Source organism: Salmo salar, chromosome ssa12, assembly GCF_905237065.1.
Source record: "Salmo salar chromosome ssa12, Ssal_v3.1, whole genome shotgun sequence".
Classification (NCBI taxonomy): Eukaryota; Metazoa; Chordata; class Actinopteri; order Salmoniformes; family Salmonidae; genus Salmo; species Salmo salar.
This window is the reverse complement of record NC_059453.1, coordinates 11351272-11423157: the sequence shown is the minus strand read 5'-3', so window position 1 is coordinate 11423157 and position 71886 is coordinate 11351272. Positions and strand designations below refer to the sequence as shown.

Genomic DNA, 71886 nt, shown 5'->3' with positions numbered 1-71886 from the left:
TATTCATAACCATACAGGTATATGATGACAGCTGTTAACATTCTACAAGGAAAGAGCCACTTAATCAATGATATAATCATTAACCAGATCACCCCGGATACCAGACTTAGATGAGTCATAACTCAGTTCTAGAATGTTGTCATTGATGAGAATGGATCTAAAAATCTATTGACATTCAGAATTCTTGACTTTGTTTAAACACCCAGGCTGTATTGTAGTTTCATGACCAGAGACATCTTCAAAGGCACAGTATTTATTCAGAGTGGTACATGCATTCACACAGTCTTGATCTTTTGGATCCTTCCCATTGTATGATTGATATGTCAAGTGATAAAATCCCATGCTATCATTTTAAAGTTTATGGAAGAAATGCAATTGTCCTCATGTGAAAATGTTTTTATCAAGCCGTAATGTCATCAATCAAATCAAACTTTAGGCAGTGGTGTAAAGTACTTAAGTAAAAATACTTTAAAGTACTACTTAAAAGTAGTTTTTTGGGGGTATCTGTACTTTACTTTACTATTTCTATTTTTGACAGCTTTTACTTCACTTACATTCCTAAAAAAAATATTGTACTTTTTACTCCATACATTTCCCCTGACACCTAAAAGTACTAGTTACATGTTGAATGCTTAGTAGGACAGGAAAATTGTGAAATTAACCCAGTTATCAAGAGAACATCCCTGGTTATCACAACTGCCTATGTTCTGGCGGACTCACTAAACACACCTGCATCTTTTGTAAATAACGTCTAAGTGTTGGAGTGTGCCCCTGGCTAACCCTACATTTCTAAAACAAGAAAATGGTGGTGTCTGCTTTGCTTAATATAAGACATTTGAAATGATTTATACTTTTACTTTTGATACTTATGTATATTTTAGAAATTACATTGACTTTTGATACTTAAAACCTCTTGAAGTTCTCCGTCCCGTATGCAGGATCAGCATCCAGCGTAAAATCATTTCGCCATATTCATAACCGAACAATAGAAAAATTTCATTTTTTTTTTCTTTTTATAGGACTATTTTATATCGTTTTATAGATACACCTCTCCTGAATCGAACCACGTTGTCCGATTTCAAAAAGGCTTTACAGCAAAAGCAAAACAGTAGATAATGTTAGAGGAGTATATCGTCAAAGTATTCACATAGCCATTTTCCGACCAACCACATTCATCACAAATAACCAAAAAACAGCTAAATGCAGCACTAACCATTGACAATCTTCATCAGATGACACTCCTAGGACATCATGTTACACAATACATGCATTCTTTTGTTCGATAAAGTTCATATTTATATATAAAAACAGCATTTTACATTGGCGCGTACGTTCAGAAAATATTTTCCCTCAAATACTGGCGGTGAATCAGAATTTACAAAAATACTTGTCATAAACGTTGATAAAATATTAAACTGTCATTCAAAGAATTATAGATGAACATCTCCTTTATGCTAACGCTGTGAAAGATTTAAAAAAAGCTTCACGAGGAAAGCACTCTTTGCAATAATCTGAGTACTGAGCTCAGAAAAATACACTAGGTTATACAGATAGCCGCCATCTTGGAGTCATCTAAAATCATAAATTGCATTAGAAATATTCCCTTACCTTTGATAATCTTCATCAGAAGGCACTTCCAGGAATCCCAGGTCCACAATAAATGTTGTTTTGTTCGATAAAGTTCATAATTTATGTCTAAATAACTCCTTGTTGTTCGAGCGTTCAGTTCAGCTACTCCAAATGCTCGGACAATGCCACGACGAAAAGTAAAAAAAAGTTGTATTTACGTTCGTTCAAACATGTCAAACGTTGTAAAACATCAATCTTTAGGGCCTTTAGAACGTGAAGATTCAGTAATATTTCAACCGGACGGTTCCTGTGTCTTGAAAAACGTTTTGGAACAGAGGATCCACCCTCGTGAACGCGCACCAATGAAGTGATGTCCTTCCCTGGGTGACCAACTTCCCCACCTTCTCATTCGGTCTCTGTTCATCGTAGACGCCTCAAACAACTTTGTAAAGACTGTTGACATCTAGTGGAAGCCTTAGGAAGTGCACAATTATTACTACGTCACTGTGTGTTCAATTGGAAATGACTTGAAGAGAGCCCATGCATCCAGATTTCCACTTCCTGGTAGGATTTCTCTCAGGTTTTTGCTTGCCATATGAGTTCTGTTATACTCACAGACATCATTCAAACAGTTTTAGAAACTTCAGAGTGTTTTCTATCCAAATATACTAATAATATGCATATCCTAGCTTCTGAGTTTGAGTAGGAGGCAGTTTAATATGGGCACATATTTTTTCCGAAAATGTCAATACTGCCCCCTATCCTTAAAGAGCTGTAAGAAGTTTAAGTATATTTAAAACCAAATACTTTTAGGCTTTTACTCAAGTAGTATTTTACTGGGTGACTTTCTTTTAAGGTATCTATACTTTTACTCAAGTATGACAATTTGGTACTTTTTCCACCACTTACTTTGAGTATTTAGTACAACCAATGCATTTCAAGGTGTTCAGTCATGCATTAAAAGGCATGTAACACTTAACCTCCTTCCTCTTGGCAGGTCTCTATAGGTGACCAGGGGATTCTATTTGTGCTGCCATCAGTGAGCTAGCTATGTATTTAGCAATTCAATGTTTTTCCAGTAAATAAAATGCACATTGAGTGTTCCAAACATTAGAAACACCAACCTAATATTGAGTTGCACCCCCAGTTTGCCCTCAGAACAGCCTCAATTCGTTGAATGCTTTCCACGGGGATTCTGGCCCATGTTGGCTCTAATGCTTCCCACAGTTGTGTCAAGTTGGCTGGATGTCCGTTGGGTGGTTGACCATTCTTGATACACACAGGAAACTGTTGAGCATGAAAAACCAAGCAGCGTTGCAGTTCTTGACACAAACCGGTGCACCTAGCACCTACTACCATACCCTGTTAAAAGGCACTTAAATCGTTTGTCTTGCCCATTCACCCTCTGAATGGCACACACACAATCAATCCATGTCTCAACTGTATCAAGGCTTAAAGATCCTTCTTTAACCTGTCTCTTACCCTTCATCTACACTGATTGAAGTGGATTTAACAGGTGACATCAACAAGGGATCATAGCTTTCACCTGGATTCACCTCGTCATCTATGTCACGGAAAGAGCAGATGCTCCTAATGTTTTGTACACTCAGTGTATAAAGCATTGGATAATTCATGATATTCTTGATACATTGTTCCCCTAAGGACTACTGCCACTACCAGAAACCTAGAGAATGAAAGACCTAACCTGTATGAAAAGGAAGGCCAGGCCAGTCACTGATAAAGCAAGCTCACAGAGTGAGTTAAAGTCATTAGTATAGGTTTGTGACTGTTTTGTTTGCTGCATAGCTGCTAACATCAGAAGCTGTTGTTTTTTTTGAGTCCTGAAATAGTGACAACCATGTTTACAGTACACTGTTATCATCATGCCAGCTTCATATCAATATACAATACTCAAACACAACTCCAATGCAATACTTTCAATCCTCTACTTTGTTCACCATTATTTTTATAAACATAATATAGCTACATTTATAACATGATACCCAGGTTCAAAAGGTTGTCACCCTATACAATAATCTAAAGGAAATTGTTCCTTCACCTCCACCATAATAACCATCATTTATTACCAGACACTCAAGGTTTATAACATCTTACCAGGGTTGAAGTGGTAAAACAATCGATTGTGTAAATGCTGAGCAGTGATCGAGATGATCAGACAAGTAACGTCAACGCTAATACAAGAACCCCTGCTCTACTGTAGAATAACAGGTGGGGTGATGGCTAAAACAAGAACCCCTGCTCTACTGTAGAATAACAGGTGGGCTGATGGATAATACAATAACCCCTGCTCTACTGTAGAATAACAGGTGAGGTGATGGATAATACAATAACCCCTGCTCTACTGTAGAATAACAGGTGGGGTGGTCCTTTGTAGCTCAGTTGGTAGAGTATTGTGCTTATAACGCCAGGGTAGTTGGTTGGAGTCCCTGGACCACCCATACGCATGGCTGTAAGTCGCTTTGGATAAAACCGGCTGCTAAATGGAATATATTACCTATATTATAAATGTTGTTAATGTAGAGTTTTTATTTGTAAATCACTGTGTTTATTTCATGAAAATGACTCCAACTATATTGTTTACCATTTATTTCCCTGAGCCTCCTTTAGCCGTTGGAATGCTCAGTCTGATTGTGGGGGCGTGTTGATACAAATGGAAATATATTTACATACACAGCACTGATTGGTGGATAGGATCGCCTCTAGACTCTAGAGCAGGGATCATCAACCAGATTCAGATATTTTTTTCCTCGCCCGGATGGTTATGGGGCCAGAACAAATTGAATACAGGAAGCCCAAACCGATAACCTTTTATTAAAACATAATAATTTCAAACCTTGCTTACATTTGTATATGATAACATATATTAATCTTATGCGTGGGAATGCTTTAGAACAGATTTTCAAAATTCAAATCACTTGGAGCTGATTGGCTGGTGTTTTTACAATACAAAATGATACATTATTAGATTTTTTGGACCAGAAAACTTGGGGGGGGCCAATCAAAACTACCCGCGGGTTGCCAGTTGGGTAACCCTGCACTAGAGCCTACCCCACAAACCTCTTCAATATAAGAGGATACATATGCAAATAAAAGATGATTGGTCAGATCAGATTGTGATGTCATGCTCTGGGACAAAAACTCTATCACACCTGAATAGGCTGAAAATCCAGTGTTAAAAAGTGTTATTTCAACCTTATTAAAACTGCTCTGCTCCTTTAACATCATAAGATGTGTTTACATGTGTTTTACTTCTGTGGTTTGAAGTTGACTTTCTTCTAAAGCAACAGAACTCTGTCCGGTGTCAGGGCTGTGATACTTTAACTGGTGTGTCTTCAGATTTGATGACTGACTGAAACTTTTCCTACATTGAGAGCATTGGTGAGCCTTTTCTCCTTTGTGAGTTTGCTGGTGTCTATTTAGGTGGTGCAACAGACTGAAAACCTTTCCACAATGGGAGCAGTGGTATGACTTATTCTCTGTGTGAGTTAGCTGGTGTGTCTTCAGACTTGAAAACTGACTGAAACTCTTTTCACACTGGGAGCAGTGATAAGGCTTCTCTCCTGTATGAGTTCGCTGGTGTGTCTTTAGATCTGAAGACTGATTGAAACTCTTCCCACACTGAAGGCAGTGGTAAGGCTTCTCTCCTGTGTGAGTTCGCTGGTGTGTCTTTAAGTAGCTTGAATGACTAAAACTCTTTCCACACTGAAAACATTTGTGAGGCTTCTCTCCTGTGTGAGTTCGCTGGTGTATCTTTAGATCTGAAGACTGATTGAAACTCTTCCCACACTGGGAGCAGTGGTAAGGCTTCTCTCCTGTATGAGTTCGCTGGTGTGTCTTTAAGTAGTTTGAATGACTGAAACTTTTCCCACATTGAGAGCAATGGAAAGGCTTTTCTCCCGTGTGTATTCTAAGATGATTTTTCAGGGAATCAGGTCGCTTAAAGCCCTTCCCACATTGGGAGCAGTGGATAGGCTTCTCTCCTGTGTGGATCAGCTGGTGTCTATTTAAGGTCTGTGAAAGAGGAAAACTCTTCCCACAAACAGAGCAGTGGAAAGGCTTCTCTCCTGTGTGAGTTATCTGGTGTTTCTTTAGTTTGCTTGGTGCCTGAAAACTCTTCCCACATTGACCACAGGGGTAAGTCTTCTTTCTTTTGATAGTCTTTTTGCGTGGTATGAGGTGAGTTGGACACACAGAACTGCCTCTGCAATCTGAGCAGGGGTGGGGCCTACAAGTGTGCCTTCTCAACTCCTCTGGCTCATAGAAACTAGTGAAGCAGTCCATGCAGTGATGATGTTTCTGTCTTGAGTTCCTCCGTCCGTGTTGTTGATGCTTTCCTGATGCTGTGGAACTGGGCTCACTGTCTGAACCTGGCCTGGAGCTCTCTCCTGTGAGAATATGGACAGATAAAGGGTTATAATCAGGAACAGAGCATTGGAGGGGGTTTAATAGTCCTGTTGATGCAAGCATACACACAATAAGAGTTTTAGAATCCCCTGTGGCCACCAAGGCACCAACCTCTCTCCCTACTCCACACCTGAACTTACCTGGGTTAGTGATACTGTCTACTTCTTCCTCCTCTTCCTCTAGATCTGGATCAGACACTTCCCTGTTCTCCTCTTCTTCTTTGACTTCTCTCTCCTCTTCTTCTTCTAGTCCTCTCTTCTTTTTGACTTCTGTCTCCTCATCCTCTTTCACACCTCTCTCCTCCGTCTCCTTGATGACTGCTTTCTCCTCCAGCTCTTCTTTGACTTCTGAATCCTTGTGTTCCTTTTCAATCTCCATCTCTTCCTCTTTGACTGCTCTCTTCTCCTCCACCTCCTCTTTAATCTCCATCTCCTCATGGTCCTCTTTAACCTCCATCTCCTCCTCTTTGACTGCTCTCTTCTCCTCCACAACCTTTTCTTCTTCTTCTTTAACTTCTACCTTCTGTTCTTCTACTTTAAGTTCTCTCTCTTCCCCTATCATAATCACATTGACTTCCAGTGGTTGACTGCAGTCCTCCAGCTTCACTGAGACCATCTCTGGATCCCTCTGTGAGCTTCTCTGTGATGGAACACCACAGCCAGAACCTGGGGACTCCATGGACTTGGGTTCAGCCATGGTAGGCTAGTAGGTAGGTGGATCTGCAGATAGTTTAGTAAAAAGCGGCAGATACAGTGGAGGGTGATTTTCACTCTGCCAAGTCAAGTTACACTCCAAACACTGATTTTCTAAGGTCATAGATAGCTAGGTAACAGCTTCCACGTTTCTCATCACAAGTAGAGTTGACTTGCTAACTGACCAGAGACACCTAGCCAATTGTTTCCGTTATGTATATCTGGTATTTTCTCTGAGGTGAAATCAGACTGCATGGGTTCTACCAGGTAGCCTTAACTTGAGTTAGCTAACTAGCTACTTAAAAAGATGGTTGCACTGTATATGTTTTGCCTCTCAGCTAGTAATTGGCTGGACAATAGAACGAGTCAAAATTCACCCAAGGCTGAAAAACAGCAAAAGAACGTTGGCTAAGCTGGAACACTAGCGCGAGCCCATAGCAAATTAATGGAATCGAATGTTCGCAGAGCCTGTTTTGATTGGAGTGATGCTTCGAATTGAATTCGACCTGCTTTGCTTTATCTTGGCCAGGTCGCAATTGTAAATGAGAACTTGTTTTCAACTTGCCTACCTGGTTAAATAAAGGTGAATAATAAAAAATTAAAAATATCGCCTAAATGGCACAAAAAACTGTATCCCTTTTTATTTTACCACCACAATCTGTTCCTCGGACGAAACTGGGAAAAATACAACTTGTGTAGAAAGTAAATATCCGCACCTCGATTGTGTCAACTGTGCTTATGTCTGCGTAATGAGAAAGTAGGGAAAAATGAAAACGTCGGAATATTTCTGGTCTAGTGACAAACGAGCTTACATAATTACATGTTTAACTAGGCAAGTGACTTAATAACAAATCCTTATTTACAATGCTGACCAGTGGGTTAACAGATTTTTTTACCTTGTCAGCTCGGGGATTTGATCCAGCAACCTTTTTTGTTGTTTACATTTTAACTATACATGAGCATGTATCATTGCCAACAATAAGCTAGGAATAGAACATTCGGAAGGTGCCACAATATAGCTTCTGTCCCTCTCCTCGCCCCAACCTGGGCTTGAAACAGAGACCCTCTGCACACATCAACAACTGACACCCACGAAGCATCGTTACCCATCGCGCCACAAATGCCGCGGCCCTTACCGAGCAAGGGGAATAACTTCTTCACCTCTCACATAGCGCTGTGACGTCACCCGATTGAAACGCTATTAGCGCGCACCACCGCTAACTAACTAGCCATTTCACATCGGTTACACCACGGTGCTCAATATAACTAATAGTAGCTGGCAGGGTGAAAATGTCCCTACAATAAGGCCTGCTTTTTCGTGATTACTTCAAATCGACGGCAAGCAGTTGGTAAATATGGTCATATTATTAAACTGGGCTCCACGGCGGATGCAATTAACTCGTTTTTATCAGAAAAAAGCGTTGTTAAAAATGTCATGTGTCCAGCTAACTAGTAAGAAAACAAGCTAGGTAGCTAACGCTAACAGTAGATAGCTACGCTATTGGCCCTTGGTACCCGTTATTACACCATTTGCTCTATCACCGACGATTGTCAATGGAAGTCATGCTTTAGGCACGCTCATAATTAGTTCAACATATCACAAACTCACCTTCAAACGTTGTTTGACTGAGTAAGAACACGCAAGGTTAAAAACCAAGGATGTAAACTTCCGGATGCGTTCTTCTTCTTTAAGGGCGGAATATATGAATCAATGGTGTATTACCGCCACCTACTGGATGGGGTGAAAACGGAACTTCTTGTTAGTTTGTCAAGTTTAACACCTGCGCAGTGAAAGCAACATAATCCACCTTCTTTAAGATCAGTGTTTCAGGATCTCTCAACAGGTGAATTACATTTTCAGCTGGCTACGGTGTAATCCACTGCTAATTCCTCCTCATTTCCACTATCTCCCTCAACAACGTGCACTGACTCCGCATAGGAGACCTACTGGACAGCTACTCCAACCTTCTTCACCCTCACAGGGCACCTCACAGTCAGGAACATGATTCCCAGCACAATTGCAGCACCGTACACTCTCTGACTCTGAAGCAACATTTATTTTGTGCCGAAAGGAAAGTAGTGGGTGCATGTCGAAAGCGCCCTGCTATAGGTTAGACGGTTTTGATTGAGTTTCTTCCCCCTTCCGTTTCTTACCACACAACTAGGCCTACCATATATTGAGCTACCATACTGCAAGAGTATGGATTTCAGTTTTAAAAACAGAGGATGAGTGTGAGCCGTATTTCACTGTTCATTTTACACAAATAATTGTACATTTTCAGTTATAAAACTGACGATTGTTTATTTTCGATTGTACTATTGCTTCATGAGTTGTATGCGTGTGCTTACTGTGACTGTCACCCTGGTATTGGCTACTAAGTAGCTACTTCCCAGGTCGTTTCTGAACAGTAGTGCTTGTCAAGCGGGGGCGAAGGTCAATGTGTCCAGTATACGCAGTTTCTCTGGATCCCCACAAGGTTGGAGTTAGCCCCCTGTCTTGTTTTGTACGCTTTGTACAAAATTATAAAACGCAGTACTACAGGATATTTCTTAACACAGCTCTTTTATTAGCTAGCTACAACTGGCATGTTCACCTATCTCCAACCATGATCAACTGACCATGGCCTAACCCTCTGGGTGGTCTTAACCAATCATAGCACAGTATGATACAGCGGTAAAATGCATCCAATTATAATTCAGAATGTTTACACATATGAATATTACATCCCCCTTTTAAACAAAATAAAATGTTTACATATTCTAAGCGTTTCTTTTGAAAACATGCTCTGTAGTTTGAACTCAAGGTAAGTAAACATTTATATTGCATACTACACCAACTGAATCAACATAGACTCTGAAACAATGATCCAACATACTGTTACTTTTCGAACAAGGGATTCTCAGCAACTCAGCTTTCACTGTAGAAATGACATCTTAACATTTCAAACAAATACAATACCAAAGCATTTCAAGTGAACTTTCAATAACAAGTTTACAGTCTGGAACTCTTTCAGGGCAGCGATCCGCCTACACCCTTTGACATTTCACAGGTCTAGGACAGCTCTGGGCTTGACCTCTCTTCCTGACCTTGTGCGATATGATGCTGAGCATGCTTCTGTGTCAGTCAACAGCTCTTGTGGTGTTGCAGGTAAGTATGGTGTATGTTGTGCTGTGTGTGTGTGTTTAGTCCATCACGTTCTCTTTCAGGGGAACAGTTCATCTCATCAGTGTGTTGTTCTTTTGTGTTCAGTAAGTGACGACGATTGCGGCGGTACACCGCTCCTTCTGCGGTGCGGACGTGATATGAGCGTTCAGTGTCAGCTGGCTGGATGACGACTGCTGGCTTCCAGAGGCCATGCTCCTGGATTCTAACTGACTCTCCGTCGATCTGTGGTGGCAGTGGTCTAGCTGACCTGTCGTAGTTTTGCTTTTGTTGTTGTTGTCTCTGTGCACGTTTTTCATGCATTTCCTTGTAGCTGACGACCTCAGGTTGCAGCTGCTGGTTGGTGCTGGGAAGGATTGAGCGAAGTCCACGGCTCATCAACAGCTGGGCTGGTGATTTGAAGTTGTCAACTGGAGTGTTGCGGTATTCAAGGAGACTGAGGTAGGGGTCTCTCTTGTCTGCTTTTGCTTTGTCCATAAGTGATTTAGCAATCTGCACTGATTTTTCAGCAAGGCCATTACGTTGAGGGTAATGTTGCTTGTGGTGACGTGTAAACTCCCATGCTTTTGTGAAGGATTCAAAACTCATTTGATTTGTAACAGGGCCCATTGTCAGATATTAAAGTCTCTACAATGCCATGCCTGGCAAAGGCTGCTTTCAGCTTGTGTATCACAGCTGCAGATGTGGTGCTGTGAAGCTTGTCGAGTTCGAAGTATCTGCTGTGGTAGTCCACTGTTACGATGTAGTCCTCGTTGTTCCAGGTGAACAGATCGGTTGCCACGACCTGCCAGGGTCGGTCTGGGATACAGTGAGGTAATATTGGCTCTTTGGTGTTTGAGGGGCGTCGTTCAAGACAGATGGCGCATCTACCAACAATGTCCTCTATTTGTTTGCACATTCCAGGCCAAAACATAATGTCCCGTGCTCTCTGTTTGCACTTTTCCATGCCCATGTGTCCAGCATGGATCTTTGTCAAAATCTCTTCTCTGAGACTGGTAGGAATAATGATTTTCTCTCTTTTGAAAATGATTTCGTTGATCTGTGATAGTTCATCACGATGGTTCCAGAATTCTGAGACGCTCTGAGGGCATTTTCTCCTCTCCTCAGGGCATTTTCTCCTCTCCTCAGGCCATCCATCCTGTATGGCTTTCCTCAGCTGTGTGAGTTGTGAGTCCTTTTCTGTTTCTGCTTGGATCTCCTTCAGTTTTGTGTCACTAACTGGTAAGTTGTTGTACACAGTGTGCACTTGCATGACCATGCCTTCACTGAGGCTGCTGTCCTTGTAGGTAAGTAACTTCCTGGAGAGTGTGTCTGCGACAGGGATGTCTTTGCCTGGACGGTGAGTGATTGTGAAGTCGTATTTTCGTAGTTGAAGGATCATTCTCTGTAGCCTTGGCGGGACTGCGGCTAGTGGTTTCCTCATGATTGACTCGAGGGGCTTGTGGTCGGATTCCACAATGACTTGTCGTCCATATATGTACTGATGGAAACGTTTACATCCGAACAGAATGGCATAGAGCTCCTTTTCGATTTGAGCGTAGTTGATTTCACAGTCTGTGAGAGATTTGGAAGCGTAGCCAATGGGCTTTCCTTCTTGCAGTAGCACTGCACCTAGTTCATACTTTAACGCGTCCACTTGGAGTCTGAGCTCTTTGTTGGGGTCATAGTAGGCAAGGATTGGTCCTTTTTCTTTCGTGATCAAGTCTTTCACATTCTGGAAAGCAATGTCGTGTTGCTTGTCCCAGAGAAACTCACTGGACTGCTTTAGCAGTTGACGCAGGGGTGCATTAGCATTAGAGAGGCTGGGTGCGAACTTGGATAAGTAGTTGACCATGCCAAGCACTGTTTCCAGCTCTGCACGGTTCTTTGGTGGCTCCATTTCTTTTATGGCTGAGATCTTCTGTGGATCTGGCTTGATTCCATTCGCTGTGAGAAGATGTCCGAAGTAGCTGACCTTTGTAGCGCCGACTGTGCTCTTCTTGGGATTGAGCCGGACTCATCTCTCACGGGACCTTTGCAGCATCGCACGGAGGTTTCGGTCGTGCTCCTCTTTGGTTCGACCTTAGACAAGGATGTCGTCCACAATTGCCACAACTCCGTCGAGGCCTTCGTACACTTCGTCGATCTTTCGCTGAAACTCGTCTTGGGCTGAGATAATCCCAAAAGGCAGGCGACGGAACCTGTAGCGTCCAAACGGTGTGTTGAATGTTGTGAGCTTAGATGACTCTTCTGTGAGCTTGATAGCCCAGTAGCCTGATCTAACGTCCATGACACTGAAGTAGTGTGCTCTCGCTAGCTTGTGTGTGATACCATCTAGCGTCGGTAAAGGATAATGGGGGTGTTTGATAGCCTTGTTCAAGTCTCTTGGGTGGAGACATACTCGGAGCTTGCCTGTGTGTGGTTTCTCCACCACCACTAACGCGTTTACCCAGTCAGTCGGTTCTATAACCTTGGTGACTATGTCAGATTGATCCATGCTCTCCAACTCTTTCTTCAGACGGGCACGGAGAGCAAGGGGAATCTTTCTCGGTGGGTAGACCACACCTTGACCCAGGTTGCGTCTGGGTCAAGGTGAATGGTACATTCTCCTGGGAATAATCCTATTCCTGTAAAAACATCAGCAAACTCCTCCAGTACATTTTCTGTCTCTACTGGTGCTGTCACTGATAAAACTAGCTTGATGAGGTCCATGTCTAAACATGCTTTAAGACCTAGCACTGCTAGGTGTCAACAACGTAAAAGTCCAACATCATTTGTAAGTCGCTCTGGATAAGAGCGTCTGCTAAATGACTAAAATGTAAAAATGTAAATGTAATGTCATTCGCAGAGTGCGACCCTGCCTCACACAGGAAGCGGCGCAGGTCCTAATCCAGGCACTTGTCATCTCCCGTCTGGATTACTGCAACTCGCTGTTGGCTGGGCTCCCTGCCTGTGCCATTAAACCCCTACAACTCATCCAGAACGCCGCAGCCCGTCTGGTGTTCAACCTTCCCAAGTTCTCTCACGTCACCCCGCTCCTCCGCTCTCTCCACTGGCTTCCAGTTGAAGCTCGCATCCGCTACAAGACCATGGTGATTGCCTACGGAGCTGTGAAGGGAACGGCACCTCCATACCTTCAGGCTCTGATCAGGCCCTACACCCAAACAAGGGCACTGCGTTCATCCACCACTGGCCTGCTGGCCCCCCTACCTCTGAGGAAGCACAGTTCCCGCTCAGCCCAGTCAAAACTGTTCGCTGCTCTGGCACCCCAATGGTGGAACAAGCTCCCTCACCACGCCAGGACAGCGGAGTCAATCACCACCTTCCGGAGACACCTGAAACCCCACATCTTTAAGGAATACCTAGGATAGGATAAAGTAATCCTTCTAACCCCCCCCCTTAAAAGATTTAGATGCACTATTGTAAAGTGGTTGTTCCACTGGATATCATAAGGTGAATGCACCATTTTGTAAGTCGCTCTGGATAAGAGCGTCTGCTAAATGACTTAAATGTAAATGTAAATGTAAATGTCACTTTCCATGTATTTGCATTTGAAAGTGCATGTGCCTTTTACTGGGAGCTGTTCACCACCATAACCAGTCAGTCTGCGCATGGTGGGCTGTAGCTCACACTCAGATGTCAAGCTGCGGTACTTATTCAGAGGAATAATGTTTACTTGTTCAGCAGTGTCTAGTTTGAACTTTAGCTTTGTGCCTTGTATTCCTATCTCAATGTCAGCAAAGGCTTGCTCTGTCTCTGATATGTGACTTTTCTGTGTCACTGAATCAATAAACAGTTCATCAGCGTTTGACTCTTTGATTACATTTCATCTTCACTCACTGTGTGTACTGTTTTTCCACGGTAAGCTCTGCACACTTTTGCAAAGTGATTCCATTTACCACATTTAGTACACTGTTTGCCTTTAGCTGGGCAATTTCCTTGTTCGCCATGCACTTCATCCACAATATCCACATGTTTTGAGTCTGTGTCGCTCTGTTTTGGAGTTATGTCTCTCTCCGTTTTGAAACACGCTCTCTGGGCACCCGAGGTGTGCATTGATGTCTGCCTGACTGCGTGCACTGCTTGTTCACGTGATGCGCTCGTGCTGCCGCGCGAAATGGTTTTCATCTGAACCTGTGCTAGCTCGTGAGATCTGGCTATGTCGATAGCTTTGTCCAGCGTTAGCTCAGACCCAACATTCAAAAGTTTCTCTCATACTCGCGGTGAGAGAAAGTCTTCGGCACAACATATGCTTCAAAACGATCGTAGTATGTTTTCAGTACCTTTGATTCAGCCTCGGTAAGTGTCCATGTGTTATAAATATCTCCCTTTTTCACCGATCCAGAGGAGCAGGTAGCTGCATTTTTCCTCTTCTCTTTCCTTCAGAGGACCCGTGAACATTAGCTCCACATGCTGTTTGTACTTACGCCATGCATCGGGTAAGTTTGTAGACTCCCAGTCCATTCGAGGTGAAGGAACTCCAGAAAAATCCATCTTTTAAGACCGTTTACTCTGACACCATGTCTTGTTTTGTACAAAATAATAAAACGCAGTACTACAGGATATTTCTTAACGCAGCTCTTTATTAGCTAGCTACAACTGGCATGTTCACCTATCTCCAACCATGATCAACTGACAATGACCGAACCCTCTGGGTGGTCTTAACCAATCATAGCACAGTATGATACGGCGGTAAAATGCATCCAATTATAATTCAGTATGTTTACACATATGAATATTACACCTACTGATCGTCAACACTGGGTCCCCACAAGGGTGCGTTCTCAGAAGGTCAATGTGTCCAGTATACGCAGTTTCTTTGGATCCCCGCAAGGTTGGAGTTAGCCCCCCTCCCCTCCCTAAAACAAAAATGTATGCGGCGTCCATCTCGCAAAAGAGCCTTCAACCTAAAGGGGGCGTTGCGATTCCACTCTTGTAGACGGTCCACATTCAAATGAATGACATCCGGAGCAATGTAACAGAGTGCTTATGTTTAATGTGAATGAGGCCAGATATCTATATATAATAACAAGATGCTCATGTCTCCGCCATAACAATCGTTATCCAAAAGGCGGGAAAGCTTAGGTCCAAAATGAACCCATATAAACACATTTTGGACAGATTTTGGCGAGACTGAAACCTCTCGCTTTGCCTCTTCCTCTCTGAGAAGGCTTTACAGTCCTTACCAGTATTGATGCCTTCCGTCACCGGAGGGTGCAGGTTCCTTGAGTACCTGAGGATGGCAGTGGCGTTCTCTACCTCTTTTCACTCCTTTCTGAGCTTTCCCGCTCTTATGTTCGTGTGCATCAACCGGAGACTTGCGCTCTTTTCCAGGGTGTTTGAGTCGACATTTAGCTCGCTCGGGGTTTCTCCTGCCTATTCTGGCTAACTTTCCTGTTAGTGGGCTAATTTAGCTTGCTCCCTCACTAGCGTCACCATATTCTTAGTCTATTCAATTTTTTTCAGTAGCTAGCTCCTTGGTTGTATACTGTTACTAAACCTTACACCACAGTAGCTAGCTCCTTGGTTTTATACTGTTACTAAACCTTACACCACTGTAGCTAGCTCCTTGGTTTTATACTGTTATTTTTCTACACAACTATTCGTAGCTGGTTGGTTTAGTAATTTTCCATTCAGTAGCTCCTTGGTTTTATACTGTTTATACTAAACCCTACACCACAATCTGTAGACGGATGGTTATACTGATACTGTTAGGTCGCGTCAATTCGAATCTGGTATCAGAACAAAATAATCAGCACATAGTAACTTCTGATTTCTTTGTACTTTAATTAATGCAAACACTTGAATGGTAAATATGTGGCTCGTATATACGGGATCTCTGTAACACCATGCAGGGCAGACAGAGAACTGGTATGACATCACAAGTTCTTCCTTAAATACTGGACAGACTTAGTTCCCTCTCCCTGAGGGCCTGTCATAGTAGAGGCTAGAATATGGTTTAGACTTATTCCAGCCTATCGTTGGCGTGCAGGTTGGTCCCAACCTCTGGACGCACTCCTGTTTCCTGGCGTAGCTGTTGTCTCTGGCGGATGTCTCATCTTGTGACTGCACAATGCACAGTCCTCTAAAACCCTTAACACCCCCCCGCATATACCTTTCACCCATATCCTGTTATTGCTATTATTCTACAGAAAAGCTCTTGCAAAACCCTGTTTCTACAGCATCAGCATTCTGTCCACATGACCCACCATCACATGAGCCACTTCCTCTAACATATAGCAGTATTCAATTATCTTATAGTTAATAAACTTATCATTATAGCATCTGTGTTATATTATATAGGTTATGCAAACAAATTGTTATATTATATAGTATATGCACACAAATAGTTGGTCAAACCCTAACAATACTAAACCCAACACCACTATTAATATGATAATATTATATATGCCATTTAGCAGACACCTTTATCCAATGTGTGCACACATTTTACTAATGAGTGGTCCAGGGAATCCAACCCACTACCCTGGCATTACAAGCACCATTCTCTACCAACTGAGCTACAAACGATCATCTATTAGTAGCAGGTTGGTTTAACCTGAATTATAATATTATCAATATTATTGACAAGGCACAAAACTCACGTTTTACGAGAGAGACCGTTCAGCGCACTTACCATAAGCATACAGTGCCAAAGCAGAGACCTACATGATTTAATGAAAAGCAGCAAACAGACACAACATTGTCCACGTTCTATAAGGCTGCAATCAGTATGTAACATTTTGGGTTACCAGACCAAATGCACATAGAAAGGTGTGTTATAGATCTACCGCTCTCATTGAAAGCAAGTCTATAGATCTGTTCTAGGTGCACTATTTCCATACTTCCTGTTCATAAGTTTTGTTTTTCTTTCTTTTACTGTCGTTTTTTGTACACCAGCTTCAAACAGCTGAAAATACAGTATTTTTGGTTATATAAAAGATACTGTATGTTACAGTGGTTTAGATGGTACAAAGATTCTCTACACTTGCTTGTTTTGTTGCATAAACTGAAATTAGGCAAGCTATAGCAACCAAGAAATGGCAGAGCGATTTCTACATACGGCATCTTTAATAAAAGACTCATGAACAGAAACAGGCAATAGGCTACAGCTCGCTCCAGTTTCCCCGCCAAATAGGCATACAAGGAAACATTGAGTGCGCCGGGGTCTGTACACAGTGTAGTACCTTTCAACAACAAAAAATTCCAGGAAGTGCCATGGTATTCAGCCAGGGGCGAAAATCTGACATCAACTTTGGAGGGGACAATTACATACATTTTTCTCAAGAGCAATTCTTGAGGGGGACACCAAAAGTAGTGCTGTAACACATAGCCTACGTTGTTAAATGTATATTGAGGAACCATAATTACTACTACTGGATAATTGATAGGTACAGTAGTTAACAGAAGGGTTGTCCCAACTTGTTCAAATGTTTAAATCATCATAATACTACTACTAATAATAGTTATAGCAGTGTTCCTTATCAGTCCAGTATGTCTGCAGGTATTTGTATTTACAACCAGCAATACCAAGAAAGGGCAGTAGGTGGCAATGGTACTGTACACTGTATGGGTGCAGTTTTCGTAAATACAATGAACATGGTGTGATCTCGTCTAAAATAATCTCCATTGAGTAACATCACAAAGTTGTTCTCCGTATTGAATTGACCTTTTAATTGTACTTTTTCTGATACATTTATAAAGTCATTAAATATGTGCCACTGGCCTGAGTCTACTACAATAGCTTTACAAGAACAAAAAGCTAAAAATAAGTACAGTTCTAAAAGCAAAATAACTACTTCAATGAATAACCCGAAATAAATCAACCAAAATATCCTTCAGTCTGTGTCTCAACTCTTCAAACAGCAGCTATGGACAAGTATGTCACACAAAGTATGCAATTTTAAATAAAATAACATGAAATAAATCATTAGTAAGTGTACTGTCATGTACTAAAGCCTCCTGAGGACCTCTGCTGCCTCTCCACTGCTGCTACAGGGGTATTTGTTGTGAAAGAGAGGGATCTGCACTGAAAGAGAATCTATGTTCAGCTCTGGGTACTGATCTAGAGACTCATCCAACTCCCCCGTGAGAAGCACTCTTTCCAACTTTTGCAGGACGTTTAGACTGTCCTGGTCAGAACGGTCGCCAAACTGAACCTCCACACCGTCCAACACTTAAAAAAATTCTGCCCTATAGTGATCCACTGCTTTGCCAGCAAATCGTCTTGAGTGTGTCTCAATGGATTCAATGGATTCAATAGAGTCAATCAATGTTGTTGCTTTCTCATACAGTGCAAGATAGCTTTCGTCATTTCTCTTGCCCCTAAGAGATGACCGCACACACTCGACTGCAGCCTGCATACCAGAGACAGTCTGAGTTTTCTTCTGCAGTGAAATGTTTAGACATTCAAGCTCTCCAAGAACAGCAGAGGCAAGTGTGAGGCCCAACACAGTCTTGCCTTTGCTGAAGTGCTCGAATAAGCCACTGGCAGTTGAAGCTGTCTTGGATGCAGTTTTTGCCATCTCCTCTAGGCTGCTTAGTACCCGCTCATACTGCCCTAGCACAGCTCTAATAGCAGTATTCCGCACAGTTCACCTCGTTGGACTTAGGGGTTTCAGGGTGGTCAGATTTGTATCTTTGGACGTGGCAATTGATTCAAACATGCTCTTAAACTTTCCTGACTGGCCATAGAGGACATCTAACTCATGGACCCAAGAAAGGGAATCCCGGATCAGTGGGGAGGCTGTGCAGCCAGCCTGTGTAATCAGATTACACAGTGTGCTCCACAATGCACATAGAGGGCTAATGGCTGCTGCCTCCGCACAATTGCCTGTGCACCTGTGTATTTTCCTGCCATGTTTAGAGTCACCATCGTAGCTCTGCCCACGTAAGCCAGACATGGGCAAATTGAGCCTCAACAACACATCAGTTGCTACTTTCGCAATGCCCTCGCCTGTTGTCTCCGACACCCTGTATAGCCCAATAAACTCCTTGTGAGGGACAAGGTCATGGTCAACATAACGCAGGCAGACACTCTCCTGTTCAGCACCAGAGACATCTTGAGTACCATCAACAATTACTGAAAATTGTACAATCGGAAGAGACCTAATCTCAGCTGCAATGCCTTGAATGACTGTATTGGCCATGATGTTCAGAATTTCATTCTGTACTCCTAACTACTGGTACCCAAAAGTACACAATTAATCAAAACAGCAATACCATTGCCTTAAACAAATCTTAGTTCAGTCACCAGTTTAAGTTGAGAGTTGGGGTATCTATGGCATTTTCCAATTATGTCCCTATTTTACAAGTTTAAAAAAATTAGAACCTTTCATAATGTTACCAAACAAAGACTCAAACTTACCTGAGACTCCCTGTCTCTGCCAGTATGTCCCTGCATATCTGTCCCCAACTCTGCTGTCTGTGTGCCATCTGTTGCCTGCTCTGCCTAATGACATCATTGTGAAACATTTCTATTAGCATTTCACTTCTTTCTTATGAACATTTTATCAACTAGTCTTTGAGATATTAGGCTACTAGGGTTCTTATTATGCGTTTTGGTGTACTGAAAAATACTCTGATGTCCGTCTTTTATTTTTCTGCCATTTTTCTACTTGGCTGGCTGGCTACACACACACAGAGTGTGTAGGTTATTTACAGTAGGAGATGGGCTTCTATCATCTTATCTTCTATCATTCTATATGGACTTCGATCTAAAAGGTAGCTAGCAAATGTGAAACGGATTAAAATGACAAGAGTTGACAGCTGTATGAGTTCACCATTTACACAACATATGCTGCAGCCTTTTGTAATTTTAATCGTTTGTTTCATATTGGCTGGCTTCCAACAATAGCTGAATTTGCAAAGCTAGTGAGCACCAATTCCGTTTCAGTGGTGTTTGCTATAATCTTTGCTACCCGGGTTAAATAAAGTTGAAATAAAATAAATAAAAGTTCCCTTGCGACAATTTAGCTTTTGCAACGAGACCATTAAATATATTTAAGACCATTGTCTTAAATATATTTAATGGTCTCGTTGCAAAAGCTAAATTAGAAGAGAGTGTAGTTCTGTTCAGTTTGGATTTCAGTTTATCGCTAACCTTATCACAGGGACTTTGAAGCACTAACTTACAGCATCTGCATGCTGATCTCGGAATAAATTGACGATAGCAAAGATTCCATCTTTGACGAGGCCACATAAATGGAATAGGTACTAGCTAGCTTAATAGTTAATATTTGCGCGCTAGCTCTGCATATTCAGCTAGTGTGTGTGCGCAATTGACTGGATTAACCTCACGTCAGTTACGTGCATTGAGTGCCTTTCAGACAGTAGATACGGCCTCTCTGTTACGGAGCAAGCTAAGGAACTGGCAGTGGATCAAACCATTGTGAGGCAAAGGGTGGGGGTGTCGCAATCTTTTGAAACTTAAAAACACGCTATTAAGTGTCTATAATCAGCACAATTGCTTTCATTGCGTATTATTAATATTATTTAAATTACATAGTTATGTTTCAGTGATATATTGGGGGGGACAAATCATATTTTTCCCAGGATGGGGGGGTCGTGCCCCCCCCGGGATTTCCGCCCCTGTATTCAGCGCAAAAACCTAATAAAAAGCATCTAGCAAATTCATCCACAAACATGGATATCATTTTCAATGACCACATTTTCACGAATTTCATTCAAAAGAGTCGAGGACATGACCATGAAATGAAATATGACATAGGATGACGTCACTTTCACAGGGTATTTTCCTCGTGAAAGGTACATTTATCAGGATGTATATTACTGTTTGGAATGTGTATTACTGTGTTTACAATGTGTATTACTGTGTTTAGAAGGTGTATTACTGTGTTTAGAAGGTGTATTACTGTGTTTAGAAGGTGTATTTCTGTGTTTAGAAGGTGTATTTCTGTGTTTAGAAGGTGTATTACTGTGTTTAGAAGGTCTATTACTGTGTTTAGAAGGTGTATTACCATAATTTTCCCACTTGAGGACTGGAGGGGAACGCTAATTGTTATGGAAGTGCATATCTGCAGAAAATCTATTGGATAATGCAAATTGTCTAATGATAAATCAATATCACATTTGTCATTTCTTTCCCCATTTATGTGGGCATAATATCAATTGAACTCAGAACTAAAGTCTCACATAATTTGGTCAGATGCTCGATTACCATGTATGTTTAAGTAGTGTTTTTACAAGAGATTAATATTTGCATAATCTGTGATGACGTTCACATGCAAAAATACGGTTTGTTGTTTCCTTAGAACTTTGTTCTGAGAATTTCCCAACAATCTCCAAATTGTTCCCTTTCAATTGCTACTATGGTTATGCATACATATGCTGCTCATATCTTTTTATTTTTGAAACATTTACATTTGGGCCTGTCCATAGTTTAAATTATCTTGCTGATGTTTGGAAGGTCAGTCCCTGTGATCCATAGCTTAGTCATTGAATTTTGAGAGTGGTTACATTTCTCCAGCCTCATCCCTCAGCTGTTTACCAAAAAAAGTGACCGCTTTTGGGGGTAAACGCTTTGTTGTTGTTGAAAATCAAGAGTGCTTCTTTAATTAAAGTACAGTACTTTTATTGTATGAAAAAGCTGTTTGCTGAGTAATAAGTCCACAGTCACAAAGGAAGTTTATGAAGGCCTTCATGTTTTTAATCAATGCTCAACATTTTACCATGAAAATCATATTTTATGCAACACAGGAAAATGATAAGACTTTGGTCATGTTTATTCAGCAGCTTCTTTTCCCTGTAAGAAGAAATAAAGAATGTAATGGAACAGTAGTAATAATGAACATGATAAATATATGGATAGACTTGGATAGAATATAATGGATCAAGTCTAGTGCTCAGTGCTCAGCTTGGATTTTAGATGATGAAGTACTATCTGTCTGTCTGTCTGTCTGTCTGTCTGTCTGTCTGTCTGTCTGTCTGTCTGTCTGTCTGTCTGTCTGTCTGTCTGTCTGTCTGTCTGTCTGTCTGTCTGTCTGTCTGTCTGTCTGTCTGTCTGTCTGTGTGTGTGTGTGTGTGTATATATATATATATATATATGTACTATATAATATTTTTTGTTGTTGTTGCCCTACCTGAAATGTGCTTCTTGCAGATCTTAAATACAGTTGAGTGTAAAAGGTCAGTATTGAAGACTGAATCATAGGTGGTGTTGATGTGGTCATATCTGAACATGAGTCAGGTACAGGTTTAGCAGCAGTTCTGTACCTTTCCAGAGTCACGGGTCTTGGCTCTGAGCTTGTTGACCTGAGTCTCAGCGATGTCAGCACGCTCCTCAGCCTCCTCCAGCTCATGCTGAACCTTCCTGAACTTAGACATGTGCTGGTTTGCTGCTTCCTCCTGGGTGAGGAAAAGAGAGGGAGAGCAGAACATCAGCATTTGGAGCTTCAGGTAGCAAATTAAAATATTATTTTCAACAAAACACATATTGGCAGATTTAGGATAGCAATGTATATAGGGAGATAGATGATACAGCAGAGGAAGTGAGTGGGAACAAACCGCTGCCTCCAGCACTACCACTAGACCAGCAAATTCATATTCAACCCCCTCTTCTTTAAGTTGGTAACACATAGGCATAGGAGGCACTCGGAAATGTGTATAATTTCTTCAGCAATTACTTGCACTATCAATTGGTGTGCTGTAGCAAGAATTCAACTAAACCGTATGGACATTACATTTTGTAGGGAAAAAATACATTTTCGATTGTATGCTTTCAGAGAATTTGACTAAGTCTGTGACTTACCGCTTCCTCAGCCTGCCTCTTGTAGGCCTTCACTTTCATCTGCAGCTTATCTACCAGGTCCTGAAGTCTGTTAACGTTCTTCTTATCCTCCTCAGTCTGTGGGAGAAGATCAAATAATCAATGTCAGTATAGTTTTATACACAAACCTATCTGTGTTAGTGTCAAGTGTGTGAAGAAGGCACTTTCTCTTACCTGGTAAGTGAGCTCCTTGACTCTGCGCTCATACTTGCGGACTCCCTTGACAGCATCTACACCTCTTCTCTGCTCGGCCTCCACCTCAGTCTCGAGCTCACGCACCTTTGTGGAAGAAATAAATGTAGGCATTTGTTTGAGGCCGTGAAATCAGACGTAACAAATATTTGTAAAACAGAGGTATAGTGTTCTACCCAGTCAAGGGGGCACAGTTGTTATCTGTTCCTATGTACTCTGTAATAATAACAACAACTTTTCATTATCTAGGTAGTGGTTCTCAAAGTGGAATTTACATTTCAATTTGTTTATGTATATTTCTAGCAAGAATAGATTAAACAGCCAGGGATCTTTTGGGAAAAGTTTAGAGGGTGCAATACAGTACAATGTAATATTATTCATCCACAATTTATGTTATTAACTCTTAGATAAACAACGGGTCTGGGAGGCTCACAACTCAATTCTTCTTGTGTTAGTAATATGACTGTCGATGTTGTCATGCGTTTAGTGGTGTATGGTGCAGTACCAGAATGGCCACTAGATGCCGCCACTCGCATATTTTAATGTTGGGACATTTCTTCTATTATGGAGCTCGCGCTATGACAGTTGAGAGAAATTCGCCAATTGAGCAAGACAGAAACACCGACATAAATACATTTTTATATCTTTATTTTGAAGGTAAGCGAGTGTAAAATCACCATATTCAAGACGGTAATGTTTCTGGAGTATGTACATATGTTTGTTGAGATATTATGTTGTATTTTCAGGTTTTATGAACTTATTAAAGTCCGCTAGCCTAAAAGCTAATTCAGCTGTTAGCCCGCTAGCTGGTAGCCCCGCATAGCAACGCTAGCTTCCCTAGCAACGGCCGGTGAATGAGACGTAACAAGAGAGAGAAATTATTACTATGACATTAATTCGATGAATGTATATTATATTGTGTGTTGATATTTATTGTGAGTTATTATTATGATTGAAATGGCAGATTAGAAGACGTCTGCTGTGACAACAGTTTAAGCCTGAACGAAGCAACTAGAGTAATACATTTGCGTTTATGTAAAGGTCTTGGATCAACTCCACTAAATAAGCGTACAATTATTATAATTTGTTTTGTTGTGATCATAAATGCACAGTAATTTAAGCTTTAAAACTGCAACATTTTCTCTCTGGTGCAAAGAAGGGGGACTTAAAAATGTTATTTCCCAGGGCCTGAGACTTGATTAGTCCAGTCATGCACTGCAGAAGTCATAGTAAATCTGCGTGGATGCTATTTTTGATGCACTTTAAAGTAGGAGTTGTGTTCTGATATTATGAGGGGGGTCACTGATGAATTCGCTATCACAGAAGTGGTCCTTGCCACAAAACAGTTTGGGAACCCCTGATCTAAATGGGTTATTGCGAGAACAAGTCATGGAAACAATGCTCCTGTGTATTTTTACATGATCAAATACATTTCCAGCAATCTGTCTTTTAATCCCCCCTAATCCACCCTGCTGATAACTCACCCTGGATTCCAGTTTCTGGAGTTGTTTCTTGCCTCCCTTCATGGCCAGATTCTCAGCCTCATCCAGGCGGTGCTGCAGGTCCTTGACTGTGACCTCCAGGTTCTTCTTCATCCTCTCCAGGTGAGAGCTGGTGTCCTGCTCCTTCTTCAGCTCCTCAGCCATCATGGCCGCCTGGAAAAGTAGTTTGTTTAATTTATGCACCAATCATAATGTCCCTCTCAGATCTTTGTTGTTTATAACCAGCCCAGTTACCATTGGCACTTGGGGACAAATGAAGTTGATGTAATTCAAGGACTCACATCAGTGATTGCCTTTTTGGCCTTCTCCTCTGCATTCCTGGCCTCCTGGACGATGTCGTCCACCTCTCCCTGCACCTGCACCAGGTCAGTCTCCAGCTTCTTCTTGGTGTTCAGAAGGCTGGTATTCTGAAGAAGGAAACAAGACGATTTGTTTCACTCTCAAGAGAACTTGCAAGTCACCAGACTGAAATTCTGACAATCTAAAGCAAGCACTGTCAAATTCCAGGTGTGTTTAAACTGTATGCTTGGTTGAGTGTCATTATAAATGGCTTTGACCCATACCTGGGAGTGCAGCAGTCCAACACGCTCACTGGCGTCTACCAGCTCAGTCTCAGCCACTTTGCGGCCTCTCTCTGTCTGCTCCAGAGCAACTCTCAGCTCCTCAATTTCAGCCACCATCAGACCGTTTCTGCGCTCCACCATGGCTGCCTGCTCCTTCATATCTTCTGCAACACGGACGGCGTCATCAAGGTGCAATTGGGCATCCTGGAGTTCACAATGACATACGTTCATTAGGACTTGTGGAAGTAGAGGTGATAGGATCGATCAGTGATAGAAATGTTCATTGGTAAGAATTTCCCCAGTATCGCTACCTTTAGTACATAAACTACTCTATTCAAATCCTCTGTTGTATTATTTTCTACAGATTCACAAATCTGCAAACACATCTCTCACAAATCTCTAGCCATGTTCAGATTTTTGAGAGTGATGTCCCAGTCCCTTTACCTTGAGCTGTCCCTGGACGTTCCTCAGCTGTTTCTGGGCCTCAGCGGCCTGCCTGTTGGAGTGGCTCAGCTGGATCTCCATCTCGTTCAGATCTCCCTCCATCTTCTTCTTCACCCTCAGGGCATCATTCCTGCTCCTGACCTCAGAGTCCAGGGTGCTCTGCATGGAGTCAACCACCCTCTGGCTGTTCCTCTTGATCTGCTCCATCTCCTCGTCCTTCTCAGCGATCTTCCTGTCCACCTCACCCTTGATCTGGTTCAGCTCCAGCTGCACACGCAGGATCTTGGATTCCTCGTGCTCCAGTGTTCCCTGGACAAACAGAAGCAGTCATGTGAATTGTGTTAAATACATTTGGATGTATATAACACAAGGAAGTAAATATATATACGACTACAATAAACTCCAATACAGGGATCATTGGACTGTAGCTGGCTTTCGCTAGTTTAACACTGCTTTTCCCATCAAACAGCTGTAGTTTGTACCTCAGCCTCCTCCAGAGCGGTCTGGATCTCAGACTTCTCTGTCTCCACGGTCTTCTTGGCCTTCTCCAGCTCATGGATGCTCTTGCCAGTCTCTCCAATCTGCTCAGTCAGGTCAGAGATCTCCTCTGCACACACACACAGAAGAGCAGTTTAGACTTGGGAGATTTTCAGTGGATATCGCCAATGCACTGAAGTTGACATTGAATCATAATAACAGTGAATTAATTAACAGCAATTAATATTGCTATTGAAACATGAGCCAAATAGAATTGCTGTCAAATGCTCACGTTGCAGGTTCTTGTTCTCTCTCTTCAGAGTCTCCAGATGATCCAGAGCCTCCTCGTAGGAGTTTTTCATCTTGAAGAGTTCAGTGCTCATAGAGCGAGCTTCCTTCTGAGCTCCTTCCAGCTCAGCCTGACCCTCCTCATACTTCTGCTTCCACTCTGCCAGAACCTAGGAGAATCCATGGGATTTTCATCAGAAGTCATTGATGAAGAGTTTTGAATCAGAAATATGCTACAATTGATCATATTTCAAACAGTAAATATCAGCCTGTGGTGAGGTTTATTCATTTTCACCTTGTCAAAGTTCCTCTGCTTCTTGTCGAGGTTGGCGGCCAATGCGTTGGCTCTCTCAACATCAATCATGAGGTCCTCCACCTCTCCCTGCAGCCTCTGCTTGGTCTTCTCCAGGGAGGCGCACTTGGAGTTGGTCGCCTCAATGGTCTCCTCAGCCTCCTGCAGACGCTGGGCCAGCTTCTTCCTGTTGGACGACAGAGGGAGGTTTTATGGAGTGAGAGATATGTTACAATACATATTGATGTAACATTTTGTCAGAGCCCCCTACCACCCTCACCATCCACACCATATCTGAGTTTTTCTGTTGCGTGCGACTCACTTGGCCTCCTCCAGCTCCTCTGTGCGCTGGATAGCATCAGTTTCATACTTAGTCCTCCACTGAGCCACCTCACTGTTGGCCTTGGACATGCCGCGTTGCAGCTCTGCCTTGGCCTCCTGCTCCTCCTCAAACTGCTCCCTCAGGAGATCACAGTCATGGCGAGCAGACTGGACACTGTGGGCCAGTGCATTTTTAGCCTGTGAGAATGAAAGACAAGGAGAAATGAGTGAGATAGTCAAACACATTATGGTCGAAGTCTCTGAGGGTGGAGAGACAATAGGAGTCTCTGAGGGTGGAGAGACAGTTGAAGGCTCTGAGGGTGGAGAGACAGTTGAAGCCTCTGAGGGTGGATAGACATTAGGAGTCTCAGAGGGTGGCGTAGTCACCATCTATGTGAAGATATTGCTCTAAACTCTGTGGACGGTGGAGTCCATTTTGGGTCCCTTACCTTGACCTCCTCCTCAGTCGCCCTCTTCAGTTCCTCCACCTGCTGGGTGAAGGCCTGTTTTCCTCTGGTCAGCTGAGACACCAGGGCTTCCTTCTCCTCCAGCTGGCGACCAAACTCACCTGCAGGGACAGAGGGACATCTTGTTAATAGGGTCTCTGTTCTCTAAGATTGAAAATGTATTTTGAGGTATCGTAGGGCAATGTTAGTTTCTACTGTACTGTTCACCACATATGTGGAGTGGACTATGTGCCTATAGCCCCTAATACATGTTGGCTTCTACTGAAGGAAAGCATTGGCTTGTTGTTTATTGTTGATGGTACCATTTTCTGTCAGGAGTCTGGCCCTCTGTCCGCTGATGTCGTTCACCTGGCGAACATTCTCATCATTCTTAGTCTTGAGCTCGCTCAGCTGGTCCTCAAGAGTACGGCACATCTTCTCCAGATTGCCCTGTTAGTGAAACATGTTCCATCATTACTTTATATATGTGACTTCTGTCAACTTCAGTTCAATCGAATGGTAATGTAGTTGACCATCCTCAACACTGCTTGATCAAAACATTACTACTCACCTTAGCCTTGGCAACGGCCTCCATGTTGCTGGAGAGGTCATCAATCTCCATCTTGTACTCGCTCTTCTCCTTCTCCAGCTTCTGCTTGACGCGCTGCAGGTTGTCGATCTGCTCCCCGAGCTCAGCCACACTGTCGGCCTGCTTCTTGCGCAGAGCGGCGGCTGTGGCCTCATGCTGCAGGGTGGACTCTTCAAGATCACGACGCAGCTTCTGGAACTCAGCCTCACGCTTCTTGTTCATCTCAATCTGAGCAGCAGTGGCGCCTCCGGCTTCCTCCAGCCTCTCGCTGATCTCCTCAAGTTCCCTGGAGAGATCGGCCCTCTGCTTCTCAACCTTAGCCCTGGCAGCACGCTCAGCCTCAATTTCCTCCTCCAGCTCCTCAATACGGGCCTAGACCAGGGGGTAGGAGCAGGGGGATGAACACTACAGTACAGTTGAAACAATTGAACCTCACAAAATAATAACAGTATGTATATTTTGCATAAATGTGTTTAATAAAAAGTCAGTTACACTAATATATTCAGCAGAGAGTGTCCCATGCAGGAGCCAAACCCTCATTAGCCATTTTAACATGGATATTGTCATTGAGGGCTGAGTGGGGATGGTAAGAAGCACCAACAAGAAAAAACATCTTCCAACCTACTGAGCCATCAGAAGCCACCTGGAATACTGTCTGCTGCCAGAAAAAGTGTATTTTTTTTTAAAGGAAATGATTCTGTTGTGTGCTTTTCTGTACTTGAACTTGTATCCTGTACTGTACCTGGAGTTCCTTGATCTTCTTCTGCAGCTGAGCTCCCAGAGACTGCTCATCCTCAATCTTGCTGAGGAGCTGGGTGGTCTCAAACTCCTTCCTAAGAAACAAAAATATGTCAATTGCAGAGTTTGTTTTGGTTCGATAGTGTAAAGGGAGAGGATCATACCATTCAAGTGCTCTTTCATCATTACAAGAATTAGCCCAAAACAACCATCATAGCAGGTAATACTGTAGTCATTTGTTTGTGTTTACTTCTTGATTTTCTCATCAGCTTGCTGCTTGTCATTCTCCAGGTCCATTATGGACTCCTGGGCCAGTTTCAGATCTCCCTCCAGCTTTCTCTTGGATCTCTCAAGGTCCATACGGAGCTTCTTCTCTTGCTCCAGAGAACCCTCAAGCTAGATGATAAAAACACATATATTGTTAAAATCTAAACAACTGAAGATAATATCATCTTACATGCTATCATGGCCAAAATGTCAAACTCCACTCACGTCGTCCACTTGCTGTTCCAGCTTGGTCTTGGCCTTGGTCAGAGTGTTGACTTTGTCCTCCTCTGCCTGCAGGTCATCCAGTGTCTGCTGGTGGGCCTCTTGGAGGGCTTTCTTCTCCTTGGTCAGCTTGGCAACACTCTCATCCATAGACGCCATCTCCTCTGTCAGGTTTTTAACCTGTAAATGGCCACAACATAATTATACTTCACCATAAAAGACAGACATAGTTTGTTATATATTGCTTTCAATTAATTTAGATTAGAAATGCCTCAAGAATTACTGTACTATAGATTCAACACTAGGTGGCAGTGTTCACCATGCCAGTCTACTGAATGGAAGTCAAACATTACTTTTTTTACCTTTATTTAAATAGGCAAGTCAGTTAAGAACAAATTCTTATTTTCAATGACGGCCAAGGAACAGTGCCTTTTTCAGGGGCAGAACAACAGATATATATTTTTTTCATTCATTTTTTTGCTTGTCATCTCGTGTAACCTTTCTGTTACTAGTCCAACGCTCTAACCACTAGGCTACCTGCCGCCCGATGAGGGGGGAGCAGAACATGCAATATATTTGGGAGTACCCCACAACTGAAATTCTACTATTGTGTCCTAATTGTTCCTGCACCCACAATACAACGTGACTTCCATTTCTGTTAAGCTATGTTTTGATTTGATTATTGATTTGATTATTGTTTGGTTAGACTGTCTATGGTAAGACACAAGACCTTGTTTTCAGTGGCGTGCTTCTCCTTCTCCACTTTGGCCAGAGTGAGCTCCAGGTCATCAATGTCCTTCTTCAGCTCAGAGCACTCATCCTCCAGCTTCCTCTTCTTGGCAGTCAACTCAGCATTGATCTCCTCCTCATCCTCCAGCCTCTCGGTCGTCTCTTTGAGTTTGGCCTCCAGCTGGATCTTGCTCTTGATGAGCCCCTCACACCTTTCCTCAGCATCATTCAGACTCTCTCCTTCCTGATTTCAGAACAGGAGAAACAAAATCAGAGGCCTCACTTTGTGTATCAAAGTATACATTTTACTCAAAGAGGTCAGAGCAAATCAATAGGACAATAAATAGGGCAATAAAAATGTGTGTTCATATGTATGTGTATTCATGTGTATGTAAATGTGCCTGTAATGAGGGTTGTTTTTTCACTCACAGATGCGACTTGGAGCGCCAGATCGTTCTTCTCCTGCGTCAGGGCCACCAACTTCTCCTCCATTTGCTTCTTCGTGGACAGAGCCTTGGCCAGGTCTGCTGTCATCTTATCATAGTTCTCCTTCATGTTGGCCAGCTCCTTCTCAGTCTCAGCGCTCTGCAGCAGGGGCTTGATCTTGAAGTACAACTTCATCCATGGCCACGTTTTCACATTCATGAATGAGCGGATGTTGTACTGGATGGCGTAAATTGATTCTCTGGTCGACAGAAAGGATGGAGTGGCATGGTGAGTGGCATGCTTAAAGCTACATTCTGTGATTAGATGAACAACAAAACAGAACCACCTGCCACTGTTTGTTTACAGCTGAGGAATGGGGCTAGGGAAATGTAACTCCTCTTAAATTCCTAGACAGCTCTCCAGATGCAAGGACTGACAGTCATGCTAAGCTCATGAGACATTTTATATTCTTCAAGAATAAATGGGTAAATACCACACATTTAAATGTCAATTGAACATCCAAATCCCAAACTGCAGCTATAAAGCTAGAATCCTTAGTTGCTACATCCATTTCTGGACTAAATGAATTAACCCAAAAGCTTTAGTAGACCATTATAAGACGTACTTTCTCATTCTGAACAACTCACAGCATATACAGTATGTAATCATAATGCATTAGATACAGGTGGTTGACAGAAAGCTTTGTCAAGATGTCTACTATTCCTCACCTCCTCTCCATCATCTTGGTGAACTCTCTCCTCATGAGGAATCCACGGCTGAGAGCCTGGACCATGCCGACCAGAGTGGCCAGCTTCTCGTCTCTCATCTCCTCCAGGACACCCAGCAGACCGGCTTTGAAGAACACCTGAGACACAGGTTAACATGGTAAATGGAACAACAGATGGTGACAGATAGAAACGGTTGAATCAAAAGAGGGGAACAACACCACTAGATTGATTTAAACAACATTAACTTTGCAATAGTTGCAAACAAACCATGGGATAGGTTATTTCTAAGTTGTTAGTTATTGTACAGTAGATTAATAATCTACACAGATACAGATAGCTGCAGCCATACCACTCTAACACAATGTACATGATAATGAGTTTAGTTTCTCTTCTATACTTGTGATGCATGACTTTGAAGAAAAAAATAGTACAATGTTTTTCCAGCTTTTCTATTAGTGAAATGAAGAAGAAAGAACAAAAGGATGGATAGATCACCTGGAGAGATTTTATATGGTACGGGTTTAAATTATCATTCAAGTTGTGTTTTGTTGTCAGCTTTTGCTGGGGGTATTTGACTGACCTTGGTGTGTCCAAACTTGTAATCCTCATGATTCACATCAATGGATCCAAGCAGCTTCTCAGAAGCCTTCTTGTTGTCCATGAACTGGCCCTCAGGGATGACACTGGCGTTCAGTACTTTGTACCTGAATAAAGATAGATTATTTACATATGTGAAGTTGTAGGTTGGTTATATTACGTAAAAGGTAAGCTTATCCTTGGAGCAGATCTGTGTGCATTTATGTTTGTATACCTCTGCTTGAAGTCAGCATAGATGATTCTGCTGGGGAAGCCCTTTCTGCAGATCCTGATACCCTCCAGTACACCATTACACCTGAGCTGGTGGATAACCAGGAAGTTCTCCATCAGACCTGGTAAAACAAACCAAGTCTCTTTTAATACTCATAAACAGGTTAAAGATTGGAATGGTTGAGGTTACTGATACTGTACTGATAAGATTCCATATTTAACTCAATATTTATTGTACCTGGAGTCTTTGACTCGTTGGGGATCAGGCAGCGCACAAAGTGAGGATGAGTGCTCCTCAAGTTGGTCATCAGCTTATGTAAGTTCTCCTGTAGGAGGGTTACAAACCATTTTCTCATTTATGATAATCAATGCACCTTTTGAAGGACTGAATAAGCACATTTCAAAAGCTCACCCTGAACTGGGAGGACACAGTCTGCATGGAACCACCCTTCTTCTTGCCTCCTTTCTTGGTTGTATCTGTTAAAATGGGGAAAGGTAAAAGATAACTAGAAAAGTACATTTCCTAGAGTTGGTGGAATAAATAGAATCATAATAAGAGTGTGTAAGAAATCTATAGTGGTCTTGTCTTCAGCAAGCACACTAATTATAAACCAGAGAATCTCTGGTTAACTTCACACTTATCTAGAGGCAAATGCTGCCAATGAGATTGTGTAGAATAACACCTATTGTATGATTAAATTAACCCAGTAATAAACCCAGAGAAATTCTGATACATTCAAAGACTTTAAAGAACATTTGGTTGTAACAAGTGCTTAATTAAATATTTTGACTTGATGCCAGTCTTACCCTCAGGTGGGGCAGCGGGATACAGGGCAGCCAAAAGTTTGACTGAAGACTTCCCATACAGTTGACAAACTGAGTCGTTCAGGGGGTCCTTGTTCTTCTCCAGCCACCCAGTGATGTTGTAGTCCACAGTCCCGGCGTAGTGCACCAGGGAGAAGTGGGCCTCTGCTTTGCCTTTGGCAGGCTTGGGCTTCTCAAACGCCTTTGTTTTGCCAAGATGCTGGGAGTACAGCTTGTCCTTGAAGGTAGTGTCTGAAGACTTGGGGAACATGCACTCCTCTTCAAGGATGGAGAAGATGCCCAATGGCTTTACAAAAAGAGATGTATATCAAATTAGTGATATTTACATTTTTGATCACGTTAATTCCTTTGGCAAACATGCTATTATAGGATTATATTAATTTAGGGGCACATAATAGGAAACATATTGAGTTCTCAACAGTCAGATACGCTGTACCATTAAAATCCTCACAGACAGCTTACCTTCTCAATAAGCTCAATGCAGGCAGCCAAATCCATGCCGAAGTCAATGAAGGCCCAGACGATTCCCTCCTTCTTGTACTCCTCTTGCTCCAGGACGAACATGGTGTGGTTGAAAAACTGTTGCAGTTTCTCATTGGTGAAGTTGATGCACAGCTGCTCCATGCTGTTGTACTGTTGATGGAATTTTAAAAGGGATCATTTCATCATACAAGACTGTAATCCATCTCAATCACATCTAAGTGTCTTGTTCTGGTGTCATACTCACATCAAAGATCTCAAACCCGGCAATGTCAAGCACACCGATATAGAACTGCCTTGGCTGCTTGGTGTCCAACATCTCATTGATACGGATGACCATCCACAAGAACATCCTCTCATAGATAGACTTGGCCAGAGCACTGACTGAGTTATTAACCTGCAATGATAATACCTCAAATTAATATGTCTTGTGATAAGAGCTAGGGAAAATCAACATAAATATATATTTTTAAAGCTATGCACTCATCCTCAAAATAATGATGGCGCTCAGAAAATGGTAGATGCTGTGTTTGGCTGACTTACCTGAGGCACAGTCTGTCCCTTGGTCACATACTCGTTGCCAACCTTCACTCTGGGGTAGCACAGAGCCTTCAACATCTCAGCTGAGTTCAGGCCCAGCAGGTAGCCGATTTTATCAGCCACTGGAGTGAGAACCAACAACAACAGACTCAGGGACACAAGATCACTTGTTTCTGATGTCACACTGACAAAATAGTGTGGCTAACGTTTTTGTGGGTTAGGTTTAGGTTTTCTCACATATCCATCATTTCAAATCATTTCTGGAGGTTGGAATTTTGTCTTAAAAAAGACTCCTGCCTGACTTTCATATGAAACTTACGTGTTCTACACTGGGTGTACAAAACATTAGGAACACCTGCTCTTTCCATGACAGACTGACCAGGTGAATCTAGGTGAAAGCTATGATCCCTTGTTGATGTCACCTGTTAATTCCACTTCAATCAGTTTAGATGAAGGGGGGAGACAGGTTAAAGAAGGATTTTTAAGCCTTGATACAGTCGAGACATGGATTGTGAATGTGTGCCATTTAGAAGCTGAATGGACAGGACAAAATATTTACGTGCCTTTGAACGGGGTATGGTAGTAGGTGCCAGGCGCACCAATTTGAGTTTGTCAAGAACTGCAACGCTGCTGGGTTTTTCACACTCAACAATTTCCTGTGTGTATAAAGAATGATCCACCACCCAAAGGACATCCAGCCAACTTGACACAATTGTGGGAAGCATTAGAGCCAGCATGGGCCACCATCCCTGTGGAACATTTTCGACATGTTTTCAAGTCCAAGCCCTGACAAATGTATGCTGTTCTGAGGGCAAAAGGGGGTGCAACTCAATGTTAGGAAGGTGTTCCTAATGTTTTGTACACTCAGTATATTTATATCTTTGGGAATGGGACTAATGCTTTACATATTGTATATCTATGATTGGGACTCACCCTCTGTGCCGTCTGGCTCGGCCTGCTCCTCACGTTGCTTCTGCTTGAATTTCAAGTTGCCATGGTGCAATACAGCTCCTGTCAGCTTGTAGATGGCCTGCTTCTCTTCATTACTGAAGCCCAGGATGGTAATGGCATCCTGGCATTAAAGAGGAAGTACAACAGTGATAAACTGAAGGGTAGTTTGGTATGTGAAAAAAAATACATGAAAATTCCCAGCTGCCACCAAGTTGGAATTTCACAGTGCATTCAGTGTGTATGGTGGTCCTACCCATTCCCTATCTAGAGTTTGGTTAACCCTTTGTTTGACTCACATCTGTGGCATCCAGCTCTTCATTGTCATTGATGCTGGCCACAGTGATCTGTCCCTGGCTGCACATGGGGAAGTCGTAGGGGTTGGTGGTGATGAGCGACATTTCTGTGGACAATAGAGAACAGCTTGTCAGTTAAATCTCTTAGAATTCTGCTGTCCTACCTTTACACTATCTCTCCCTCCTTTACTCAATAGATGGACTCAATGATACATGTAGTATATAATAAATAGCATCAAAAGAGGAGACTGAGACTTGTGGACTAGTGCATCACTAGATAGATATTTCCCAGAGACCTGACCCATGTCTAGATGCCTTGTTACCTTGGATGTAATCATTGTAATAGTATTATTAGTGTTGATGGTAGATGAAGGATGGGACTAAAAACAATCAAAAGACAACTATTGTAAAAATATTGTGTATGTAAAATGTATATAGTATGTATAAACTGGAAGTAGAAGCCTAAGTATTGTTGTCCATTAGTTTACTCCAATTAGGGGAGGGATGGTAGGGTTGGGGGAGGGGTTTAGGGGAGGGTTGGTAGGATTAGGGGGAAATATGGGTGGGAATAATTTTCTCTGAACCTTAACTTTGTCGTACCAACTATCTCAGGTTTGTGGTTGGTCATCATCTGGAAGAAGATGTGGTAGCCTCTCTCATCGGGCAGCTGGAAGGTCACTCTGGACTTCTCCAGCAGGTCTGAGAAAGAGAGAGAACGAATTAAACAAAGAGAAAGAGAGGAGAGAACGTGATAAAATTACATTTGATGATATAATCTCACAAAAAATAATATGTGTGAATTTAGGAAAGCATTGAGAAACAATCAAAACCAACTCACAGGTCTCAATGTCAGCTTTAGCCAGTTTGCCACCTTGGAAGTGAATCCTGATGAATTTACCCTGTAGTAGAGCATGGGGGTTAGAAATAGGCCAACAAATAAATTAACATTTTACTTTGATAGACCCCTTTAAAATGTTACAGTTTGTTGGACAGATGTTGGATCTATTGATACAGATATAGGATCTTGATGTAGGATCCATTTTGCTACAGCAGGGGAAAAAATCCTGCAGCAACAGGAAATTTGAATTATTACGTGGATTGCAAATAATTAAAACATTTTTTTATTTTTTTATTACTACAGCAAATCAAGTCTGAAATGTTAAAATGTAACTATAGGGAACTAATGAAATACATTTTACCAATATAAGTTAACTTCCATAGTATGCCCTTCATACTTACAAAGCGAGACGAGTTGTCGTTCCTCACTGTCTTGGCATTACCGTAAGCCTCCAGCAGAGGATTAGCTGCAATGATCTGATCCTCAAGAGACCCCTGATTGAGACAAACATAAGTTGCTCAGAAACTGGTAAAGTGGTAAAGTAATTTTTTCTTCATTGCTTGAAATGTGTTAAAATGGCAAACATAAGAACAACCTACCTGCATTTTGCCGGGGTCTGCTTCCTTCTTCTTCTCTCCACCAGACACTGCAATGGTGGCGAAGTACTGGATGACACGCTTGGTGTTGACAGTCTTTCCTGCACCGGATTCTCCACTGGTTTATATGACAGAGAATGAGGGGTTTTAGTTACATGTTTGAGTGTCAGATTGGCTTTCACTAAGAAATAGCATAGAAAAATATACTGTTGACCTGTTTTCTAACATAAGTAAATCATTACCAAATATTCCTTCTCATCGACTCATTTTTACACATAACCTAATGCTCTAATCTAATCATAATGTAATGTATTTCATCACACCAAGTGACCCAACTTATTACAATAGAAACACTTTCTCAAGTGCCATTTTAGTAAACAACTTACGTAATCAGGACGGACTGGTTCTCCTTATCTGGAACCAAAAAAACACATTGCTTATCATACTCAAGCAACATTATGGGGACATTATTTAATTCATAGCATCATCATGAATTTTACTTTGGAACATTCTATTCAAGGGTAGTGAAATCAGATATTCCCAGCAAACTGTTATTACCTAGACTAGAAAACAGTAGATACCTCTCTGAAGCATATTTTAATTTCTATTGGACTTTGAGATCCATCCATCCATCCATCCATCCATCCATCCATCCATCCATCCATCCATCCATCCATCATTCATGAATGAGAGCTCGTACCAATCAGCATGAACTGAAAGGCGTTGTCAGAGACGGAGAAGATATGGGGTGGAGCCTCCATCCTCTTCTTCCCTCTGTAGGCGTTGACAACCTCCATGTCGTATACGGGGAGCCACTTGTAGGGGTTCACCGTGGCACAGAAGAGCCCAGAGTAGGTCTGGATGAAAGAATAAATAAATTAGGGGATTAGTAAAGTCAGATGTTCTTTTACCTGGATTTATGTGAGGATGTGGGTGTTCTTTGGTATACTGATGTGGGTCTACTGTATTGATATGTTTTGGTTTCTACCATTCATTTACAGTGGGGTCACTTTACTGAGCTATATTGTAGGCTGCAAAAGTATATTATTTTATACTAATACAATTGCTTGTAAAAAAGTATTTTGTTTTTAACAAGTAATATATTTTTCTCTCAAAGAGATAGGGGTCAAAATTATAGAGGTCTATTTTCATGTCATTCAACCAAAGCACTGGTTCAAATCCAAGTGCCAGTTCCATTTTAGTAAAGCCGTTTACATTTGTTGGATGACACGAAAATAGAGCTCTTTGGGTAAGCCAACCAGTAATGGGTTTGGTGCTGAAATTAGAATACATAAGCAGAAAAGAACCCCATTCCTACTGTAAAATATGGTTGTGGATCTTTGATGTTATGGTGCTATTTTGCTTCCACTGGTCCTGGGGCCCTTGTTAAGGTCAATGGTATCATGAACATTATCAAGTACCAGGATATTTTAGCCGAACACCTCGTTGCCTCTGCCAGAAGGCTGAAACTTGGCCGCAAGTTAATCTTCCAGCAGGACAATAAACCCACGTTCACATGAAAATCTACAATGAAATGGTTAATTGACCACAAAGTCAACATTTGGCAAAGGCCATCTCAGTCTCGGGACTTGAAACCCATTGAAAACCTGCGGTTTGAATTCAAGAGGGCAGTCCATAAGAATGTCAAGGATCAGGAAGGATTCTGTATGGATGAGTGGTGTAAGATCCCTCCCAACTCATAAAAGATTTTAGAATACATTTTTGCTCATATTTATCAAGAGTGTCAATATTTTTAGACTCCTCTGTATGGGTAGTACTGTATTTATGTATTTCTTATGTTCATGTATGTGTGTGTTTGTATTTGCAGGTTTCTTACATAGATCATCCATGCTGCATAACGCTCTTTGAGGTTATACAACACAGAGGCTTCATTCAGGTAGGTCATCATGGCCATGTCCTCAATCTTGTCGTACTTAGGGGGGTTCATCTCATAGATGTCTGCATCTTTGAACTCTTTTCCTTCCTGAAACAATCAGAAATCTAGATTACACACAGATCAAACTGGACATGACTGAATGATTTTTTTGCTCATTAAATACAAGTTTAATAATTAAAAAAAAATACATTTTCACATTTAATCCAACTACCTAGTTATCACCCACTGACACATACATGGTGATTCTTGACTAGTCAACATGAGAAATGTGTTAGTTATATACTGCCTTCAAAAAACAATGAAATGCTTCAAAAAGTATTCATACCCCTTAATTTAGTCCAGATTTTGTTGTATTACAGCCTGGTTTCAAAATGTATTAAACAGATATTTTTAAAATACATTTTTGCACATTTATTGATAATGAAATACAGAAATATCTAATTTACATAAGTATTCACACACCTGAGTCAATACATGTTAGAATAACCTTTGGCAGAGATTACAGCTGTGAGTCTTTCTGGGTAAGTCTCCAAGAGCTTTACACACCTGGTTAGTACAATAATTGTGCATTATTTATTTTTTTATTCTTCAAGCCCTGTCAAGCTGGTTGTTGATCATTGCTAGACAGCCATTTTCAAGTCTTGTCATAGAGTTTCAAGCAAATTTAAGTCAAATGTAACTAGGCCATTCAATGTTGTCTTGGTAAACAACTCCACCGTATATTTGGCCTTGTGTTTTAGGTTATTGTCCTGCTGAAAATATGAAGAGTGGTATTCAGTCATGTGTTGGATTTGCTCCAAACATAACACTTTGTCTTCAGGACATGAAGTTAATTTCTTTGCCACATTCTTTAGAGTTTTACTTTTAATGACTTATTGCAAATAGGATGCATATTTTGGAATATTTCTATTCTGTATAAGATTTCTTCTTTTCGCGCTTTCATTTAGGTTAGCATTGTTATAATGTTGTTGCTCCATCCTCAGTTTTCTTCTATCACAGCCATTAAACTCTGTAACTGTTTTAAAGTCACCATTGGCTTCATGGTGAAATCCATGAGTGATTTCTTTCCTCTTTGGCAACTGAGTTAGGAAGGGCGCCTGTATCTTCATAGTGACTGAGTGTATTGATATACCATCCAAAATGTAATTAAAATGTTTTTTTTTTGGTTTTTTACCCATCTACCAGTAGGTGCCTTTCTTTGCAAGGCACTGGAAAACCTCACTGGTCTTAGTGGTTGACTCTGTGTTTAAAATTCACTGCTTGACTGAGGGACCTTACAGATAATTGTATGTGTGGGAATCAGAGATGAGGTAGTCATTCAAAAATGATGTTAAACACTATTGTTGTACACAGAGTGAGTCCATGCAACTTATTATGTGACTTGTTGTGCAAATGTTTACTCCTGAACTTATTTAAGCTTGCCGTAACAAAGGGGTTGAATACTTACTGACTCAAGACATTTCAGCTTTTAATTTTAGTCAATCCGTAAATATTTCTAAAAACATAATTCCACTTTGACGTTATGTGGTATTGTGTGTGTGTGTAGGCCAGTGATACAAATACAAAATCTTAAATTCAAGCTGTAACACACCAACAACATTTTGAAAAATTCAAGAATCCATTCTGAAGGAACTGTATGTTTATCTTTTATTTTTATTTTTTCTGATTTCATATTGTTGATATTTTCTTTGATAATTTAGATGATTTTTCAAGGAATAGTGTAATTGCACAAACTTGAATACTTTTCAGATCAGACTTACCTCCTTACTGCCATCAGGTTTCGTGACTGTTACAGTACACTTCCCATCGGCCCTGGCAGTGACCAGACCCTTAAGGTACAGCTCCGCCTTGTCTGTCACATAGCAGGAGTTCTTTGAATCAAAGGGTGCGGTTTGTGCCTCAATCCTCTCCCTCTCAGGCTTACGGAGGTATATGGCAGCCTTGCCGTAGATTTGCATCTCCGCGTCCGTACTCATGGTGACTGATAACTAGGAAAGAGATGAAACATGATTCACTCTGTGGTGCTTCCTCCCCAGTCAACAGAGTTAAGTGAACAGTATTTCTCAGAATATTCTCATCACTTTTTATGTGAAGACTCAAACCATGTCTCACCTTCTTTTCCCCCTCCTACGGATGAATGTGTACTTCTTGGAGGACTCTGTGAAACATTAGGGTGTTGTGAAAACACACAAGTCTAAAGGCTCATCATTTAGCTGTCGAAGGGTTCGAAAACATTTTGGCAACTCACTTTACTACACATTCAAATAATTACCCCTGAAAGCCCAGTTACATTCTAGAACCCCCTCAATTTATGTAAATGAAAGTTACAGATTGGAAGTAAAACATTTTAAATCAATGCCACTTTATTGCATACTTTCAAATCTTACAAGAGACATGCATAACTTAATTCAAACACTGCAGTTAGCTACTGCCTCAGTTGCTGAGCGCAAACATGAGACAAATGTAAAAGTTGGAGAGGTCTTACCACAGAGGAAGAAGGTATCTGACTTATGGATGCTGGGGCCTCAGCCTCCTTATATCTGGTTGGAAGTGCTAACCAAGCAACAGTTAATTATGGACCACTCTGGGGAAGGACATGGATTGTAGGAGAGACCTCCCCCCAGACCTGTGTGTCTGTCTCTCACTAGCACCTCCCACTTCCAGGAACACCACACTCCCATTACATTACTTTTTAATGTCATATTTGTCTCTGAATTGAATTACACTGAATTTACATAAAGTAGATATGTCACTACTAATAATTATTATAATGTCAAAAAATTTGTTTGATTAGTCAAATTGATTCCAATGTTACTCCCACTGACCCTCAAATACTGTAATGGAGTAATTCCATGTTGCCCCACTACCACTAAAATAGTTTTCATTAAATCTAATCTGACCTGATTTAGTTCCATTTTAGTGGCATTAATCCTCATCAACAACTTTATATATATGTTCACCTGTTATTTCTAATATTTAGCTTGTAAACACATCTGAACTGTCTCCTCACCTCATGCTTATAACGTAGATGGCCGTTACCTCGTGATTTGGTTACTTTGATTTATCACCCTGGTGCAACCATATTAAATTAATATTTAAAAGCTAGAACAGAAACATTTAGGCTTTCAATAACCGCTTATAAAAGTGTTCAATCTAATGTGTTATTTATCTACAGTATGACATATTGAAGATTCTGGAGGTGCTTTTATTTGTCTCACATTTCAGTTGGCTAAAACGGTCCAGTAGGATTCTTCCGACTTAAATTACACCATACCAGTATTTCAATAATCTTATCCACTCATATTGCTGACAGCGATATAGCTACAAACTGTTCTCACAGTCTGAAGTAAACAGCTTAGAGCTGGCTGATTCAAATGATATATATTAACTGTATATACACACACACACACACACACACACACTACCGGTCAAAAGTTTTAGAACACGTACTCATTCAAGGGTTTTTCTTTATTTTGACGATTTTCTACATTGCAGAAAATAGTAAAAAATAAAGAAAAACTCTTGAATGAGTAGGTGTTCTAAAACTTTTGACCGGTTGTATGTATGATGTATATACAGTACCAGTCAAAAGTTTGGACACACCTACTCATTCAAAGGTTTTTCTTTATTTTTTACTATTTTCTACATTGTAGAATAATAGTGAAGACATCAAAACAATGAAATAACACTTGTGGAATCATGTAGAAACCAAAAAATTGTATATTTTAGCTTCTTCAAAGTAGCCACACTTTGCCTTGATGACAGCTTATCACACTCTTGGCATTTTCTTCCAACATTCTTGAAGGAGTTCCCACATATGCTGAGCACTTGTTGGCTGCTTTTCCTTCACTCTGCAGTCCAACTCATCCCAAACCATCTCACTTGGGTTGAGGTCGGGTGATTGTGGAGGCCAAGTCATCTGATGCAGCAATCCATCACTCTCCTTCTTGGTAAAACAGCCCTTACACAGCGGATGTGTGGTTGGGTCATTGTCCTGTTGAAAAACAAATGATAGTCCCACTAAGTCGAAACCAGATGGGATGGCGTATTGCTGCAGAATGCTGTGGTAGCCATGCTGGTTAAATGTGCCTTGAATTCTAAATAAATCACTGACAGTGTCACCAGCAAAGCACCCCCACACCATCACACCTCCTCCATGCTTCACGGTGGGAACCGCACATGCGGAGATCATCCGTTCACCTACTCTGTGTCTCACAAACTTCTGTATGGAGGAATGGTCTAAGATCCCACCCAATGTGTTGTCCCATCTCATTAAACATTATAGTAAAAGGCTAAGTGCCCTTATCCTCGCAAGGGGAGGGTGAACAAAGTAGTGAAAACAGGGGTGCCAATTATTTTGACATGTATAATTTTTAAATAAAAAAATATGACTTGTTAAACAAAATCTATTTCTCTTATCAATTGTATTAGTTTAAAATCACATAATTTCCCAAGTTCTTTGAGCACTGGACAGAGGAACTCTGCCTAGAAGGCCAGCATCCCGGAGTCTCGTCTTCACTGTATACAATATAGCTCAGTGTTTGTATTATTTATTATATTCAGTCTTTATTGCTCAACTTTATCAAGGTTGTCAATAAAGGTGACTGTATATAGGATTTCCTTACTTCTTCTATAATAATATAAAGGCACCTCCTTTCTCATTTCACACACAAAGGAAGGAAGTAGTCAGGCCACCCCATGGTATCACCAACCATGATTTATTACTCAGGTAGAAGCATACTGCTTATATGGGAAATAAAAGGGGTGAAAAAGGCAGAGAAGGCGCCTCCCGAGTGGCGCAGCGGTCTAAGGCACTGCATCGCAGCGGTCTAAGGCACTGCATCGCAGCGGTCTAAGGCACTGCATCGCAGCGGTCTAAAACACTGCATCGCAGCGGTCTAAAGCACTGCATCGCAGCGGTCTAAAGCACTGCATCGCAGCGGTCTAAGGCACTGCATCGCAGCGGTCTAAGGCACTACATAACAGCGGTCTAAAGCACTGCATCGCAGTGCTAGAGGCTTCACTACAGACCTGGGTTCGATCCCGGGCTGTAACACAGCCGGCCGTGATTGGGAGTCCCATAGGGCGGCACACAATTTGCCCAGGGTCGTCAGGGTTAGTAGAGGGTTTGGCCCGGGGAGGCTTTACCTGGCTCATCACGCTCTAGCGACTCCTTGTGGCGGGCCGGGCTCCTGCAGGTTGACCTTGGTCATCAGGTGAAGAGTGTTTCCTCTGACACATTGGTGCGGCTGGCTTCCGGGTTAAGCAGGCGGGTGTTAAGAAGCGCGGATTGGCGAGTCATGTTTCGGAGGACGCATGACTCGACCTTCGCCTCCCAATCCTGTTGGGGAGTTGCAGCGATGAGATAAGATCGGAACTGGGGAGAGAAGAAGTGATTAGGGGGAGGGAACAGGGGCATATTCATTAGTCAAATTCAGTTGCAAAACGTTCGGTCTGTTGCAAAACGGATTTGCAACAATAACAAGAGTTTATATTGGACAAATGAAGGTAGGTCCATCCCTGTTTAATTTCTGTTTGCTTCCGTTTGGTTCCTAGAGTAAACGGTAAACAATATCCCTTGCAAAACGTTTTGCAATAGAATCCGACTAATGAATACACCCCTGGTGTGGCGGGAAGGGGCATGGGTAGGCAACTAGATTCAGCTGTGGGACGATTTTTGTCAGAGCGTATGGTCAGGGGGCAGGAACATAATTATAATATTTTTGTACTCTACAAATTGACCACAACTAAGCCCAAAAAGAGATTGTATTTGAAAATAACAATAATTCATACCTTGATTACATTGATTAAATATCAATTTTTTATTCGTGGGAATAGATTACCTAAATTTAAAAAATATTTCCTGAATTCCTGGTGATTTCACTTGTTTTTTGTAGTTGTCATTGAAAAAAAAACATTACAAAAAAATTCACTAACAATTTTAGAAGGCCAAAAAACAAACATTGCCGGAGCAATTGGGAGTCCTATAGGAGTGAGTCGACTCGATTTAAGATGGCCCGACCAAAAGTTTGGGTTTTGGAACAAGCTGCCTTGCAAGACCTTGCTCTGGTCGACGGCAAAGTCAGCTTAAAACTAAGGTGACGTAGGTTAAGCAGGTGCAGTAATGAGTACGATTCTGTATTGTCACATGCAAAAGTGATTGCTTTTGATACAAACGCTTTATCTGCCTTCCCAATAAAAACTGGTTAGAAAATTCGATCAAATGCAGTATTTTATGTTAAAGAGATATCGTATGTTTCTGTATGATGCATCATGCTGCGTTGTTGACAATATGACTAAGCGCCACAAATTGCTGTTCAATTTCAGCAGGGTGAGCTTCCCTCACCTGCTTCACTTGGTCACGTGACAGGCCATAGCTCGGTGCAACCAAGGCCAGAATAATCAAATCCCCTCATTGGCATGACCCTTCACAACAAGTTGATTCAGCTGAAGCCACTGTGCTAGTGCTGGGGCAGAATAAAAGCCTGCACACCATGTGGATGGGCTGTCCAGATCAGGAGTTGAAGGCCCCTGATGTAGTGTAATTAACTGACAGATGTCATTAAGCAGTTGAGTAAACTGTCATTATAAAACTGGTATTGTACCTATTTGAAGTATTTTATCAGGGCTTTGGTAGGATTGGATAGTAACTCTTGATCCAATACATGTTAAGGGTGCTTTTAATGACTGTCTGTGCTCACAAAGTAGTTTATCACCACAGACAGGAGTTTGGCTGAGACACCCCACCGCCAGTTCAAATCTAAATCTGGATATGAAATGTCACAAGTTGTGGCATGGATCCAAAAAACAACCAAGCTTGGGTCAGATAATTCAGATTTTATTTCCCAGATCACATGTCTCTCTGTAAATCTATTACGGTGTCAGCAATGTGAGGACCGTCTGGTTAACTAATAAGGTCAAAACAATGTGCTGGCCTGTATCAGATCTCTCTGTGGTCTACAGTATAGGTATGAGGTCTTCACCTTTCAGCATACAGTGTGAAGTCAATGGAGGACTAAATGTAATATTAATCTAATACATTTACAAGGAGAAACACTTGGATCAAATGGGGAGCTGTTGTGTTTTTCAGCAAGATTTACAGATCTTTAGACAAACAAGTCTTAAAGTATTACTTCCTGTCAGTAACCTTCTCCAAACATGGCCATGATCCAAAACTGGGTGTCAGAAATACATGCAGCCTAAAGTAGTTTAGGATTGCTTTATGACCCTGCGTCATAGAGATGGTATCAAACCTGCTGAGCTGTTCTTGAATCTCTGTGATCCCATACAGTCGATGGCAGAGTTACAGGAAGTGTACCAAAGCAACAGATAATTTACAAGCCCAATATGTCCATGTTCAGAAACAGATGTGTCAGAAATCACTGAACTCCCCTTCAGCTGCAGCTGTTGGAACACAAGCGTCTCTGGGGGAGCAGGGACTCGTCCTAGCCAAGCCTTTTAGAACAGAAAAGACAAGTGACAGTCCAATCCACTAGATGACCCCACCAACGATCACAGTTAAACCCTTCACATTCAGTCCCACAATTAGAAGACTGATTTAAATTATGGGAAAAATGGGAAGTGATCCTGTCTGCCTGTGAATGAGTTGAATAGAAGGTGTTGAATAGAAGGTTGTCTAGTTTAACTGCTGCTTTGGTAATAGTCTTGACCTCTATGGCCGCTGTTATATCTGATGATCTGATGATAGCAGCCTCTGCTTTATAGTCCTGCAATTTATCCCACTTAAGAGTTGGCTCAACTTTAATATCGCAATCATCTCAATAATGTTGTACGCAATTTGTTGGATCGGAACCAGTGTTGTGTTCATTAGGCACAGTGTAGAAAAACATTCCAAAAAATATTACACCATACCAGTATTTCAATAATCTTATCCACTCATATTGCTGACAGCGATATAGCTGCCTCAAACTTTTATTACACTCTGAAGTTAACCGCTTAGCAGATGAGCTGGCTAATAAAATTATATATATCTCTGGAGACTGCTGAGGGGAGGACGGCTCATAAAAATGGCTCGAACGGAGCAAATGGAATGTCGCCAAACACATGGAAACCATGTGTTTGGTGTCTTTAATATCATTCCACTGATTCCGCCCCAGCTATTACCATGAGCTAATCCCCAATCAAAGTGCCAACCTCCTGTGATTTTATATATATATATATATACACACACACACATATGCAAAGCAAAAATATGTTTTTATTGTTGCTAATTTATATAAAAATGTAAAAATACTGAAATATTATATTTACATAAGTATTCAGACCCTTTACTAAGTACTTTGTTGAAGCACCTTTGGCAGTGATTACAGCCTTGAGTCTTCTTGGGTATGATGCTACAAGCTTCTTCTCTGCAGATCCTCTCAAGCTCTGTCAAGTTGGATTGGGAGCACTGTTGCACAGCTATTTTCAGGTTTCTCCAGTGATATTCGATCAGGTTTAAGTCCGGGCTCTGGCTGGGCCACTCAAGGACATTCCGAGACTTGTCCCGAAGCCACTCCTGCGTTGTCTTGGCAGTGTGCGTAGGGCCATTGTCCTGTTGGAAGGTGAACCTTCGCCCCAGTCTGAGGTCCTGTGCGCTCTGGAGCATGTTTTCATCAAGGATCTCTCTGTACTTTGCCTCGATCCTGACCAGTCTCCTAGTCCCTGTCGCTGAAAAACATCCCCACAGCATGGTGCTGCTATATATATATATATATATATATATATACACACACACACAGTGAACAAAAATATAAACACAACAATTTCAAAGATTTTACTGAGTTACAGTTAATTGAAGGAAATCAGTCAATTGAAATAAATTCATTAGGCCCTAATCTGTGGATTTCACATGACTGGGCAGAGGCGCAGCCATGGGCAGGCCTGGAAGGGCATAGGCTCACCCACTGGGGAGCCAGGCCAAGCCAATCAGAATGAATTTTTCACCACTAAAGGGCTTTATTACAGACAGAAATACTCCTCAGCACTGTTTGTTTTCTGTTTTCAAACTTCTGCATTCAAATAGTAGTTTAATGTTCTTTGTGTCTCATATGTTGCAGCTACTCTCTGTCAGGTAGAACAGGAAATCATGTTGTCTCTATTCAATACATTTCTATCAGCAATATTCAGAACATTTCACCTCCCTGAATACACCCTGTTTGTTCAGGTTCAGTGTCCTCCCAGCACATCAGTACAAGAAGCCCCATATCTGCTGGATACACTAGTACACTGACCATCTGGAAGGATCCCATCAAGGCCTTTTCATTTCTTGGACTGTGCTCTCATCTTCACTGCAGCCAAGGTTTATTGTTTGGTATATCTGCCAACACAGTCTAATTCTGGCACCGATGCCACTGTTATTTGACAAGATATTTACTCGCCGTGTTTGTGGGGGGAGAGAACTTTAGCAGCATGCAAGACTAAGAGTTTGACGTTCAAGTTCTTTTAATGTGCAAAGATCTTGCAAGACATATGACCTGTGTGTTTCTTAGCTTTGCCTCAGGACTAAGGAAGGATTGTATTAGGATGTTTTCTATAGAACTGACTGGTTAAGGATTTCTGCTGCCAACATGGCGCATCGGTCAAAATGCAATGAGGGGAGGGAGATTAGGAATCCAGGTTTAGGGTATTTAATACACAGTGGAACAGGAACACAGAATTCATAGGGGAGGGTTTGGAATGGATGTTGATTAAGGTTTAGGAGTTGGAGCTTGAAAGGCCGGTAGGAAGGTTAGGTTGTGGAAGGATGTGGTGGTCTGGAAGAGAAACAAGAGGGAAACATATTAGGAACACATCAACATAAAAGGTGCATGAATTACAAGGTAATGCCAGGTGACCAGGTAAAGGGAATGGACTTAACATATACAGTAAAGTGCCCAGTAAACGGCTACACAGCCCTTTTTTACTGCCTTAAAATTCTATATAAAAATGTTCTTATCATCCAAATTTCTAAAGTGAAGGAACAAATTATAGAAACATTTCCAAAATAATTTAAAATAAAGATGTCTTGTTTTCGTATTTCTTCACACCTCAGAGTTAATACTTGTTGGATGCACCTTTGACAGCTGTAATCATTTTGACACTTTGCACAACTCTTAGGGCAACATACAGTATATTCATTGTTTTTGTAAAACATTGTTCAAGATGAAAAAAGTCCAGAGAGGACCCCAATTGCAAACACTTCTTGGCAGGTGGAGGCAAAGATACACGTTGCAAGAAACATTACCCACCGCATAAAAACCTCTGCCTCAGAAATCAGACTTTCTGTAATGCTCTCGCCAAGTAGTAGAGATACTCCCTTAACGAGTTTAAACCAATTAGCAAAATTCCTTTAAGTAGTGGAACACTATAGTACAGAAGCTACACGTACCATTTGTGTGCCTTTCAAAAATGTTATTTGGGTCATCAAACATTGGTCACGTGAGCTGTGGCATGGTGGCTTAATATTGAAACGTATGTCATCTAGACGTTGAGCTGATCTACAGTGAGGGAAAAAGGTATTTGATACCCTGCTGATTTTGTACATTTGCCCACTGACAAAGAAATGATCAGTCTATAATTTTAATGGTAGGTTTATTTGAACAGTGAGAGACAGAATGACAACAACAACAAAAATCCAGAAAAACACATGTCAAAAATGTTATAAAATGATTTGCATGTTAATGAGGGAAATAAGTATTTGACCCCTCTGCAAAACATGACTTAGTACTTGGTGGCAAAACCCTTGTTGGCAATCACAGAGGTCAGATATTTCTTGTAGTTGGCCACCAGGTTTGCACACATCTCAGGAGGGATTTTGTCCCACTCCTCTTTGCAGATTTTCTCCAAGTCATTAACCTGTTAGGGCTAGGGGGCAGTATTTACACGGCCGGATAAAAAACGTACCCGATTTAATCTGGTTATTACTACTGCCCAGAAACTAGAATATGCATATAATTATTGGCTTTGGATAGAAAACACCCTAAAGTTTCTAAAACTGTTTGAATGGTGTCTGTGAGTATAACAGAACTCATATGGCAGGCAAAAACCTGAGAAGATTCTGTACAGGAAGTGCCCTCTCTGACCATTCCTTGAGCTTCTTGACTCTTTTTATTGAAAACTTAGGATCTTTGCTGTAACGTGACACTTCCTACGGCTCCCATAGGCTCTCAGAACCCGGGAAAAAGCTGAATGATGTCGAGGCAGCCCCTGGCTGAAAAACATTAGCGCGTTTGGATAGTGGTCGGTCAGAGTACTATGAGACTGAGGCGCGTGCACGAGGCGACCCCATGTTTTTATTTTCTCTCTCTTTGTACTAAAACACAGATTCCCGGTCGGAATATTATCGCTTTTTTACGAGAAAAATGCCATAAAAATTGATTTTAATCAGCGGTTGACATGCTTCGAAGTACGGTAATGGAATATTTAGATTTTTTTTGTCACGAAACGCGTCGTGCGCGTCACCCTTCTTTACACTTCGGATAGTGTCTTGAACGCACAAACAAAACAGAGGATATTTGAACATAACTATGGATTATTTTGAACCAAACCAACATTTGTTATTGAAGTAGAAGTCCTGGGAGTGCATTCTGATGAAGAACAGCAAAGGTAATAACATTTTTCTTATAGTAAATCTGACTTTGGTGAGGGCTAAACTTGGTGGGTGTCTAAATAGCTAGCCCTGTGATGCCGGGCTATCTACTTAGAATATTGCAAAATGTGCTTTCACCGAAAAGCTATTTTAAAATCGGACATATCGAGTGCATAGAGGAGTTCTGTATCTATAATTCTTAAAATAATTGTTATGTTTTTTGTGAACGTTTATCGTGAGTAATTGAGTAAATTCACTGGTATGCTAGTTCTGAACGTCACATGCTAATGTAAAAAGCTGGTTTTTGATATAAATATGAACTTGATTGAACAAAACATGCATGTATTGTATAACATAATGTCCTAGGTGTGTCATCTGATGAAGATCATCAAAGGTTAGTGCTGCATTTAGCTGTGGTTTCGGTTTATGTGACATTATATGCTAGCTTGAAAAATGGGTGTCTGATTATTTCTGGCTGGGTACACTGCTGACATAATCTAATGTTTTGCTTTCGTTGTAAAGCCTTTTTGAAATCGGACAGTGTGGTTAGATTAACGAGAGTCTTGTCTTTAAAATGGTGTAAAATAGTCATATGTTTGAGAAAATGAAGTTATAGCATTTCTAAGGTATTTGAATAACGCACCACAGGATTCCACTGGCTGTTACGTAGGTGGGACGATTTCGTCCCACCGACCCTAGAGAAGTTAAGGTTTCGAGGCTGACGTTTGGCAACTCGAACCTTCAGCTCCCTCCACAGATTTTCTATGGGATTAAGGTCTGGAGACTGGCTAGGCCACTCCAGGACCTTAATGTGCTTCTTCTTGAGCCACTCCTTTGTTGCCTTGGCCGGGTGTTTTGGGTCATTGTCATGCTGGAAAACCCATCCACGACCCATTTTCAATGCCCTGGCTGAGGGAAGGAGGTTCTCACCCAAGATTTGACGGTACATGGCCCCGCCCATCGTCCCTTTAATGTGGTGAAGTCCTCCTGTCCACTTAGCAGAGAAACACCCCCAAAGCATAATGTTTCCACCTCCATGTTTGACAGTGGGGATGGTGCTCTTGGGGTCATTGGCAGCATTCCTCCCCCTTCAAACACGGCGAGTTGAGTTGATGCCAAAGAACTCAATTTTGGTCTCATCTGACCACAACACTTTCACCCAGTTGTCCTCTGAATCATTCAGATGTTCATTGGCAAATTTCAGACGGGCATGTATATGTGCTTTCTTGAGCAGGGGGACCTTGCGGGCGCTGCAGGATTTCAGTCCTTCACGGCGTAGTGTGTTACCAATTGTTTTCTTGGTGACTATGGTCCCAGCTGCCTTGAGATCATTGACAAGATCCTCCCGTGTAGTTCTGGGCTGATTCCTCACTGTTCTCATGATCATTGCAACTCTACGAGGTGAGATCTTGCATGGAGACCCAGGCTGAGGGAGATTGACAGTTCTTTTATTCATTTGCGAATAATTGCACCAACTGTTGTCACCTTCTCACCAAGCTGCTTGGCGATGGTCTCGTAGCCCATTCCAGCTTTGTGTAGGTCTACAATCTTGTCCCTGACATCCTTGGAGAGCTCTTTGGTCTTGGCCATGGTGGAGAGTTTGGAATCTGATTGATTGATTGCTTCTGTGGACAGGTGTCTTTTATACAGGTAACAAACTGAGATTAGGAGCACTCCCTTTAAGAGTGTGCTCCTAATCTCAGCTCGTTACCTGTATAAAAGACACCTGGGAGCCAGAAATCTTTCTGATTGAGAGGGGGTCAAATACTAATTTCCCTCATTAAAATGCAAATATTTATAACATTTTTGACATGTGTTTTTCAGGATTTATTTGTTGTTATTCTGTCTCTCACTGTTCAAATAAATCTACCATTAAAATTATAGACTGATAATTTCTTTGTCAGTGGGCAAACGTACAAAATCAGCAGGGGATCAAATACTTTTTTCCCTCACTGTACCTACACAGTATATACACCATGACGTCTCATTCACTGTTTAATCATGACCTGGTCATGCTCCTGGCAACCGCCAATTGCACATTGTCCATATAATCTGGGATAGGTCCCACCCTTATGTCAAAATGTTCAAGCCGAGATAAAATACTGGGGCCATTAATTCCCTTTCCAGTTTTGCCAGACTATAGTGCTGAATCTATAAATAAGTCAGACTGATTTCTGAGTTGATAGTTTTCCTCAAAAGGATATGCATGTGTATACCCTCTTCCCTTTGCCACTCTAGAACCTTTTTGGAGGCAAAAAAAGAGCAGCCAAATTCCCCATTAACCTCTCTTGGGTAGGGGGCAGTATTTTCACGGCCGGATGAAAAACGTACCCAAATTAAACAGCCTGCTACTCGGGCCCAGAAACTACAATATCTATATTATTAGTAGATTTGGATAGAAAACACTCTGGATTTTCTAAAACTGTTTGAATGTTGTCTGTGAGTATAACAGAGAAAAATCCAACCCGGAAGTGGGTAATCTGATGCTTGTAGACTTTTCAAGTCATTGCCTATCTAAACACACAGTGACTTAGGGTTAATTTTGCACTTCCTAAGACTTCCACTAGATGTCAACAGTCTTTAGAACCTAGTTTCAGGCTTTTACAGTGAACAGAGAGCGAACAAGAAGGCCGGGAAGTTGGTGACTCAGAAAACGACATGAGTTTTGTGGTGCGCATTCACGTGATGAGGTAGCTGTGTTCCATAACGTTTTTCAAGACATTGGAATCGTCCGGTTGGAATATTATTGAAGTTTTATGTTAAAAAGGCCCTAAAGATTGATGCTATACAACGTTTGACATGTTTCAACGAACGTAAATATAACTTTTTTTAACTTTTTGTCGTGAAATTTTGGGCGCGCTTCCTACATTTGGAGTAGCTTACTGAACAGCTAACAACAAGGAGGTATTTGGACATAAATGATGGACTTTATCGAACAAAACAACATTTATTGTGGACCTGGGAAATCCTGGAAGTGCCTTCTGATGAAGATCAAAGGTAAGTGAATATTTATAATGCTATTTATGATTTTAGATGACTCCAAAATGGCGAGTATCTGTATTGCCTGGTGTATTTTTCTGAGCGCTGTACTCAGATTATTGCAAAGTGTGCTTTCCCTGTGAAGCTTTTTTGAAATCTGTCACAGCGGTTGCATAAAGGAGATGTTTATCTATAATTCTTTGAATAACAGTTTAATATTTTATGAACGTTTATGATGAGTATTTTTGTAAATTGTTGTGCTGATTCACCGGCAGTATTGGAGGCAAAAGATTTTCTGAACATCATGCGCCAATGTAAAATGCTGTTTTTGGATATAAATATGAACTTTATCGAACAAAACATACATGTATTGTCTAACATTGAGTCCTAGGAGTGTCATCTGATGAAGATTGTCAAAGATTAGTGCTTAATTTTAGCTGAATTTCTGGTTTTTGTGACCCCTCTCCTGCTTGGAAAATGGCTGTGTGGTTTTTCTTGTGTTGTCGCTGTCCTAACAAAATCTAACTTTATGCTTTCGCTGTAAAGCCTTTTTGAAATAGGACAATTTGGTTACATTAAGGAGAAGTGTATCTTTAAAATGGTGTAAAATAGTCGTATGTTTGAGAACTTTGAATTATGACATTTTGTTGTTTTGAATTTGGCGCTCTGATTTTTCACTGGCTGTTGAATAGTGTGAAACGTGGGTGGGACGGTAGCATCCCACCTGCCCAAGAAAGGTTAAACTGTTTAAATTCCCCATTAAACTGTTCAAATTCCCCATTACACTGTTTAAAGTTTTGAAGAAGAGGTCTGTCAACTGAGTCACTGATAAAAAAATTAAAGGAAATACTTTGCTAGTCACAAAAGCAACTTCAGGATTTTTTTATTTTGACACCTTGATCTTGCAAAGTAATACATTCATCTACAAAAGGTTTCAAGTACGTGTTCATGTGTGGCTTTTGGAGCTCAAAACATAAACTGCAGACAAGGACGTTTGTTTCTCAGATGTACAGGAAGCTCATTAACAGTACAAAGGAGCGGCCAAATGCTAAATGAAGAGGATTAAAACATTTGAACTCCGTCACAAATGAACTGAAGGGTGAGATTATCACGGGAATTTAGAGGCGACAGTTCCTTATGTAACAGTTCCGTCCCTCTCCTCGCACCTACCTGGGCTCGAACCAGGGACCCTCTGCACACACCGACAACAGCCACCCTCGAAGCATTGTTACCCATCGCTCCACAAAATCCGCGGCCCTTGCAGAGCAAGGGGAACAACTACTTCAAGGTCTCAGCGTGAATGACGTCACCGATTGAAATGCTATTAGCGCGCACCCCGCTAACTAGCTAGCCATTTTACATCGGTTACACTTACACATCTTCCCATCATATACAGTGCCTAGTAAGTAATCAGACCCCTTGACTTTTTCCACGTTTTGTTAAATTACAGCCTTATTCAAAAAAATATGTAATCCCTCAGCAATCTACACACAATACCCCATAATGACAAAGCAAAAATAGGTTTTATTTTTGCTAATGTATATATATTTTTTTTACAAAAACAGAAATACCTTATTTACATAAGTATTCAGACCCTTTGCTATGAGACTCAAAATTGAGCTCAGGTGCATCCTGTTCCCATTGATCATCCTTGAGATGTTTCTACAACTTGATTGTGGAGTCCACCTTTGGTAAATTCAATTGATTGGACATGATTTGGAAAGGCACACACCTGTCTATATAAGTTCCCACTGTCGACAGTGCATGTCAGAGCAAAAACCAAGCCATGGGGTTGAAGGAATTGTCCTTGGAGCTCAGAGGCAGGACCGTGTTGAGGCACAGATCTGAGGAAGGGTACCAACATATTTCTGCAGCATTGAAGGTCCCCAAGAACACAGTGGCAGCCATCATTCTTAATGGAAGAAGTTTGGAACCTACAAGACTCTTCCTAGAACTGGCCGCCTGGCCAAACTGAGAAATCGGGGGAGAAGGGCCTTCGTCAGGGAGGTGACCGAGAACCCGATGGTCACTCTGACAGAAGGACAACTATCTCTGCAGCACTTCACCAATCAGGCCTTTATGGTAGAGTGGCCAGACGGAAGCCACTCCTCAGTAAAAGGAACATGACAGCCCGCTTGGAGTTTGCCAAAAGACACCTAAAGACTTAGACCATGAGAAACAAGATTCCCTGGTCCGATGAAACCAAGATTGAACTATTTGGCCTGAATGCCAAGCGTCACGTCTGGAGGAAACCTGGCACCATCCCTACGGTGAAGAATGGTGCTGGCAGCATCATAGTCTGGGGATCTTTTTCAGCGGCAGGGACTGGGAGACAAGCCAGGATCGAGACAAAGATAAACGGAGCAAAGTACAAAGAGATCCTTGATGAAAACCTGCTCCAGAGTGCTCAGGACTTCAGACTGGGGCAAAGGATCACCTTTCATCAGGACAATGACCCTAAGCACACTGCCAAGACAATACAGGATTGGCTTCGGGACAAGTCTCTGAATGTCCTTGAATGGCCCAGCCAGAGCCTGCACTTGAACATCTCTAGAGAGACCTGAAAATAACTGTGGAGCAATGTTCCCCATCCAACCTGACAGAGCTTGGGAGGATCTTTAGAGAAGAATGTGAGAAACTCCTCAAATGCAGGTGTGCCAAAATTGTAGCGTCATACTCAAGATGACTTGAGGCTGTAATCGCTGCCAAAGGTGCTTCAACAAAGTACTGAGTAAAGGGTCTGAATACTTATGTAAATGTGATATCAGTTTTACATTATTTTTTTATACATTATCAACATTTTTATTTTTTTTTAAACTGATTTTTGCTTTGTCATTATGGGGTATTGTGTGTAGATTGAGGGGGAAATACAATCTATTTCAGAATATGTCTGTAGCGTAACTAAATGTGGAAAAAGTCAAGGGCTCTGAATACTTTCCAAAGGCACTGTACATTATCTATAGAAGCTGGATTTTCTTTTGAACTCTATCAAATCAATGCTTTAAATTGTTTGTAATGTCAGATTCCTGCAACATATTCTGAATGTGCTCTTCTAATGGCAAATATATCTTTTTTAAATGACCTTTCAGTCTTTCCTATTGCCACAGCTCCTGCAGTACACCTTTTGTATCAGCATTTTCCACCATGCTAACCATGCTAAGACAATTCTCACACATGTACTGAGTTTCCCTGTACTGTTTCATGTCATCGACTTGTAAAATAAATATTTTGATGCACTAATGGAATTACAATGCTTAAATTTTAGAGCTAAAAGCCGAAGTTCATTTTGCTCTTTAGTCAGTCTCACAGTCATCTGGGACCAGATCATCTTTTGAGTTGTATTGGAGACCATCTGCCTCAGAATGAAGATCTGAATGGGATATGAAGGCCATCCACATGGATAGGTCCAGCCCAGCCTGACTGATGTCCACCCGGGAACAACCTGCCCAGCGGTGAGAGGCACCTGTTAAAAAACACTACACCGGCTTAGTTTCCCAGATGCCAGGATGATGAGCCAAGGAGGGATTGTTCTAAACTGGCTACCCAAGTCAGTGCGCGATGGGACAAGGACATTGCGACACAGCCTGGGATCGATCCTGGGTCTGTAGTGACGCCTCTAGCACTGCGATACAGTGCCTTAGACCGCTGCGCCACTCGGGAGGCCCCCAAAGTTAACTTGGTGAAAGCACCTTTGACAGCCATAAGTTGTGAATCATTTTGAATAAGATTCCACCAACCTTACTCAACATTGGTTGATTAATTAATTAATAAATAACATTTTTCTAAACTAATCCAATCTGTTAGTATTTAGACTTATTACACCGTTTACTGAGATGGTTGTTCCAGTTTAGAGAGTTTCAGTAGACATAAAATTAGAGCTCTTTGCCCACATACACCAGTGGTGTGTTTGGCATGGAAATTAGGATGCATAAGCAGTAAAGAACATACCTACTGTCAAATATGGTGGTAAATCTTGGATGTCTGCACTGATGGACTGCCCTCTTCAATTCAAACCACAGGTTTTCAATGGAGTTCAAGTCCTGAGGAGTAAGTTTCAGAAATCCCCATCTGCTAAACAAGCAATAACAAGTCTAGACCCGTTTAGGAAAAAAAGTATTTTAATGTATTCGGTAATGTTATACTTATCCAGATTTACCAGAGGGTTCAAATTGCAATGAGTTGGAGGCAAGACCGCTTTGTCAGCATAGCGGAGGCTTCACACATAGCCAAGGCTTCACACTTTTATGAGATGACTATAAATAGAATCCACGGTGGCAGGAAAAGGTTGGAATGAAGGCCAAACAGTCAGTCAACACAGACTAGATACATGGTGTCAGAAGGTCGTTTTTGGAGCAGTGAGCAGTTACCTACTCTGTGAAATTACTTTAGTTGCAGGATTTGTGAAATCTGTGGTTCTGAAACACAATGGCCACCCTCCATGCTAACTACATTGGAGAAGCATGCCAGATCTCAGAACGCCTGAGTCTGCATATCAGCTAACCACATCATATGATATAGCAATTTGACGTGGCATGCAACCATTGGTTGATGCAATGCAACCAATAAGATACTCTGGGATCATAATTCTATATAAAGGTTTTGCCCCAAGGGAGTGCGAGGGCAAGTTGATCAGACACATTCATCCCACTCTGATGTCATCAGGGGTTCATGAAGTGAAGCGGCAAGAAACCTTATTGTATTTGTTGCCGTTGGTTATTTCAATGTTGTGATTTTCATAGTTTCAGATGTAGAGTTCAACATGTAAATAGGAAGAGGATTATGAACAGGTTCTGAAAGAAGAAACATTAACTACTTGAGAAAGGAAGGTTAACTAGAAAGTCACAGTCTGTATGCCACATTATTGTAGCTATTAGAAAGCTGTTGGGGTGATTCCTCACCAAACTAGAACAACAAAATACAGATTTTTATTTTTTTAATGATTTATGATATATATATATTTTTTAATTTAAACCTTAGAAGGGTCCTTTGGAGGAAGCATTTTGTGACATATATTGGACATTATGTTAAAGCGTAATTGAGGAAAAAAATATTAAAGTTGGAACATTTGTGACATTTAACGGACTTGTTATGAGGTTCTCTGTAACGGCCACTGAATCGAACATGACAAGAGGCACGGAGTGTGTTGTTGACCTTGATTAAAATTGATTTGCAAATTCAAGTTGATCCTAATTGTTGTCATATTGGCTTAGTTGTGATGGTTAATTAATTTAACATTTATCAATACCAACTCAGGAAGCCGGTGGCCACCACCTTTTAATGTTTTGCTACACTGTGCCTAATGAACACAACCCTGGTTCCGATCCAACAGATTGAAGGTGGTGGTGGCGGGCTTCTTAATTAATATTTTGCTACACTGTGCCTAATGAACACAACCCTGGTTCCGATCAAACAGATTGAAGGTGGTGGTGGCGGGCTTCTTAATTAATGTTTTGCTACACTGTGCCTAATGAACACAACCCTGGAGGTCAAGGCTATTACCAAAGCAGCAGTTAAACTGGACAACTTCTATTCAACTCATTCACAGGCAGACAGGAACACTTTCAATTTTCCCCATGATTTAAATCAGTCTTCCAATTGTGAGTCTGAATGTGAAGGGTTTAACTTCTAAACAGTGATCCTTGGTGGGGTCATCTAGTGGATTGGGCTGTCACTTCTCCTTTCTGTTTTAAAAGGCTTGGCTAGGACGAGTCCCTGCTCCCCCAGAGACGCTTGTGTTCCAACAGCTGCAGCTGAAGGGGAGTTCAGTGATTTCTGACACACCTGTTTCTGAACATGGACATATTGGGCTTGTAAATGATCTATTGCTTTGGTACACTTCCTGTAACTCTGCCATCGACTGTATGGGATCACAGAGATTCAAGAACAGCTCAGCAGGTTTCATGCAATCCTAAATGACTTTAGGCTGCATGTATTTCTGACACCCAGTTTTGGAACAAGGCAATGTTTGGAGAAGGTTACTAACAGGAAGTAATACTTTTAGACTTGTTTGTCTAAAGATCTGTACAGCTTGCTGAAAAACCCAACAGCTCCCCATTTGATCCAAGTGTTTCTCCTTGTAAATGTATTAGACTCATATTACATTTAGTCCTCCATTGACTTCACACTGCATGATGAAGAGTGAAGACCTCATACCTATACTGTAGACCACAGAGATATCCAATTTTATACCTTTATTTAACTAGGCAAGTCAATTAAGAACAAATTCTAATTTACAATGACAGCCTACCGGGGAACAGTTGGTTAACTGCCTTGTTCAGGGACAGAACAACAGATTTATACCTTGTCGGCTCTGGCATTCGATCCAGCAACCTTTCAGTTACTATCCCAACGCTCTAACCACTAGGCTACCTGCCACCCCAATACAGTCCAGCACATTATGTTGACCTTATTAGTCGACCATGAGGTTCTCACATTGCTGACACCGTAATAGTTTTACAGAGAGACATATGACCTGGGAAATAAAATCTGAATTATCTGACCCAAGCTTGGTTGTTTTTTTGGATCAATGCCACAGCATGTGACATTTCATATCCAGATTTAGATTTGAACTGGCGGTGGGGTGTCTCAGCCAAACTCCTGTCTGTGGTGATAAACTACTTTGTGAGCACAGACAGTCATTTAAAGCACCCTTAACATGTATTGGATCAAGAGTTACTATCCAATCCTCCCAAAGCCCTACTAAAATGTATCAAATATGTACAATAACAGTTTTATAATGACAGATTACTCAACTGCTTAATGACATCTCCTAGTTAAAAAGGGGGCATGCAACTCCTGTTCTGGACAGCCCATCCACATGGTTTGCAGGCTCTTGTTCCATCCCAGCACTAACACAGAGGCTTCAGCTGAATCAACTTGTTGTGAAGGGTCATGCCAATGAGGGGATTCGATCAAACTGGCCTGGGTTGCACCGAGCTATGGCCTGTCGCATGACCGAGTGAAGCAAAAACCATCACGCATTCTGCATTCTGCAGCAATATGCCATCCCATCTGGTTTGGACTTAGTGGGACTATCACAATGACCCAAAACACCTCCAGGCAGTGTAAGGTCTATTTGACCAAGAAGGAGAGTGATGGAGTTCTGCATCAGATGACCTGGCTTCCACAATCCCCCGACCTCAGCCAACAAGTGCTCAGCATATGTGGGAACTCCTTCAAGACTGTTGGAATAGCATTCCAGGTGAAGCTGGTTGAGAGAATGCCAAGCGTGTGAAAAGCTGTCATCAAGGCAAAGGGTGGCTACTTTGACGAATATAAAAAATATTTTTATTTGTTTAACACTTTTTAAGTTACTACATGATTCCATGTGTTATTTCATACTTTTGATGTCTTCACTATTATTCTATGTAGAAAATAGTAAAAATAAAGAAAAACCCTTGAATGAGTAGGTGTGTCCAAACTGTTGACTGGTACTGTATATGTATATATTTTCAGCCAGCTCATCTGCTAAGCGGTTAACTTCAGACTGTAATAACAGTTTGAGGCAGCTATATCGCTGTCAGCAATATGAGTGGATACGATTATTGAAATACTTGTATGGTGTAATATAAGTCCTAAGAATCCTACTGAACCATTTTATCCAACTGAAATGTGAGACAAATAAAATTGCCTCCAGAATCTTCAATATATCATACTGTAGATAAATAACACATTCATTTTAACAGTTTTATGAGCTGTTATTGAAAGCCTAAATGTTTCTGTTCTAGCTTTAAAATATGAATTGAATATGGTTCCACTAAGGTGAAACAAGTTCTACAACTGCATCATCGAGAGCATCCTGACCGGTTGCATCACCGCCTGGTATGGCAACTGCTCGGCCTCCGAACGTAAGGTGCTACAGAGGATAGTGCTTATGGCCCAGTACATCACCGTGGCCAAGCTTCCTGCCATCCAGGACCTATATACTAGGCGATGTCAGAGGAAGGCCCAGTATTTTTTTCAAAGACTCCAGTCACCAAAGCATTGAGGTTCGTTTTCTGACCCATCTGTCTTAATGTAACCATGATTGCGTTCTGACCCAACTGTTGTTCAATGTAACGGTAGGGTCAGTATCTTCTGCTAGCAATAACACCAAGTAAGCTCGCTAGCTACTAACAAAGGTGGTGGTAAATGCTCGCCGACTTCCTCTGTTAGAAACAAAAAAAAGCTTGCTAACTAACACTAGATCAGTTATTGGCCCTCAGTACACGTTATTCCACCAATTTGGTTTTCACTGACGGTTGATAATGGAAGCCAGGCTTTATTTACAATCATAAATAGTTCAACAGATCATAAACCCACCTTTTAAAATAGTCCTTGTCGTCAGTTGTTTAGCTGAGCGATGAATTTGCTGAGGAAGGACGTAAACTTCCATTGTGTTCTAGAATCAGAAGTGACGTTATATTTATGCTGCCATCAGTGAGTTAGCTATTACTGTAGGCAGTTAGCAACTGAACGGTTTTCAGTAAATAAAAATATATGAAGCATCTGCGAATTATATTATTGATACATTGCTTCCCTAAGGACTACTGCCATTACCAGAACACTAGAGAATGTAATAGCTAAACACTATGAAACGGCCTTGCTGATAGAGCAAGCTAACAATGCTAAGCTAGACTGGTTCGCAGAGGTGTGTGGCTATTTTGTTCGCTACAATGCTGCTAACATCAGAAGTTGGCTTTTTTTCTTGAATCCTAAAGTGACAACATGTTCACAATACACAATTATCATCATGCCAGCTTCATTTCAATATATAATACTCAAACGCAACTCCAAAGCATTAAGATAAAGATCACATTATTTGTAAATTGTGACTGAAATGTTACTTGACACACATACATATAGAGGTTGGAGCAGAGGGCTACCATACTGGGCACCCCTAGAGAAGTTGTTGTGGGGGGGGGGGGACTAAGTGCCTTGCTCATGGGCACAATAACAGACAATGGCATCTAGGATTCCATACCAGAAACCCTCCTGTAGGCAGTTCACTTCCGGGCAATCTTTTTTCCCGTCAGACCTGGGATTCAAACTGGCAACCCTCCAGTTGCTGGCTCGCCTCTCTGACCACTACCTGCCGACCATTTGAATATTCTAAACTAAACTGGGACATGCTTAACACCCCAGCCATCCTACAATCCAAGCTTGATGCCCTCAATCTCACACAAATTATTAATGAACCCACCAGGTACAACCCCAAAGCCGCAAACACTGGCACCCTCATAGATATCATCCTAACCAACGTGCCCTCTAAATACACCTCTGCTGTTTTCAACCAAGATCTCAGCGATCACTGCCTCATTGCCTTCACCCGTAATGGGTCAGCGGTCAAACGACCTCCACTCATCACCGTCAAACGCTCCCTGAAACATTTCAACGAGCAAGCCTTTCTAATCGACCTGGCCCTGGTATCCTGGAAGGATATTGACCTCATCCCGTCAGTAGAGGATGCCTGGTTATTTTTTTTCAATGCCTTCCTCTCCATCTTAAATAAGCATGCCCCTTTCAAGAAATTTAGAACCAGGAACAGATATAGCCCTTGGTTCTCCCCAGACCTGACTGCCCTTAACCAACACAAAAATATCCTGTGGCGTTCTGCATTAGCATCGAACTGCCCCCGCGATATGCAACTTTTTAGGGAAGTTAGAAACCAATACACACAGGCAGTTAGAAACGCCAAGGCTAGCTTTTTCAAACAGAAATTCGCTTTGTGCAACTCCAACTCTAAAAAGTTCTGGGACATTGTAAAGTCCATGGAGAATAAGAACACCTCCTCCCAACTGCCCACTGCACTGAGGATAGGAAACTCTGTCACCACCGATAAGCCCACTATAATTGAGAATTTCAATAAGCATTTTTCTACGGCTGGCCATGCTTTCCACCTAACTACCCCTACTGCATTCAACAGCACTGCACCCCCCACAGCTACTCGCCCAAGCCTCCCCCATTTCTCCTTCTCCCAAATCCATTCAGCTGATGTTCTGAAAGAGCTGCAAAATCTGGACCCCTACAAATCAGCTGGGCTTGACAATCTGGACCCTTTCTTTCTAAAATTATCTGCAGAAATTATTGCAACCCCTATTACTAGCCTGTTCAACCTCTCTTTCATGTCGTCTGAGATTCCCATAGATTGGAAAGCAGCTGCTGTCATCCCCCCTCTTCAAAGGAGGTGACACTCTTGACCCAAATTGCTACAGACCTATATCCATCCTACCCTGCCTTTCTAAGGTCTTCGAAAGCCAAGTCAACAAACAGATTACCGACCATTTCGAATCCCACCGCACCCTCTCCGCTATGCAATCTGGTTTCAGAGCTGGTCATGGGTGCACCTCAGCCACGCTCAAGGTCCTAAACGACATCGTAACCGCCATCGATAAGAAACAATACTGTGCTGCCGTATTCATTGACCTGGCCAAAGCTTTTGACTCTGTTAATCACCACATCCTCATCGGCAGACTCAGTAGCCTTGGTTTCTCAAACGATTGCGTCGCCTGGTTCACCAACTACTTCTCTGACAGAGTTCAGTGTGTCAAATCGGAGGGCCTACTGTCTGGACCTCTGGCAGTCTCTATGGGGGTACCACAGGGTTCAATTCTTGGGCCAACTCTTTTCTCTGTATACATAAATGATGTCGCTCTTGCTGCTGGTGAATCTCTGATCCACCTCTACGCAGACGACACCATTCTGTACACTTCTGGCCCTTCTTTGGACACTGTGTTAACAACCCTCCAGACGAGCTTCAATGCCATTCAACTCTCCTTCCATGGTCTCCAACTGCTCCTAAACACAAGTAAAACTAAATGCATGCTCTTCAACCGATCGCTGCCTGCACCTGCCCGCCTGTCCAGCATCACTTCTCTGGACGGTTCTAACTTAGAATTTGTGGACAACTACAAATACCTAGGTGTCTGGTTAGACTGTAAACTCTCCTTCCAGACTCACATCAATCATCTCCAATCCAAAGTGAAATCTCGAATTGGCTTCCTATTTCGCAACACAGCATCCTTCACTCATGCTGCCAAACATACCCTCGTAAAACTGACCATCCTACCAATCCTCGACTTCGGCGATGTCATTTACAAAATAGCTTCCAATACCCTACTCAACAAGCTGGATGCAGTCTATCACAGTGCCATCCGTTTTGTCACCAAAGCCCCATATACTACCCACCACTGCAACCTGTACGCTCTCGTTGGCTGGCCTTCGCTTCATAATCGTCGCCAAACACATTGGCTCCAGGTCATCTACAAGACCCTGCTAGGTAAAGTCCCCCCTTATCTCCGCTCACTGGTCACCATAGCAGCACCCACCTGTAGCACGCACTCCAGCAGGTATATCTCTCTGGTCACCCCTAAAGCCAACTCCTCCTTTGGTCGTCTCTCCTTCCAGTTCTCTGCTGCCAATGACTGGAACGAACTACAAAAATCTCTGAAACTGGAAACACTTATCTCCCTCACTAGCTTTAAGCACCAGCTGTCAGAGCAGCTCACAGATCACTGCACCTGTACATAGCCCATCTATAATTTAGCCCAAACTACTACTTCTTCCCCTTCTGTATTTGTTTATTTTATTTATTTTGCTCCTTTGCACCATATTATTTATATTTTATCTCTGAACTTTCTTCAAACTACAAATCTACCATTCCAGTGTTTTTCTTGCTATACTTTATTTACTTTGCCACCATGGCATTTTTTTGCCTTTACCTCCCTTATCTCACATCATTTGCTCACATTGTATATAGTCTTATTTTTTTTTCTTCTACTGCATCATTGATTGTATGTTGTTTTACTCCATGTGTAACTCTGTGTTTTTGTATGTTGTCGAACTGCTTTGCTTTATCTTGGCCAGGTCGCAATTGTAAATGAGAACTTGTTCTCAACTTGCCTACCTGATTAAATAAAGGTGAAATAAATAAATAAATAAAAAATTATACTTTGATCCCCATGATTTGTATTACATAATATACAATGTGTACAACATGATACTCAGGTTTAAAAGGTTGTTACCCTATTCAATATAGAATGTTCCAAACTCAAATTAGTCTTTCACCTCCAACATTTATTTACCTGTGAAACCCATGATTACCATCATGTATTACCAGACATCCAGGCTTTATTACAGGACACTCAAGGTTTATAACATGTTACCAGGGTTGAAGTGGTAAAACAATCGATTAGGTAAATACTGAGCACTGATCGAGATGACCAGAGACAAGAAGTGTGATGGATAATACAAGAACCCCTGCTCTACTGTAGAATAACAGGTGAGGTGGGTAAATGCTATTTACATAAAAATATGGTGTGTTTACATGTTTTTCCTTGTAGTTGACTTTCTAATGCAGATTAACTCTGTCCGGTGTCAGGCCTGTGATATTTTAACTGGTGTGTCTTCAAATTTGACTACCGACTGAACGCCTTCCCACACCGAGAGCAGTGGAAAGGTTTCTCTCCTGTGTGTGTTAGATGGTGTGTCTTTACCTTTTGAGAACTACTGAAACTTATCCAACATCGAGAGCACGGGTAAGGCTTCTCTCCTGTGTGAGTTAGCTGTTGTTTCTTTAACGCTTCTGACTTAACTGACTGAAACTCTTCTCACACTGGGAGCAGTGGAAAGTCATTGTGTTGTTCATGGTTTCCTGATGCTGTGGAACTTGGCTCACTGTCTGAACCTGGGTAGGAGCTTTCTCTCCTGTGGGAATATGAACAGATATTGTGTTAGAATCAGGAACAGAGCATTGAAGGGGGCTTTAAAATACTTGATTCAAGCAGAAGCACAATAACAGCTTTAGAATCCCCTGTGGCCGCCAAGTCACCAATCTCCACGCCTGAACTGACCTGGGTCAGTGATACTATCTACTTCTTCCTCCTCTTCCTCTAGATCTGGAGCAGACACTTCCCTGTTCTCCTTTTTTCCCCCTTCACTCCTCTCTTCTCCACCTCCTCTTTCACTACCATCTCCTCATGCTCTTCTTTGACTGCTCTCTCCTCCTCTTGTTCTTCTTTGACTGCTCTTTCCTCCACCTCTTCTTCTTTGACTGCTCTCTTCTCAATTCCTCTCTCCTCCTCTTTAACAATCACATTGAGTTCCAGCAGTTGACTGGAGTCCTACAGCTTCACTGAGACCATCTCTGGACCCCGCTGTGAGCTTCTCTGGGCTGGAACACCACAGCCTGAACCCGGGGACTCTATGGACTTGGGTACAGACATGGAAGGCTAGAGATGGATCCAAAAGAGGAAGCGCAACAAGTGAAAGGTGAATAAAATTACAAATACTAGAACAGCTTAGCCATCTAATCAAGGGATAAACCATGCATGCACAATATTCCATCCTCGAGGAATGTACTAATACATTTAGCTAGCTAGCTAACGTTGCTATAGCCATGACAACAATAGCTAACGTTAGCCATTTTGAGTTTAAGCTCTGGGTTAGCTTTAGCTTACTGACAAATCTGACCTTTCTCACTAGGATGAGATGATATCTAGAAGTTAGTTGAAAGCAAAGGCAAACCAAAATTATATTTGATTTATAATCACTGTAGCTGAGAATGTTCAACTCCAAGATACTCATTGGAGGTGAGTGGCAATGCGTTGTGGTGAAGTGTACCTCCGACTACATTGAGTCGGTATCAGTCGATACATGTAAAAATGTCCATTCTTTAATACGTACCTATGTTTGTCCTCTGTAAAGGCATTCTTTTCTTTGGATGCTGCAATCCGTAATTTTGACCTCTGTCAAATTGCAACGCGTAATCCAGACATGCACTACCACTTGATACTTGGCAGAGGTCACATAAAAAAATTATGTTGACCACCTATTGCAGCACCCAAAGAAAATAACGCCTTTACAAAGGACAAACATAGGTATAAGGTATACATTAAAGAATTTACATTTTAGGCCTACCGAGTGGCGCAGTGGTCTAAGGCACTGCTTTGCAGTTGCTAGCTGTGCCACTAGAGATCCTGATTCGAACCCAGGCTCTGTCGTATCCGGCCGTGACCGGGAGACCCATGGGGCAGCGCACAATTACCCCAGCTTCGTTCGTGTTAGGTGAGGTTTTGGCCGGCAGGGATGTCCTTGTCCCATCGTGCTCTATCGACTCCTGTGGCGGGCCGGGCGCAGTACACGCTGACACGGTCGCCAGGTGCAGTGTTTCCTCCGACACATTGGTGTGGCTGGCTTCTGGGTTAAGCAGGCATTGTGTCAAGAAGCAGCGTGGCTTGGTTGGGTTGTTTCAGAGGACGTATGGCTCTCAACCTTCGCCTCTCCCGAGTCCGTACGGGAGTTGCTGCGATGAGACAAGAGTAACTACCAATTGGATACCATGACATAAAGGGTAAAAAAAATTGACATTTTTACAAGTATCGACTGATACCGACCTCGAATTTTCCGGTGGCATTGATGGCCATGAAACACCTGTAACTGCCTTAAGAAAAATATAATTTACTTAAAGGACCCCCCCACCTAAGTTCCCACCACTATTACTATGTAATTTCCTGTCCTAGAGAGGAAATGCACATTTAGGTTCCATCTCCGAAGAATGAGGAAGGCTACTTATACATATTCACGGACTGGGAATTTCTAGGTGGAGTTGATTAAACATCAACAAACAGGAGCACTGACAACTGTCAGTGTAGTGTAGCTAGCTATCATGCTAACCTTCTCTAGCTAGCTAACTGTTGTTTCTGGGGGTTTTGTTTTATTACACCTTATTCAAAATATTAGCCGGCTGGTTCTGGAGCTGGCTCTATGGCGGTTTCTGGAGCTGGCACTATGGCTGGTTCTGGAGCTGGCACTATGGCTGGTTCTGGAGCTGGCACTATGGCTGGTTCTGGAGCTGGCTCTATGGCTGGTTCTGGAGCTGGCTCTATGGCTGGTTCTGGAGCTGGCTCTATGGCTGGTTCTGGAGCTGGCACTATGGCTGGTTCTGGAGCTGGCTCTATGGCTGGTTCTGGAACTGGCTCTATGGCTGGTTCTGGAGCTGGCTTATGGCTGGTTCTGGAGGTGGCTCTATGGCTGGTTCTGGAGGTGGCTCTACACACCACACCTCCAACTGGGCCACCAGCTTAGCAATCTGAGTACTCAGACCAAGCCACCACACCTCCGACTGGGCCACCAGCTTGGCAATCTGAGTACTCAGACCAAACCACCACACCGACAGGTAGCTGGATCAAATCCCCGAGCTGACAAGGTAAAAATCTGTCGTTCTGCCCCTGAACAAGGCAGTTAACCCACTTTTCCCAGGTAGGCCGTTGTTGTAAATAAGAATTTGTTCTTAACTGACTTGCCTAGTTAAATTAAAGGTTAAATAAAACAAACGTCAGAGTATCGTCAGACCATATTCTGCCAACTTGCTACCCATGGTCCAGCTAGCTGTCTGAATCGCCGTGACCACAACCGACCTCACTACTCACTGGACCCTTTTGATCACCTGGCTAAGCATGCCTCTCCTTAATGTCAATATGCCTTGTCCATTGCTGTTCTGGTTAGTGTTTATTGGCTTATTTCACTGTAGAGCCTCAAGCCCTGCTATTATACCTTATCCAACCTCTCAGTTCCACCACCCACACATGCGATGACATCACCTGGTTTCAATGATGTTTCTAGAGACAATATCTCTCTCATCATCACTCACTGCCTAGGTTTACCTCCACTGTATTCACATCCTACCATACCTTTGTCTGTACATTATACCTTGAAGCTATTTTATCGCCCCCAGAAACCTGCTCCTTTTACTCTCTGTTCCGGACGTCCTAGACGACCAATTCTCATATCTTTTAGCCGTACCCTTATCCTACTCCTCCTCTGTTCCTCTGGCGATGTAGAGGTGAATCCAGGCCCTGCAGTGCCTAGCTCCACTCCTATTACCCAGGCGCTCTCTTATGATGACTTCTGTAACCGTAATAGCCTTGGTAGCCTAAGTTTGTTTTATTCACTGCTTTACCACACTCTGCCAACCCGGATGTCCTAGCCATGTCTGAATCCTGGCTTAGGAAGACCACCAAAAACTCTGAAATCTCCATCCCTAACTACAACGTTTTCAGACAAGACAGAACAGCCAAAGGGGGCGGTGTTACAATCTACTGCAGAGATAGCCTGCAGAGTTCTGTCCTACTATCCAGGTCTGTACCCAAACAATTTGAACTTCTACTTTTAAAAATCCAACTCTAAAAACAAGTCTCTCACCGTTGCCGCCTGCTACAGAGCATCCTCTGCCCCCAGCTGTGCTCTGGACACCATATGTGAACTGATTGCCCCCCATCTGTCTTCAGAGCTCGTGCTGCTAGGTGACCTAAACTGGGACATGCTTAACACCCCAGCCACCCTACAATCTAAGCTTGATGCCCTCAATCTCACACGAATTATCAATGAACCTACCAGGTACCACCCCAAAGCCGCAAACACGGGCACCCTCATAGATAGCATCCTAACCAACTTGCCCTCTAAATACACCTCTGCTGTTTTCAACCAAGATCTCAGCGGTCACTGCCTCATTGCCTGCATCCGTAATGGGTCAGCGGTCAAACGACCTCCACTCATCACTGTCAAACGCTCCCTGAAACACTTCAGCGAGCAGGCCTTTCTAATCGACCTGGCCCGGATATCCTGGAAGGACATTGACCTCATCCCTTCAGTTGAGGACGCCTGTTTTTTTTTTTTTTTTAAATGCCTCCCTCACCGTCTTAAATAAGCATGCCCCATTCTCTCCAGACCTGACTGCCCTTAACCAATACAAAAACATCCTGTGTTGTTCTGCATTAGCGTCGAACAGCCCCCGTGATATGCAACTTTTCATGGAAGTTAGAAACCAATATACACAGGCAGTTAGAAAAGCAAAGGCTAGCTTTTTCAAGCAGAAAATGTACTTCCTGCAACACAAACTCAAAAAAAGTTCTGAGACACTCTAAAGTCCTTGGAGAATAAGAGCAGGGGTCTTCCTCCACCATCCTCCTTCTTTACTTACGGGTTACCAGGTGCACACAGTAGGGCCAGAGGCCAGACAGTGTGAGAGATCCCAGGCAGACGGGTAGAAGGCATAAGACATGGACAAGGGGCTCAAGGAGCTGTACACTCTCAGGCACAGGGAGAGGGCAGGGAGTGGAGGCCTGGAGTCAGAGGTCACCAGGTCAATGAATAGGTGTTAGTGACACTGTCCTTCAGGGGGGCAGAGCAGGCAAATTAATGTAAAATCATGTGAGATGAAAATGGACAAACAAAAAGGGTGTGCAATGTGTAGGCCCACTGAGTGTACATTCTGAACCTTGTTTGAGGTCAGTAGGTCACATGACCAAGGAGCTATTGAAATGAAACATTTTTTAAAATTCATTTTAAATCACCTGAGATGAAAAGGGACAAACTAAAGGGTGTGCAATATAGAAGGGTAGTCAGTGGACATTCTGAACTGTGTTTGTGGTCAGTAGGTCACATGACCAAGGAGCTATTGAAAATTGAATGTAAAAAAACGTTTGTACTTTGTTTACCCTCCATAACTAATTCAACTAGGAATACGGAATGCTGCTCACATTTTCTACTGTTTATTAGCTTTGGAAATTGTGAAAATAAGAATAAAATAAGGTCTTGTTGTGCGCAATTTTTCCAACATCATGACGCTTATTTGGAGAGTGCGGCTCAAGTGGTTTGAAATCTATTGAGGTTTGAAAGCGCATATATCCAACCTGAAACTGTCTTTACCTCGGTCTAACTTGTTCAGTAATCGTAAGTCATTTAGTCAGTGTGATTATAGATAGCTGAGAATGGTCAACTATCAACTCCACAATTTCTATTTTTTTATTTCACCTTTATTTAACCAGGTAGGCAAGTTGAGAACAAGTTCTCATTTACAATTGCGACCTGGCCAAGATAAAGCAAAGCAGTTTGACACATACAACAACAGAGTTACACATGGAGTAAAACAAACCTACAGTCAATAATATAGTAAAAAAATAAGTCTATATACAAAGTGAGCAAATGAGGTGAGATAAGGGAGGTAAAGGCAAAAAAGGCCATGGTGGCGAAGTAAATACAATATAGCAAGTAAAACACTGGAATGGTAGATTTGTAGTGGAAGAAAGTGCAAAGTAGAAATAGAAATAATGGGGTGCAAAGGAGCAAAATAAATAAATACAGTAGGGGAAGAGGTAGTTGTTTAGGCTAAATTATAGATGGGCTATGTACAGGTGCAATGATCTGTGAGCTGCTCTGACAGCTGGTGCTTAAAGCTAGTGAGGGAGATAAGTGTTTCCAGTTTTAGAGATTTTTGTAGTTCGTTCCAGTCATTGGCAGCAGAGAACTGGAAGAAGAGAGGAGGAAGGAGGAATTGTCTTTGGGGGTGACCAGAGAGATATACCTGCTGGAGCGCGTGCTACAGGTGGGTGCTGCTAAGGTGACCAGTGAGCTGAGATATGGGGGGACTTTACCTAGCAGGGTCTTGTAGATGACCTGGAGCGAGTGGGTTTGGCGACGAGTATGAAGCGATGGCCAGCCAACGAGAGCGTACAGGTCGCAGTGGTGGGTAGTATATGGGGCTTTGGTGACAAAACGGATGGCACTGTGATAGACTGCATCTAGTTTATTGAGTAGGGTATTGGAGGCTATTTTGTAAATGACATCGCCGAAGTCGAGGATCGGTAGGATGGTCAGTTTTACGAGGGAATGTTTGGCAGCATGAGTGAAGGATGCTTTGTTGTGAAATAGGAAGCCAATTCTAGATTTAACTTTGGATTGGAGATGTTTGATGTGAGTCTGGAAGGAGAGTTTACAGTCTAACCAGACACCTAGGTATTTGTAGTTGTCCACATATTCTATGTCAGAACCATCCAGAGTAGTGATGCTGGACGGGCGGGCATGTGCGAGCAGCGATCAGTTGAAGAGCATGCATTTAGTTTTACTTGTATTTAAGAGCAGTTGGAGGCCACGGAAGGAGAGTTGTATGGCATTGAAGCTCGCCTGGAGGGTTGTTAACACAGTGTCCAAAGAAGGGCCAGAAGTATACAGAATGGTATCGTCTGGGTAGAGGTGGATCAGACACTCACCAGCAGCAAGAGCGACATCATTGATGTATACAGAGAAAGGCCCAAGAATTGAACCCTGTGGCACCCCCATAGAGACTGCCAGGGGCCCGGACAACAGGCCCTCCGATTTGACACACTGAACTCTATCAGAGAAGTAGTTGGTGAACCAGGCGAGGCAATCATTTGAGAAACCAAGGCTATTGAATCTGCTGATGAGGATGTGGTGATTGACAGAGTCGAAAGCCTTGGCCAGGTCAATTAATACGGA

The 71886-nt window shown here is 42.0% G+C and overlaps 2 protein-coding genes and 1 long non-coding RNA gene across 3 annotated transcripts; all 3 read right to left on the bottom strand.

The window, feature by feature from the left end:
* Positions 1-4385: 4385 nt before the first annotated feature.
* Positions 4386-8386, bottom strand: LOC106564164 (zinc finger protein 436). Its single transcript, XM_014130190.2, has 3 exons — positions 8296-8386; positions 6135-6713; positions 4386-5975 (listed from the first exon to the last, which is right to left on the bottom strand). Exons 2-3 carry the CDS (start codon positions 6688-6690, stop codon positions 4825-4827), a joined length of 1707 nt encoding a protein of 568 aa, XP_013985665.2. The 5' UTR covers positions 6691-6713; positions 8296-8386; the 3' UTR covers positions 4386-4824.
* Positions 8387-21470: 13084 nt separating this feature from the next.
* On the bottom strand, positions 21471-40602 carry LOC106596216 (myosin heavy chain, fast skeletal muscle). The gene is made up of 41 exons (XM_045690683.1): positions 40552-40602; positions 40179-40224; positions 39827-40054; positions 38007-38153; positions 36870-37026; positions 36556-36583; positions 36173-36287; positions 35975-36067; positions 35574-35634; positions 35336-35434; positions 34739-34842; positions 34425-34563; positions 33495-33613; positions 33199-33348; positions 32934-33104; positions 32454-32757; positions 32059-32123; positions 31885-31972; positions 31651-31768; positions 31420-31543; positions 30840-30976; positions 30115-30370; positions 29687-29929; positions 28960-29136; positions 28718-28863; positions 28472-28562; positions 27712-28101; positions 27464-27590; positions 27144-27262; positions 26696-26892; positions 26377-26560; positions 26086-26251; positions 25799-25923; positions 25317-25625; positions 24873-25076; positions 24591-24716; positions 24292-24462; positions 22790-22894; positions 22598-22693; positions 22063-22194; positions 21471-21592 (listed from the first exon to the last, which is right to left on the bottom strand). Exons 3-41 carry the CDS (start codon positions 40040-40042, stop codon positions 21572-21574), a joined length of 5820 nt encoding a protein of 1939 aa, XP_045546639.1. The 5' UTR covers positions 40043-40054; positions 40179-40224; positions 40552-40602; the 3' UTR covers positions 21471-21571.
* Positions 40603-47679: 7077 nt separating this feature from the next.
* On the bottom strand, positions 47680-57481 carry LOC123725411 (uncharacterized). Its single transcript, XR_006757864.1, has 2 exons — positions 56563-57481; positions 47680-47821 (listed from the first exon to the last, which is right to left on the bottom strand). It is a non-coding gene; the product is annotated as an uncharacterized lncRNA (long non-coding RNA).
* Positions 57482-71886: the final 14405 nt, after the last annotated feature.

Coding starts and splice junctions, on each gene's coding strand:
- LOC106564164 (XM_014130190.2), bottom strand. CDS start 6,690: ATGGCTGAACCCAAGTCCATGGAGTCCCCAGGTTCTGGCTGTGGTGTT. Junction 5,976..6,134: donor AGACAGTATCACTAACCCAG/GTAAGTTCAGGT, acceptor ATATTCTCACAG/GAGAGAGCTCCAGGCCAGGT.
- LOC106596216 (XM_045690683.1), bottom strand. CDS start 40,042: ATGAGTACGGACGCGGAGATGCAAATCTACGGCAAGGCTGCCATATAC. Junction 33,105..33,198: donor CCGGGTTTGAGATCTTTGAT/GTGAGTATGACA, acceptor TTCCATCAACAG/TACAACAGCATGGAGCAGCT. Junction 25,077..25,316: donor ACGTCCAGGGACAGCTCAAG/GTAAAGGGACTG, acceptor TGTGAACTCCAG/GATGCCCAATTGCACCTTGA.